The sequence below is a fragment of the Vigna unguiculata genome, chromosome 5 (genome assembly GCF_004118075.2).
Source record: "Vigna unguiculata cultivar IT97K-499-35 chromosome 5, ASM411807v1, whole genome shotgun sequence".
Taxonomy (NCBI): Eukaryota; Viridiplantae; Streptophyta; class Magnoliopsida; order Fabales; family Fabaceae; genus Vigna; species Vigna unguiculata.
The window spans coordinates 21,718,864-21,790,952 of NC_040283.1; the positions used below are offsets into that span (position 1 = coordinate 21,718,864).

Genomic DNA, 72,089 nt, shown 5'->3' on the forward strand with positions numbered 1-72,089 from the left:
AATAGGTTTGTAATATTGGAATGATGAAAGGGAGTTGTTACCATGTTTGTATGGAGTTTTGGCATGATGTGCGTGTTTTGGGTGCGTGAAACAGTGAGATAATCTGATAGACTCGCTCAAGCGAGCCAGGCTCGCCTAGGCGTGAGTTGTAGAGTCAGGATTGTGTTTTTGCACGAGCTACTCGCTTAGGCGAAATGCCAAGGTTTTGGACGACCTGTTGTTTCGCTCAGGCGAGACTTTCTCGCCTCAACGAGAAAACGAAGAGGTGAGACTGTGTTTGGGATGTCTCGCACAGGTGAGGGGATCAAGGTTTTGAGCGACAAAGTAGCTCGCCTAGGCGATAGGTTATCGCTTAAGCGAGACCTCTCGTGAAATTTTGCGTCTTGCTTAACTCGCCGCCTGGGCGAGAGTTTGAGGGTTGGGCGAAGTGTGAGCTCGCCCAGGCGAGGAGAGACTCGCTTAAGCGAGCCCTCGCAGGTAAACCAGTTTAGCTCGCTTAGGCGAGGAAGCTTAGCCTAAGCGAGACAAGCCTTGTCGCTTAAGTTAAGGCTCCTAGCCCAAGTGTGTTTAGTGCAGTTTGGGTGTGTTGTTTGTACTCACTACTGAAACGTGGATCAAGAGATGTTGTTACATGAGTGGGTAGGTTCATGGATGGTGTTTAACATGTGATGGTATGAGCGGAGAGGTTCATACTCAATTCCTCTCCTATGGGGATACGAGCGAGGTAGGTTCGTATGTTACGTGCTCATAGTTAAGAGATGTTGTGTGCGGGGAGGTACGTAGTCGGTGGATCATATGTGTTGGACTACGGGCGGGCAGGTCCGTAGAGTAGGACTACGAGCGAGGAGGTTCGTGGAGGCAGGACCACGAGCGGGCAGGTTCGTGTGAGCATCATGAATCCTGAGTCCATGGCTAACTTTGCTGAGTAAATTGGAGGTTTAAGAGTTGTGGGGCACTAAGGATTTGAATAGGGTTAAATGTTGAGTATATAATTGGGTGTTTATGTTTTATATTATGTATGTAATATATGTTTTATATTCTTTTGAGCTCACCCTTTCTGTTTGTGTATGGAGATGATTTTGTAATTCGTTACACGAGAGCATATGATGTTACAAGTGATGCCGAGGGTGCACATGCGACGGAGTGAGGGCTAGCTGGGATAGAGCTAGGATTTTATTAGTGCTTCCAAAGTGTTATTGGAACTTGTAAAGACTTGGGATTTTAATTACTTTTAAAATTTTTTCGCATTTAATCTTAAACTTATGTAGTTTCCGAGTATGTGTTTTAATAAGTTTGAGACGCTTGTTTTCCTTATATATTTATTTAATATAAATCAAGTAATATTCATTAGGGATGTTACATTTGGTGTCAGAGCAACGTTTTGATTTGTCTGGGGGAAAATGGGGAGTGAGTTGACCACTTCTTGTTTGTGAATTTGATTGTATGTATTGAATTATTTTAGCAATTTATTACTTGTAATTGAATTTTTCTAGCTATTTAATGTTAACAGCTGAACAATGTGGCGTGCACAAGCAATGGCAAACTGGAGACGTAGGAATACCGCAGGGACTGATGAGATAGCTAATGTGATCCATAGGATGGTGGACGCAATGCAACCAGTAGCAGCTCAGCCTAGGGCGATGGTTCCACTGGTTAGACTTGTGACTATGGAGAACTTCATGCGTCACAAGTTCGGCGAAATTCACTGGGAAAGCCACCCCAGATGAGGCGGACGCGTGGTTACGGGAGTGTGAGAAGATCTTCCGGGTGATAGAGTGTACGGAGGCACAAAAGCTCACCTTCGCCACCTTTATGTTGGTGATTGAGGCGGAGTATTGGTGGATAGGGATGCAACAACAGATGCTGAACAGGGAGGAGGAGGTGACTTGGACCAACTTTAAGATGAGATTCCTGGAGAAATACTTCCCAGATAGCGCCAAACATGAGCGCGAGGCCGAGTTCCTCACCTTACAGCAGGGGGACTTATCGGTGCAGGCCTATGTAGAGGGGTTTGAGTATCTCTCAAGGTTCTACTCACAGGCAGTGACTGAAGAATGGCACTGCAGGAAGTTTGAAGGTGGTCTCAAACATGAACTGAGGCGTTTTATTGTACCACTGAGGGTATGTGAGTTTCCGGTTTTGGTCGAGTAGGCCAAAAGTATGGAACAACTAAAGATGGGGCCCAATCGCGTCAGCCGCACACAAATGAGCAACACTGAGGGCAGACAACAGAAGAAGCCCTACAGTAGACCAGCAACATCCTCACAGAAACTAAGGTGTTATAAATGTGGAAGAGAGCACCTTAGGAGAGACTGCACTAGACCAGCTAGTAGTGGGGGCAGTAGCATGAGCACTCGCAAGTGCTATGCTTGTGACCATCCAAGACATTTTTCCAACAAATGTCCTAATAAGAAGACCACACCAGGAGCACAGTCTCAGCCACCTTCGTCTGATAGGCCGAGAGCAGTAGGTCGGGTTTCTGCCATGACCACCACTAAGGCCTCCCGGTCAGGTAATCTTATCTTGGACTACTGGTTGTTATTTGATAACAGTGTTTTGGTGCTTTTTGATTCATTTGCTTCGCACTCCTTTATATCTCATGATTGTGTGAAGAGACTGGGACTGTCTACTCGTGATCTGGGATGCGAGTTGATAGTTTTGACACCAACGTTTGGACAAGTTTCAACTAATTCAGCCTATGTTGGATGTTTGATGGAGGTAGAGGATAGACGCTTCAAGGTGAACCTCGTTTGCTTGCCCTTGAAGGGATTAGAAGTTATACTGGGAATGGACTGACTATCTAATAACCACGTGGTGATTGACTGTGGACGGCACATAATTGTATTTCCAGAAACTGAGGGGTTAGAATTGGTGACCTCACACGAGGCCGAAAAAGAGATGAAGCAAGGATCTACTTGTTTTGTGTTAGTGGCCCAAGAGAAGAAGATAAGCACTAAAAAGCAGATTAGTCGAATACTAGTGGTAGATGAATATGCCAACGTATTTCCAGACGAGATACCTGAGTTGCCACCCAGTAGGGATATAAACTTCTCAATTGATCTAATCCCTGGAGCGGGTCCAGTGTCAGCAGCTCCATACAGAATGACACCGGCAGAATTAGTAGAGTTGAAAAAGCAAATCGAGGATTTGCTAGAGAAGAAATTCATTCGACCAAGTGCATCACCATGGGGAGCTCCAGTAGTGAAGAAGAAGGATGAAAGTTCTCGGCTTTGTGTGGATTACCGACAGTTGAACAAACTAACAATAAAGAACAAGTATCTATTGCAGAGGATCGATGACTTGCTCGATCAGCTGAGAGGGGCAGGTGTGTTCTCTAAGATCGACATAAGGTCTGGATATCATCAGATTTTGGTCAAGCTACAAGATGTTCAGAAGATAGCTTTTCGGTTGAGGTATGGGCATTATGAATATGTTGTGATGCCCTTCGGAGTGACTAATGCCCTAGCTATCTTTATGGATTATATGAATCAAATTTTTCGCCCCTATCTGGATAAATTTGTGGTTGTGTTTATAGATGACATCCTCATCTACTCTCAGACCAAGGAGGAGCATGCAGGTCACTTGAGAATTGTACTAGAAGTGCTGAGAGGTCATCAACTCTATGACAAACTGTCCAAATGTGAATTCTGGTTAGAAGAGGTACAGTTTTTGGGGCACATTATCTCTTCACAGGGTATTGTAGTACACCTGAGCAAGATTGAGGCTGTGTTGAAGTGGGAGAGACCTCAGACCACAACAGAAGTCAGAAGCTTCTTGGGGCTGGCTGGGTATTACAGGAGATTTTTGGAGGGGTTTTCTAAGATGGTGAGTCCATTAACTCAGCTCACTAGAAAAGACCAACCCTTTTCTTGGACTGATAAATGCGAAGAGTGCTTCAAAGAGATGAAAAGGAGGTTGACCACAGCCCTAGTACTTGCCATACCAGATACCAATAAAAAGTTTGAAGTATACTGCGATGCATCTTATCGGGGTCTGGGTTGTGTATTGATGAAAGATAAGAGGTCAGTGGCCTATGCCTCTAGGCAATTAAAGGTGCATGAGAAGAACTATCTTACCCACAATTTGGAGTTGGCCGCTGTAGTGTTTGCTCTTAAGACATGGAGACACTACTTGTATGGCTCCTAGTTCCAGGTTTTTAGTGATCATAAAAGCGTGAAATACATGTAAGATCAGAAGGAGCTGAATATGAGGCAACGACGATGGATGGAGTACCTCAAGGACTACGATTTTGAGTTGCTTTATCACCCTGATAAAGCAAATGTGGTTGTGGACGCCTTGAGTCGGAAAAGGAGGCATATCTTGACAATGATGGTGAAAGAGCTAGAATTGATTGAGAAGCTCAGGGATATGAACCTGGGTATGCAGTTGAGTGAAGATTCCATCAGGTGCAGTGTTCTGACACTAACCAGTGATGTATTGGAGACTATACGCGAACAACAAAAGAATGATGTCGAGCTGCAACAGTTCGTGAGTTGGATAGGGACTGAGAAAGGGAAGGAATACAGGATGGGATCAAATGGTATCCTGAGATTTCGTGACAGAATTTATGTACCTGGAAAATGGAGGCTGAGGAAACAAATTATGGAAGAAGGACATAAAAGCCGTCTTAGCATACACCCAGGTATGACTAAGATGTATCAGGACTTGAAGCAATCCTTTTGGTGGAATGGGATGAAAATCGATGTGGTCGATTTCGTGGCATCATGTATGGTATGTCAGAAACCCAAGATTGAACACCAGCGACTGGGGGGTACACTAGAACCGTTAGATATTCCGCAGTGGAAGTGAGACAATATTGCCATGGATTTCGTGACTCATTTACCGAGATCTGCGAAAGGGTATGACTCAATCTGGGTAATAATAGACAGGTTGACGAAGTGTGCCCATTTCCTCGCCATTAATCAGAAGTGGTCCTTGGATAAGCTGACAGAGTTGTATGTTCGAGAAGTGGTCCGGTTGCATGGTGTGCCAGCTAACATGGTTTCAGACAGAGATCCGAGATTCACATCTCGCTTTTGGCAATCTTTGCAGGCAGCGTTGGGGACCCAATTGAGGATGAGTTCTACATACCATCCACAGACTGGTGGACAGTCAGAGCGGACGATCCAGTCGTTGGAGGATTTATTGAGAGCTTGTGTGCTGGATCATATGGGGGGCTGGAGTGAAGTGCTTTCGTTGGTAGAGTTCACACACAATAACAGCTACCACTCCAGTATAGGTATGGCACCATATGAGGCCTTGTATGGGCGACGATGCAGGACATCACTATGTTGGAACCAGGATGGTGAATCCCTGGTATTGGGTCCAGAATTTCTATAACAGACTTTTGAGAAAGTTAAGACAATTCAAGAGAGAATGAGGGCTACTCAGAGCAGACAAAAATCATACACAGATAAAAGGAGGCGACCACTAGGAGAGCTCTTTTGCATACCTTTCATGAATTGTTAGAGATTCTAGTGTAATCTGTAATTGGCGATGAATTATGTAACTTTACCACTATATTTTCGTGCTAATATGCTGTGAATTGTGATGTGTGATTGTTTGTGGTATGTGACTAAACCTTTGTGTCAATATATGAGAATATTGGAGTTTTTGGTACTGTATGATTTTTATGGGTAATTGCATTGTTTGGGAGCCAAATGTTGGGGTCTGAAATAGGTTTTGTAATATTGGAATGATGAAAGGGAGTGGTTACCATGTTTGTATGGAGTTTTGGCATGGTGTGCGTTTTTTGGGTGCGTGAAACAGTGAGGCAAACTGATAGTCTCGCTCAGGCGAGCCAGGCTCGCCTAGGCGAGAGTTACAGAGTCAGGATTGTGTTCTGCACGAGCTACTCGCTTAGGCGGAATGCCAGGGTTTTGGGCGACCTGTTATTTCGCTCAGGCGAGACTTTCTCGCCTAAGCGAGAAAACGAAGAGGTGAGACTATGTTTGGGATGTCTCGCACAGGCGAGGGGATCAAGGTTTTGGGCGATAAAGTATCTCGCCTAGGCGAGAGGTTATCGCTTAACTCGCCATGAGCGGGTAGGTTCATGGATGGTGTTTAACATGTGATGGTATGAGCGGGGAGGTTCATACTCAATTACTCTCTTGTGGGGATATGAACGAGGTAGGTTCGTATGTTCCGTGCTCATAGTTGAGAGATGTTGCGTGCGGGAGGTACGTAGCTGGTGGATCACATGTGTTGGACTACGGGCGGGCAGGTCGATGGAGTAGGACTACGAGTGGAGAGGTTCGTAGAGGTAGGACCACGAGCGGGCAGGTTCGTGTGAGCATCATGAATCATGAGTCAATGGCTAACTTTGTTGAGTAAATTGAAGGTTTAAGAGTTGTGGGGCACTAAGGATGTGAATAGGGTGAAATGCTGAGTATATAATTGGGTGTTTATGTTTTATATTATGTATGTAATATATGTTTTATATTCTTTTGAGCTCACCCTTTCTGTTTGTGTATGGCGATGATCGTGTAATTCGTTACACGGGAGCAGATGATGTTACAGGTGATGCCGAGGGTGCACATGCGACGGAATGAGGGCTAGTTGGGATAGAGCTAGGATTTTATTAGTACTTCCAAAGTGTTATTGGAACTTGTAAAGACTTGGGATTTTAATTACTTTTAAAAAATTTCGCATTTAATCTTAAACTTATGTAGTTTCCGAGTATGAGTTTTAATAAGTTTGAGACGCTTGTTTTCCTTATATATTTATTTAATATAAATCAAGTAATATTCATTAGGGATGTTACAGTTAGAAATGGTGAAAGATTGAAAATATTGGCCTCGGGCACAACTAAATTGAATAACCTCAACTTGCATAATGTTCTATATGTTTTCCAGAAATAACAAAAAAATTGTTTAGTGTATCTAAGCTAACTGCTGATAATAATTCCCTTGTTGAATTTGATGCAAACTACTGTTATGTGGGACAAATTGACAGGGAAAATACTACTAAGAGGGAAACTTAGAGATGGATTATACCAACTTCAAGTGTCAACTCTCAAGTCAATAAAGATCCATTTGTCTACATGTCGCTAAAGGAGAATTGGCATAGAAAGCTTAGACAACCCAACAATAAAGTGTTAGAAAAGGTGCTGAAGAATTACAAAGTCAAGACATCATCGCGTGATAAATTTTCATTTTGTGAAGCTTGTCAATCTGTAATACTTCACTTGTTACCATTTAAATCCTCTTCCACTCATGGTATGGAACCTTTAGAATTGATTCAGAGTGATGTATGTGGACCTGCCCCAATTTTATCTCCTCTAATTTTAAATATTATGTTCTTTTCATTGATGATTACAATAGGTTCACTTGGATTTTTTCTTAAAAACAAAAATCAGAAACAATATATGTGATGCCTCAACTACTATATTGAATAATTATTATTTGATGAAAACATGGAATTACTTTTTTTTTTACAATAAGATTTTCCTTGGGAGGATACAACCAATAACATATCTCCATATCCAACTATATATCAAATGCACATTCTCGCCCAATTCTCGCTTAGGCTGAAGAATCTCGCTCAAGCGAGAGGTTTCCCTCGCTCAGACGAGCTCCCTTCGCCTAGGCGAGAGCTCGAAAAGAGGGAACAATGGCCTTCGTGTCCTTTCGCTTAGGCGAGACCTCCTCGCCTGAGCAAGATGGACTTTCGTTCAGAATAGGGGCACGTCGCCTGAGCGATAGTTTGCACAGATTTTAAGGAGCAGCCTTTGGTACTCTCGCTTGGCGAGACTGGCTCGCCTAGGCGAGATTATTAGAGTTCTCCACTGTTCTCGCGTGCACAGATAGCCATCTCCACCAAATTAGCATTTTTAACCATTCTCAAGCAACGATAACAACAACCAATTTTCTCAAACTAAGAAACAGAATCAAAACACCTGAGAAGTCGAATAAAACACTGAACTCTAGCTTCCCTTACCTGGAAATAAGCTAGAAAGGACTTCGATACCAACATAAAGGAGTCCTACACTTTCATATAACAAATGTGTGTGTGTGTGTGTGTATATATATATATATCAACTAATCATGTTATGACTTGCACATAATACACTAAGACTCAAACACGACTCATCTGGATACATATAATTAGTTGGATTCAGCCGATGCTTGCACTTGTGATGGCTTATACTGCTCTACCGAGCTAATTGTTCTAATGTCTCAACTTTCACACACAAGGTTAACCCTTAATGAGTTCCAGGCCTCCTGTTACTCTCACCAGTCGAGTCAGTACGCTCTACGTGAGACTAACTGACTCTTTAGAGCGTCAGGATGCAATCCTTACCTTGAATCCTTACTAAATTATATAGATGGGGCACCACCATGAACTCCCACTAACATGGGTCATGTAATTACGTCTCAACCAACTGAGGCACTACCATGAGATCTCACCTAGAGGCTTATGGAATTACACCCTAACCAATGAGGCACCACTACGAAACTATCGTGGAATTACGTCCTAACCAAAACAAAACCATGATCCCAACCATCAATGTACATTATTGATCATACCAAATTTATGACCACACACACACACACACGCACAAACACACACACACACACACACATATATATATATATATATATATATATATATATATATATATATCTAACCATTCATGTATATCCCATATCAAGATCATGCCAAACTCACCATTTACCACCCATAAACCTTCTTTACTCATGCATATTCACCGATATCATACTATAACATACAAATTCAATCAAGCATGTGCCAAACACCCAAGTTCAGAGAAGAAACAGAACAAACACACATTCTCGCCTAGTTATCGCTTAGGATGAAGAGTCTCGCCCAAGCGAGAGGTTTCCTCGCTCAGGGGAGCTCCCTTCGCCTAGGCGAGAGCTCGAAAAGAGGGAACAGTGGCCTTCGTGTCCTCTCGCTTAGGCGAGACCTCCTCGCCTGAGTGAGATGGACTCTTGTTTAGAATAGGGGCACGTCGCCTGAGCGACAGTTTGCACAAATTTTAGGGAGCAGCCTTTGATACTCTCGCTTGGGCGAGACTGGCTCGCCTAGGCGAGATTATTAGAGTTATCCACTGTTCTCGCATGCACAGATAGCCATCTCCACCAAATTATCATTTTTAACCATTCTCAAGCAACGATAACAACAACCAATTATCTCAAACCAAGAAACAGAATGAAAACACCAGAGAAGTCAAATAAAATACTGAACCCTAGCTTCCCTTACCTAGAAATAAGCTAGCAAGGACTTTGACACCAACTGTTGAGCGCAACAGCTTGAGGAACAGGCTTAGAAACTGGAAGAATAGTGGAACAAATTTAAAAAAAATGAGCTTACTACGAAACCCTACTAAAAATACGAAAACATGCTTAGAGGGGAGAAGCATGAGCTGAAGAGTAACTTACGTGGAGCAAGAAAATGAGGTTGAGCTTGCTTGACCAAGGTGGTACCTAACCCTAGCAAAGAAACGACTACAACTCTAAGGAAAATGGGAGACTATTTTTTTGAAAGTGAGAAGAATGAGTGCGTTAGGGCATATTAGGGTCTTTGGTTCCCTATGGACCAGTCCTAGCCCAACTGATTTAGGGCAACCCCTTTAAAATAAGGCATATAATATAAGTGGGCCTTACACTAAGCATGTGCTTTTTTTTAAATCATCATTACTTACATTAATGAAGAGATAATGTTTATCTTTTCATCTTATCTTCTCCTTTTTTTTTCATTTTCTTTTCTTTTTTTTCTTCTTCTTATCTTCTCTCCTTATCTTCTTATCTCTTTAGAAATTTTTTTATTACAGGCACCTATTTAATAATATTTTAAATAATATATTTTTACCTAATATTTTTTTAATATATATACATATTTTATTAGTTTTGTTTCTTCTTATTGTTATTTTCAATAAGTAAAAACTACATCATGATGAAATATATTTTTAATGTTTAAACTACATTATAATAAAATACGAAAAATTAGTAAAAATAAAATATTTTCTAAGTTGTTTTTTTAAATAAATAATACAGTTTATTAAAATATGGATGTTACAATATATGCATTCAGTGAATCCAAAAGCCTGGTGGAAAACCAATTTAACAAGAAGATAAAAGCTTTTCAATGTGACGGTGGATGAGAGTTTAAACCTGTCCAGAAAATAGTCATTGAATCGGGAATTCAATTTTGAATGTCTTGCTCGTATACCTTTCAACAAAATGGTAGAGTTGAAAGAAAAGACAAACATGTGACTGAACTAGGGCTCACACTTTTGGCACATGCTAAAATACCTTTACACCACTGGTGGGAAGCTTTCTCTACTTTAGTTTATCTCATCAATAGATTTCCTTCGTCAGTTAACCCAAATGAAAGTCCATTTTCATTGTTATTTGGAAAGAAACCTGACTATGATCCTCTAAAGCCATTTGGTTGTGCCTGCTATCCTTGCCTTAAACCATACAATCAACACAAACTTCAATTCCACACTACACAATGTGTACTCTTGGGATACAACAAATCTCACAAGGGTTATAAGTGCCTCAACTCTCATGGCAAAATTTTCATCTCAAGACATGTGGTCTTTAATGAGAATCATTTTCCTTTTCATGATGGCTTTCTTGACACAAGAAATTCATTAAAAACACTAACTAGAATAATCCATATTGTTCTTCCTTCTTGTCCTGCAGGTACCACTGCAAGCCATACAGTTGAATCAACTCACAGGGAGGTGAATCATTAAGAAGGTGACTTAGTTTCCAATGAAGAATAACCAACTCTCGATGACTTAGCTGTCAATGATGATCAACCAACATTCAATGATATCTCTATTCATGCAGATGAGGCAACCTCACAGGTAAATGACACACTAAAAGAAAATAACCAACAGATTCAAGAGGACAACATGTACTGGATGCAAACCAGAAGCAAGACAAGGATCTACAATCCAAAACTGCCTTATATAGGGTTGTCACAAACAAACACAAAAGACAAAGAAATAAAAAATGTTAATAAAGCTCTACTCAGTCCAAAATGGAAAGCAACCATGGATGCATAATTTAAAGCTCTAGCAGCTAATCATACTTGGACTTTGGTACCATTTTAGGGGTAGAATAACATCATAGACTCCAAGTGGGTCTTTAAAACTAAATACAAGGCAGATGGCTCAATTGAGCAAAGGAAAACAAGATTGGTTGCCAAAGATTTTCAAAAAACTGCGGGGCTCGACTATATGGTCAAGTCCAACACGATAAGAATTGTCATTTCTATTACAATACATTTTGAATTGGGAGGTTTGGCAATTAGACATAAATAAGTCATTCTTGAATGGCAATCTTAAAGAAAATGTGTTCGTGCATCAACCTGAAGGATATACAGATTCAATCAAGCCTGGCCACATATGCAAATTAAACAAGGCAATTTACGGACTAAAGCAAGCCCTAAGGGCTTGGTATGATAAGTTGAAAGACACTTTATTGAGATGGAGCTTTTAAAACACCAAGAGTGATTCGTCATTGTTTGTTCTTAGAGAAAATGATCATATCATACTCCTCATATATGTTGATGACATAATAATTACAGGGAGCAACAATGAGCCTTTAAAGACTTTCATTACTCAATTAAACATTGCTTTCTCTCTCAAAGACCTTGGCCTTCTACACTACTTCTTGGGAATTGAAGTACACAGAGATGCTGATGGAATGTACCTTAAACAAACAAAGTACATTAGAGATCTAATCAATAAGTTTAATATGGAAAAAGCTTCATGTTGCCCTTCACCAATGGAAACAAGGAAACAATTCACTACTAAAGGAGAAGTTATTGCTAACCCTACACTATACATATAGACTATAGGTGCATTACAATATCTGACCAACACTTGACTAGACATAACATTTTCTGTCAACAAACTCAACTAATATATGATTTTCCCAACCGTAGATCACTAGCAAGGAATAAAAAGAATACTAAGATATCTCCATGGCACAACAAATTTTTATCTTCATATCAAACCCTCAATCGATCTTGATATAACTACATTCTCCGATGCAAATTGGGCCACTAGCATAGATGATAAGAAATCCATAGCAGGGCAGTGTGTTTTCCTTGGAGAGACATTGATCTTGTAGGCCTTAATAAAATAAAAAGTGGTGTCACGGTCAAGTACTAAGTCAGAATACAGAGCCTTAGCTGACCTAGCAGCAGAAGTAACTTGGATCAGATCACTTCTAGATGAGCTGAAATTTTCTATGCCTAGAAAGCCAATTTTGTGGTGGGATAACTTGAGTGCTAAGGCACTAGCATCCAATCTAGTGATGCATGCTCAGTCTAAACATATTGAGATAAATGTTCACTATATTTGGGATCAAGTGCTTCAGAATCAAGTCACATTAGCCTATGTGCCCACAACAGATCAAATTGTAGATTGTTTAACCAAACCTCTCTCATACACACAAGGTTCAACATTTTGAGACACAAACTTGGGATGACTGAGTCACCTCAGTTTGAGAGAGGGAGTTAGAGAAAGTTACGATTCTAATTATTAGAATCAATACCAGAGATATTATGTCAATAATATTATCCCAATATCCCTGATATTATGTCCTTGTATTATTTCTCATGTGTGCAACCATCATTATCAATTATTTCCTATATTATTTATTATATTCAATGATGGCTTTATTATAAAGATTATGATTGTACTATATTGTGTTTATATAAACATAGCAACTACAATATTTCTACATTCTATCTTTCTAGAGTAGTCTCGCTCGAGCGAGAGAAATATAGTTTAAGTGAGAACCTCCTAGCCCAATCGAGAGAAATCTACCTTAAGCGAGAATCTTCTAGCTCAAGCAAGAGAAATCTAGTTTAAGTGAGAATTGTTGCAGATTGTCAATTCCTTATTTTAACTTGTGATCAATTGAGTTAATGTGAAAAATATGATGTATGAAGCTATGCATGAATGATGTGACACTTTTTTTTACCTGTACTTGATGTGTTTAGCACGGGATGATAATTATTTTGATGATAAAAGAGTTTCAAGGGAAATTCTTGGTGATGATATGGTTAGTGTATGCCTTGATATAGGAGATGTCTAAATAAACAAGGTATTCTGAACTCTAATAATCACTCGCACTCATGTAGTAATACTGATTCCTTATGTAAATTTTGAGTAATCTTTTAAAATTCCTTATGTAAATTTTGAATGACTGTAATACTGATTCTCTTATACTGTAACGTCCCCATTAAATATATAAATCCAATTTAATAAAATGTCGCATACATAAAATATTCAAAGAGTACGAAATGTGGGGTATGAAAGTTTGCAGTCATCCAATCATACCCACACTGAAAATAGAGGCACCACATTGCCTAAAACCAAATACAACAGTTCAATAGTTCCAAGACCTGCCCATGGCAAGGGATTTACAGAAAACTAAATAAAACTTCTTCAGATGTGGGCTCAATAGTGAGCCCAATACCCATCCATGATCATCAAGCTACAGCATTCCCATTGTCACTGCGATCATTGGGGGTTCCCACATATGCTCACATCAAAGAATTGATGATCATCACAAAAGGAGAAGACCACACACAAACATACAAGCAAAACAAAAAAGTAAGCTAGAGTAAAAATATTATTTTATTAAGCAACTCAACATGCAATTTAAAGTCAAGGATACATATCGAACATCCAAATGTGTGATAGCAAACAAACATTTAGACTTCAAAACTCAATTATCCGGATACATATAATGAGACACCACCACTAACCCTTGTGGAATTATGTCCTAGTTGTGAGGCACCACCATGAAACCTTCATGGAATTACGTCCTGGCCATGAGGCACCACCATGAAACCTACGTGGAATTACGTCTTGGCCGTGAGGCACCACCACGAAACCCTCGTGGAATTACGTCCTTACCTGAGGCACCACCATGAACTCTCACGACGAGGTTCATGGGATTACGTCCATTAGATGAGGCACCACCATGAGCTCCCCCTAGAAGGGTCCATGGGATTACGTCCTACTCATACCTTGTTCATGTTTCACCAACCAGTCATAGAGTTCCCATGCATACTAATCCCATGTCAAAACATATATAAATAACCAACTATCCAAATATATCCCATACGAAAGATCATGCCAAACGCATCAATTTCATTCCAATTGTGTCATATCTAATACATACAAGGCATAGTACAAGACTTTGTAAAGTAGCACACTGAGGTCTCGCTCAAGCTAGCCCATCTCGCTTAGGCGAGACTACTTTCGTTCAGGCGAGTGGGCTTCACTTATGTGAGCCCTCAAAACAGAGAAGGGGTGAGCTTCTGCTGTTCTCGCTCAGGCGAGAGCTGCTCGCTTAGGCGAGAACTTTAATTTTGAGCGACCAACCCGCTCGCCTGGGCGAGTTCAGCAGAACTCCCAACTTCCCCTACGTGCCAAACCAGTTTCCAACCATTCTAGCAGTACAAGCACCATAATAAATCACGTCCAAAAGCATATATCAAGCATTTACACTTAATGGGACCAAACAAGCATAAATAATTCAAAAACAGTGAACCCTAGCTCCCTATACTTGGAAAAGCTAGCCAAAAGACTCCGACACCTAAGCCCACGAACACAACAGCTCCTGGAGCAGATTCAAGAGTTGAGAATAGTGGCACAGAAAGGAGACGAGGTTACCACAATGAGCCTTTGTCAGAAAAGACAGGTTACGAGTTGAGAAGTAACTTACATAAAAGCAAAAAGGGTTTGAGCGGACTTGACGAAGGTGGAGATCAAACCCTAGCAGAGCTTGCGGTTGTAATTTCTAAGAAGAATGAGGGAAACTAATATCTGAAATGTGCAGAATGGAAAACAAATGGTCAGCAAGGGTCTTGGTATAGGCCAACCCTTAGGCCCAACAGATTAGGACAATACCTTTAAATTTGGGACAAAAAAATAAATAAACCTTACATATATTCTTTATCTTTTGTTGCTCAAATATATCAAACTGTGTGATATTTTATTTCAATAGTTTTTGTCCATTAAAATGGGATATTACAATCCTCATGCATATATGTTTTCCCTTATTCTTTATAAATTGGATTGAGTTGAAATTTCAAACGGATTCGATTAAAATTAAATTGAGTTCACAAAATTTACATTATAAATTAAACGATCCAAAACACAAAAAGTTTATTTATGGGAATGCGATAAAAATTATGAAGGTAAAAAAGGAAAGTACCTAAATTTGACTGATCAGTTCCTTAGTTTTAAACTTAACGAATCTAACTTACTCAGCTAACATAATAAATATATAATAAAAGTAAAAATTATCCAATAGCTTAATTATAAATAAATATTTTACGTTTTATCATATAAAATTATATAAGTATTATCACGATATTATCAAAATTAAGAAGATTTTAAAATATTTTTTAACTTTTATCTTTAACGGACAGGTAATAACATTTATAATGACTGAAGGTGCTATTTAATCATATTGAGATAAGCTCCCAAATAAATAAAAAAGAAAAACAAATTTAATCCAAGGAAAAAAAATTAAATTAAATTAGATTGAGTTGAAATTTAAATTAAATTAAATTAATTGTATTGAGTTGAAAGTTAAATTAAATTAGATTCAGTCTAATATCGATCACTTATGCTCTACCTAAAATAAATAAATTTTAATCGGTCGTTCTTTTTTATTAATTCATCCGCAACCTTAACTAATTCAATTAAAATTTTAATGAAGGTCCCTTATGGTAAAAATATTTTCATCCTAATCCCTTTACAATATATTTGTAAGAAACTCTTGTTTACTAAATCCAACGTCCCAAGTTTTTTTCTACGAACAAAATTAATTACTTTAACCGAACTAAAATTTTGCAAATGAGTTTGGTAAAAAGATTTTTCCCTTTCTTGCCACAAACAAATCATTGGCTCAGACCCATTTAATGTAAGCCATTAAAAGAATTCTTTATAAACTAGATCATTGATTCACAATCCTCAAAGTGCAAATTAATTTGTTTAACCTCAACTTCTTAAAATCTGAAACTAGTAGGGAAAAGCTATTGATGTTAGTCTTTGTTTTTCAAAATCTGAAACCATCCTTCCCCTGAACAATCTGTGACACTTGGCAGTGGCGAATAAGTGTTGGAAAATTAGAAATGTATTCGGTGCTAAACTGATAAAGTAAAATACTGTTGACCTGTGAAACCCCTCACACATCTAAACCATGAACATCAAAATGTCACCAAACTCCACTAAGGTAACAATTTCTAACAACATGCTGGACTTGCTTCACACCAACCTCTTTTCCTTCGCATGCCACGCTTCATTTATAACCACATAACTTGTGAATTCTCTCTGTGTGGTGTGAGTCTTCATTGTCTCTACAGTAGTAAGTAACAGTATTTGCTTAAACCTCAGAACAAAATGCCACAAGGTGATTCCACTGCTAGCTCCACGCACCATGCTGCACCCACTACAAATACTAGGCGTGTGCCTACTCCAGGAAAGGCCACAATACTTGCCATAGGCAAGGCCTTCCCTAGCCAAATCATCCCTCAGGAGTGTTTGGTGGAGGGCTATATCCGTGACACTAAGTGTGCAGATGCTTATATTAAGGAGAAATTGGAGCGTCTTTGTAAGTGCAATATTACTTATTTGCTTTCCTTTTGTCACTGTTTTAAACTAGTGATGTCAGAAGTCCCATATCCATAAATCACTATATATATATATATATATATAAATCTCACATAAGTTGTCGAATTTGTAAAATTGAATTAAATTTAAAGTTATAATTTTTTTTTTTAAAAAGAGGGTTGTTTTGAACCCAAAATTATAAAATAGGATGAGACGAATTTATTTTGAAAATTAGGATGAAATCGTTGACTCATGACGACATTCGTCATAAGTGTGATTGGTTTCTTTTTCTTCTTTTGGAAAAGAAAACTCGTGAGAACTTCTACCGATTCTTGTATTTAAAAAACGAATACAGAACCGAAGTTATTACGAGTCCTTTTGAAAAAAACCAAAGGAAACTGACCATGTCGTTATGAGTCTTAACATTTTCACTTTATTCTAAAAAAATTATTCAACTGACCTTATTTTTGACCTTATTTTACAATTACGGGTTCAATAGAGTCTTTTTTTAAAAAAAAAGCCTAAAGTTACAGTGATGAGAAATATGGATCTGTAAATGTGCATAACCTGAAGCATTGAAAACATTAGTAAGCTAAGCTACAATCTTTTGTTCCTTGATTTGCCATTCTGCAGGTAAAAACACCACTGTGAAGACAAGGTACACAGTGATGTCAAAGGAGATTCTTGACAAGTATCCAGAGTTGGCCACGGAGGGTTCCCCAACCATAAAGCAGAAGCTTGAAATAGCGAACCCAGCAGTGGTAGAGATGGCTACGAGGGCGAGCCTTTGCTGCATCAAGGAATGGGGAAGGGCAGCTGAAGACATCACCCACATGGTGTATGTTTCCTCAAGTGAGATAAGGCTACCAGGTGGTGACCTTTACCTGGCAAACGAGCTTGGTCTGAGGAGTGACATTGGGCGTGTGATGCTCTACTTTCTAGGCTGCTACGGTGGTGTCACAGGGCTGAGAGTGGCCAAGGACATTGCAGAGAACAACCCTGGTAGCAGGGTTCTGGTGACAACCTCTGAGACCACCATTCTTGGGTTCAGACCCCCCAACAAGGCCAGGCCTTATGATCTTGTGGGGGCTGCACTGTTTGGTGACGGAGCTGCAGCGGTGATAGTTGGAGCCAACCCTGTGGTGGGTCAAGAGTCTCCCTTCATGGAACTGAGCTATGCAGTGCAGAAGTTTGTGCCCGAGACACACAGTGTGATTGATGGGAGACTCTCTGAAGAGGGCATAAACTTCAAACTTGGAAGAGACCTTCCTCAGAAAATTGAAGACAACATAGAAGAGTTCTGCAGGAAGCTGATGGCGAAAAGCAGTGTGAAGGAGTTCAATGATTTGTTCTGGGCTGTTCACCCCGGAGGGCCTGCGATTCTGAACAAGCTTGAGAGTACTCTGAAGTTGAGCAGTGAGAAGTTAGAGTGCAGTAGGAAGGCACTTATGGACTATGGGAATGTTAGCAGCAACACTATATTCTATGTGATGGAGTACATGAGGGAGTTTCTGAAAGATGGTGCTCAAGAATGGGGCTTGGGACTCGCATTTGGTCCCGGAATTACTTTTGAAGGCCTTCTCCTGCGCAGCCTCTGATCTTAATCATGCTGCTCTTTCTTCGCTGCTTTAGAATTGAAATTGAAATTTCAAATAAAGTTTCGTCTACCCAAATACTCTCTCAATATCAATACACACAAATATATTATGAAAAATATTCTAGCTGTCTTTTCTTTTTCTATCAATTTCTACAAGATATATGAAGAATTGGATTTCAGGCTAAAATTGCATTAAGATACAACCATATTACTCTCTCTACTATAAAAAGAAGTCTTATTTCCCAAACAAAGCATATTTGTAGTGAACCGTATGGTATCCAAAATGCCTCTATTAGTATTAGTATGACCGAATGTATATTATCGAAGCACAATATAAGACGATGATTCTATTTTTTACTTTCTGCCGTAAATTAACATAATAGTTATTAATTAATGTATTACTAACTTTATTTTTTAAAGAATTAATCACTTATACTAAATCATTTGAGAGTAAAATAAATAGAATGAAAGTATAATTTTTCATGATTAAATATTTATTTATTATTTTTTTGTTTTATCTCTTCCAAGTAACTATTAAAACTGTTATTTTCTCATTCTTTATTGTATTTTAGCTTTTATAATTTCCAAGCTGTTTATTCTTCAACACTCTTCTTAATTATTTTAAATTTTTCATCGGTCTATATCTCTTAATAGGGTTAACACCTCTTAATAATATATCAAAATTAAACAGAATAATACAATAAATAAATATATATTAAAAATGTATTAACTTTTCTAATTAATATATACAATTATAAAAATTAAATTTTAACCCAATACAATAAATTTATAATATAATTTATGCAGGAATATGTTTTTGCAAGAGATGTTAAAACTGTGTTGAGCACGGTATATTTTCAAAACAGAGTAGCCGTTTAATTTTTTTCTTTACTTCAAAAGCTTCTCAAACAACCTACTCGACGCACATCGACGCCATGAATCTTAGCTACGAACAGAAGCTTCAAGTTGTTACAAAAATCATACTAGATGACGAGGCACGCGCCTGCGACGCGCCACCGTGCGAGGAAGAGCTCGGACTCAAGGCAACCCTTAAGCCGCACCAGGTGGAAGGGGTTTCCTGGCTAATACGGAGGTACAAACTCGGCGTCAACGTTGTCCTCGGTGAGACTGTAACCCATTCAATTTGTTTCGTTGCTCTTAATTTGTCGGGATGTGAAAGAAACTGTGGCGTGGCGTTGTCCATTTTTTTATTTTGTTCCATTTGCAAACATTCTTTGGGGGAAAAGTATGAATTCGGAGATTGTAAGGTCTAATCTCCGGTTCAATTGGTTTGTCTGCATTGAAATTCTGAGAGTTTGAAAGGAAGTTTGAGTTAATTTTGGTCCGTTCCGGACTGTGCATACATAATATTCTTACACATGTGAGCAGATTTTCAATTTGATCCTATAGTTAAACACTTATTAAATTGGTATTTGTAATGTAAGTTTTACTGGTTTGGTCCCTTCCTTCATACATGGATTATTAACTTTCTTACATATTCTTCATTTGGTCTCCTATACATGTGCGTTACATTCTTAGCAACATACTTTAAAATATATATTTGGATGAATTTTGTGCCGTCAAGTCATTCTCTTCGTGGGAAATACATGGAATTCAACTAGAGATTATTGAAAGAATTGTGTTGCCAATATCTAGTAGGTAGTAACACATGTTCTGATTGTTGGGAATAGTCCAAGTGTGAGTCAAAAAGTCTCACATTGGATAGAAAAGACAAAGTTAAACATTATATAAGAATAAAGACCCATAATAACATTGCCTTAGGGTTTTGGTGTAAAACTGGTGTGAAATGCCTTATGTGTGTAAGACTAATATTATATAACCATATAGAACCACAATCTCTCAATGAATATAACCATGACTATGCCCATAACCTCATATATGTGAAAAATATAAAATATAAACCCAATAGTGGTATCAGAGCCGATGGTTAGGAGTGACTGACCGCATAACCATAACCATAACAAAAAGGGATCACCGAAGTGAATGACCGCATGACCACAACCAAAGGGGTCACTCATACACCTGAAGGGAAATATATCATGAAGAAAAAAAAAACACAAGGGACTCACCCTTGAGGGGAGATGTTGGGAATAGTCCAAGTGTGAGTCAAAAAGTTCTACATTGGATAGAAAAGACAAAGTTAAACACTATATAAGAATAGAGACCCATAACAACATTGCCTTAAGGTTTTGGTGTAAAACTGGTGTCAAATGCCTTATATGTATAAGACTAATGTTATATAACCATATAGAACCACAATCTCTCAATGACTATAACTATAACCATGACTATAAACCATATATATGAAATATATATATAACCCTAACAGTCATGTTATTCTCACCTTTTTAAATACTTAAAATTAGTCCTTTAATGTCTATTTATTGTAATATCTAATTGAAACTGATGGCATTATCTTTGAAGTGCCAAGTTTAATATTTATTATGATACAGGATTAGAGACAATGTAATAGAGACCATGTAATGTGGGGTATGGAATATTCTTTGGAGGGATAAAACATATATTTACTCTGAAATTGTAGTTATGCACTTTTTGTTTATTAAATTAATATTAGAGTTTGGGTGATATCCATATGGTATTCTCTGTGTTTGGCAAGGAGGAACTTTTCTCCATTCAGTATCAATCCAATCTATTGATGTTTGTGTACAATAAGGCATGTTGTTTAGTTGTTTCACTTTTTTTTTGTAGCAATAGGGTGTCCTAGGGCATGAGGTTCTGGCTTGGTGAGGTTTAGGGAGGGTGGATATGCACAGTCTTAGCCTTGTATGCCAGAGGCTGATTCCAAGATTTGAAACCTATGACCAAGCTGCACAAGTCAGCAATTGCGCAACATTCATTTTGTAATTCTTTACAAAAATGAAGAAAAAATGTCCAAAATTGAGAGATGATGTTTTTTAGTTTTGTTATTCTGTTTTGAAGATTTAAGACCTGGTAGGTTCGATAGTATTTATGAAGCAACATTTTTTATTAGGTTATGACTAGAACTTTTCTATTATTTGCAGGGGATGAGGTACACTCTTCAATTCTGTGTCAGAGCTTGTGTAAACTGACAGGAAATTTTTGTTTAATCTAATTGGTATTATAGTCATGAAATTCATCTTTTAAAGTAGTTATTACTCTGTTGGTTTATTTTGGCAAGTGCACCAATTTAGTTGAAGTTGCCAGTTAGGGTTAGAGTTATTGAACCACATGTATATGACAAATATCTATCATTATTGAATGCTGATTCCTCAAACATATAACAAAACATTTGAGTATTATGATCCGATGTTAGATACACTTGATATATTGAAATTTATTCCTGTATATCTCATTGATTTCAGAGTTAATACTCGCTTGCTAGCCAGAACTTAGATTTTAAATATTAAAACTAGGAGTAAGATAAATATAAGCATTGTGAATATTTGAGGGAGGGAGAGAGACACACACATACACACACACACACATATATATATATACACACACACACACACACACACACACACACACACACACATATATATATATATATATATATATATAGGGAGGGAGGGAGAGAGAGACCTATATATATATATGTGTATATGTATATATGTGTGTGTGTATATATATATATATATATACACACACACACATATATACATATACACACACATATATATATATATATATGTATATGTATATATATACACACATATATATATATATATATATATATATATATATATATATATATATATATATGTCTCTCTCTATATATATTTATATATCACTAGAATATTTTAGAGATGAATATGACATCCAATCCCTATGGGGAGGTCTAGCTGCTCATGGCAGTAATTACAAATTAGAAAACCTCTAAAGAGAACCTAAGAAGGGAACAGTCCCTTTCACAGATCCAAGCTTTCCTTTCTGCATTGTTGTCATTTTGTTATGTAAAATCAGTATATTTTACCTGGTAAAAGGCTGGCTGTTACATGTTTATCAGATATCATATGCTTCTTGAAATTGCAGTTTACTTGTTTAAGAGTTTCAGTATTTTTAATGAACTAATGGAGGTGAGCTTAGTCATGGCATGCAAACATCTATTGTTTTTGTTGCTTCTGAGCTGCATGATTATTTATCTCCATTGTTTCATATCTTGTTTGTTCACATACAAAGAGCTGTATTATCTTAAAAATGGTTAACTTCTAAGAGTTGTGCATGCTTTTTAATTTAGCTTGGGCCTTGTTTTTCCCTAATTGACCAAATGTAAGGCTGATACGAGGTTCACAATATTCTCATTCAAATACAAAATCAAGATGCGATCCTAGTTTTTTTTTTTTTTTTTTTTTTTTATGTTTATTTTGGATATGGACAGATGGGACTGGGCAAGACTTTGCAGGCTATCTCCTTTTTAAGCTATTTAAAAGTGTGCCGGTTGTCTGATGGGCCATTTTGTGAGTGAAGGAATCTTTGTTTAATTTAAGAATTTATATTTTTATCTTGTAATCTGTGTTTTGATAAATATTTAGCTCTCTTATGCTTTTATATTATTTTCAGTGGTAATATGTCCTCTAAGTGTGACTGAGGGTTGGGTGCTAGAGATAGTCAAATTTACCCCTAAACTAACAGTCCTCAAATATGTTGGTGATAAAGAAAATAGGTGCAATCTACGCATGAAAATACGTGAACATGTAGCAAGACAGTCATCAACAATGAATGTGAGTAAACTATACTATCGTGTATGCTCTTTGAATATGGAGTTCTGGATTACATTTATTAAAAAGCAATGTTCGGATAACCAAATATTGTTGTGGAAGTTGTAACATAGGAATACCGTGGAAAACACAATTTTTTTTTCTAACCTGATGACCTACCAACGGTAGAAGTATTATGAGCTTTAGCAATCAACAAGCACAAATAATACTATTCGAGTGTCGCTCTCATTTTGAGGAAAAATAGGAGGAAAAGAAAATAGTGAAGTTATTGGAATCGTGGCTAAATGGCAATCACCTGAAAAGTCCTTTTCAAAATCAAGTAGTATGGTTGTTAGTAGTATAGGTGTTAGGATGTCTACTAATTATTTGGTTGAACTTTTATCAGGTCTTATTGCCTTTTGATGAACGCAATGGCATGCAAAGTCTTTTTCAAAACCTAGTATTAAGGGTGTTTGAATGTCTACTAATTTTCATTTTCTGCAACTTTTATCAGGTCTTGTTGCCTTTTGATGTGCTATTAACTTCATATGACATTGCACTGGTGGATCAGGATTTTCTTTCTCAAATACCATGGCAGTATGCAATCATTGATGAAGCTCAGAGACTTAAAAATCCATCTAGTGTATGTTGAAAAAACTCTTAAATGCCATATGTTTGGCAGTGTTCAGTAAAAAGTATGCTTCCGTATATAAAGCTTGTTTAATTACATTTCAGTGAAGTGTTAGTTATTACATATGGTATGTATTGGAGATATGTTGGACCACAGGATACCAATAGGACATTAACAGTGTATTTCAGGAAGAGAGGTAAAAATAGGAAATAAACCTTTGTTATCCTTTGACTATTAGTTAGGTTTTCTATAATAGTTAGTTAGTTGTATAGTTGTTTACATCTGCCTTTCATAAATTAGACCCCTGTAGGGAAGGAAGGGAGATTTTTTGGTTAGATAAAAACCGGACAGATTCTAGTGTGAACAGAATAGACTCCTTTGTGTACTCATTTTGTTCTAAAACTCAATAAACCCGGGAACAAATAAAGCCCTTTTCTTTTTATCATTATAGAAAACCTAACAACTGGTCCGACCTACCACTTTCTCCTTTTTTGTGATGGAAAAACACATCCTGATAGCAATAAATATGATAGCAGAGTTGTAGAAAGATGTCACACTAAAGAAAACATGCTTGACTTGAACAAAATTCGTAGCCTCATCTTGGAACATCCTACAAAAGCAAACTCCAGAATGATAATGGGAACTCCAACACCACCAAAATAGGTTCTAGTGAAGACGAGGGAGAAGATGAGAATGGAGAAATTCTTCAAAGTGCACCATGTTAAGCCATTAGAGCAGTTGCGTGTCACTTTCATCAATATGGAAGGTGATGCATGTCATTGGTTCCAATATTACATAACAAAGTCAGACACCTATCTCGGAAAATTTTTCTACAACTTTACTGGAGAGATATGGTGAAAATGGACGTGGTAATATATACGAAAGATTGGCATCCCTGAGGCAAATTGACAGTTGAACATCATGTCCAAGAATTCGATTTATTAATTGCCCAAACCTAGTTCTGAGGAACAAGTCTTGGGTGTTTCTTGGTGGAATTACATTCTGACATTAGGTGTCAGGTTTGCCCTCATGATCCAAAAGAGTTAATTCATGCGTGACATAGAAGTCATGAAGGAGGTAGAGCCCATTGTCTTCCTTAGCAAAGCCAATCACCTTCCCTATTCCCTGATCCTTAAATTGACAAGTTGTAAATCCATTGTATGTTTGTAAATAGAAGTCAAATTGCCAGATAATGTAGGCACATGCAGAAATTCAGAATTAGATTCTAGTTTATCATAATATAGCCTTTTTCAGCAACTGTACTGGAAGTTCCATGTGCAAATGTAATTTTTTTGTTTCTTGGACCGGGTCAATAAGATATGAAGCATTAGATGATCGAGTCATGTGGTTTGTGTAACATTCCGTCGGGATATTACGGATTTATAAATAAAATAAGAGAAACAAATAAATAACAACGCATTTAATAATATCTCATTTTTCCAAAACGCGGGAAAATTTAAAATTTATTAAATGAGCAAATATAGTTCATAACCATCTGTTACAAAAAATAAAAGAACAACGTTATAAAATCACCCATCAGGGTTTACAACTTGTTCCAAAAGCAAATAAAGAAAACATAAGAATTCCCCGAGTCGAACCCCTCTCTATGACTATGAGCCACTTGCATCAACAACATCTGCTCCCGTGTACCGCGTACACGATCATCGCCAAACACACGCAGATAGGGTGAGCTTAACATATAAATCATATAATGTTACAACATATATATTTACATACACACATATCACTGTACATAACTTAACATCCCACATTGTTCTATACTTTTGTTCTATACTTTAATTCCTACCATCTGACTCCCAATCAGATTATTCGTGTTCTACATCGTCTAATGATTACTTCAAGGTAACTTGCTGCCATACCTATCGGCCACAACCGATAGAGCACGTGCGGGAAACAATGCTACGGATCATACACCGTAACGCCAGGTAGAGTTCCCATATACGAACATAGTCCGTATCGTCCAAAGACTACCAAACTCGCCAGCCAACAACTGAGGAGGGCAATCTATCTGGACCCATCCGTACTGGCCACAACCAGCACACTCACACCGGCAACACTCGCCAACCCGAGCCACAACTCAAGGGTTCCTCGTGTTCATCCGTCATCCCGAGCCACAACTCAAGAGATGCTATTCCGAGCCACAACTCAAGGAATACCACGTGCTTAACCCCTATCACGAGCCATAACTCAAGGGATACGTTCCGAGCCACAACTCAAGGAACACCAGCAATCCCATCTTTAAAGCACCGCTAGACGCCTTGTAGATCACAATTACACAACCAAAATTCCATGCTGCAGCAGTACAAATCTCCTGGCGGGTGACAGCTCCTAGACCGCCTGGCGGGTGTCGCGTACCGCTAGGCGCACAGTGCCTTAAAATCCCTCTCGCTGCAGAGACCGCCTGGCGGAACTGCCCCCGCTGCCAGGGGCACCAAGCCTTGAGACCCCACTGTGATCCCGCTACCGCCTTGCGGTTCGCGTCCCACGGCCAGGCGCCGTGATAGTACTGTGCGTACTGGTTTTTCTGCTCAAGTCTAGCACAGTTTCTTACCTCATTTCCATCTGATCAATCCCCGGTATCATCTAACTTAAATGGTTACTAACAATGGTGAGGTTCAATCCTCACTCCCTAGCTTGATAACAGGACACATTCAATTATAACATTTAAGCTCCTTCCTTCTTAACCTATTAGTACTCTTAGATTCTTTACCATTAAGTTGTTGCCAAGCCTATTACACTGTTTGAACTCTCATTCACAATAAATGGTCAATTCTCTAAACACCCTTGCACCCAACTTATCCAGTATTCAGAATCTCTACTACGCCATAATATAGGAAGACGTCTAATATCTGATATCACTACCTTCTAAGGTAATTCCATCTACGGACCCTAACCCAACGGGAACAGAATCCAACCTCAGCGCACGACACTTCAACCTGCAGCAGCCCTGCCACTGCGCTGGCACCTGGCGGCCAGCCCCCGTGCCGCCAGGCGGTGCTTACCATCTGGACATTTTTTCCAGATTTTCCCCGCACCCAAAACCCCACCATTTCTCCATCTTTGTGAATTCCCACTACAATGCAATCCTATTCCAAGCACAATCATAACAATTCAATATTTAATTACATTGATCAACTATTCCTATGTCCAATTCACACTAACCCAGTTCAAATCGTAATTAAAGATATCACTCATTCAACCCTAAACTTATATACATTGTTCCATTCATTTAAGCCCTTAATTACGTGATTATACCCACCGTTGGTCAGCAGTATTACTCTATAAGAATTACCACTGACTTTTGCCCCGATCAGATTCAACCCAGAATTCCAGAAAACTCAAAACGAGTCAGATTGCCCCGCGCCGCCTGGCGGTTCAACCAGTCCTGCCAGGCGCATCATCAGCAAACCCAGAAATTGGTTAAGACGCCTTGCGTCGCCTGGCGGCCAAGAGTGTGCCGCCAGGCGGTTCCTCTTCCAGGAACCCAGAACACATGAAATTGCATGAGTCGCCTGGCGGTGGTTTGTCACCCGCCAGGCGGTTTCTGGAAATTTCCAGAAACGCAGAATTACACAGAATCAACAGTGCATAGACATCCAATATACCATACGTCACACACATTATTATTAATAAGCATAAAATTACGGAGTCCAGCTCCCCTAACCTGGAATTCCTTCGCTTAAATTGAAATGTTTGAGATACTCCAATGATCACCACGTCTCCCCGTTCTTGGTGTGCTCACTCAAACCTCACGAGAACCTCACTCAAACCTCACCAATCTCTCTGATTTTCGTGCTCTAATTCAGGTTGCTATTCCAGCTTGCCAAAACCTTCACTATGACCACTTTTTACCCTTTTAAACTTGGCTTTTAGTAGAGTTTAATTACCCAAAACGAAAATTTACCTAATGGTATTGTTAATTACCATTTAATTGACCTTTATGATCTGTTTTTCAGCTACCCAAGGCTGCCTCTCAACAGGGTTTTTTCCCAACCTTTCATATTCAATTCCAAGCCAAAATGCCAAAAATAAAGTTTTTAGTTTGGTTCTCTAAGGTTTGAACCCATAACCATTCAATCACAAAGCAATTGCACAACCAATTCAACCAAGTGATGTTTCATGCTTAACAAATCCAATTCAGACATCATATCATACCAGAACATGATTACATAGATTTAAATAATAAAACAATAACACAAAAGTTAGCATACATAGGACTCGAACCCAAGTCCTCTCACACAATCGAAGTACTCTCAACCACTTGGGCTTGTACTTTTCCACGTCATACCAACCATAATTTATTGATATAAATTATTTTCCCACCCGCATTTATTAATTAATTAATTATTTAATTAATTAAATTCTACGGGTCTTATAGTTTGTGGGTCCAAAATCATTTACACAAACACCTTCTTTAGGGAAATTTAATGGATTGAGTGCACAAGAGTAAGGAATATTACCTTGAATGCTAAGTAGCAATTTACTCGAGTCTGTAAGTTTTGTTAATGTGTCCAACGAGTTCCTTAATTTTAGAATCTTGTGTGTTGAACTTTACTATGGGTTGAGTTTTTTCGTATGAAAACAAATTTAATAGCCCTTGGGTCTAGTTTTTCCCTTTGTTGTTTGTGAATATGTACAAATGAGACACACCCAAATATTCTAGGTGGAAGGTTAATGAGTTATATGTGGATAGAACAAGTGGATAATTAATGACAAAAACAGTAGAAGGTAACTTGTTAGCTAAATAAGTGGCAATAAGTATGGCTTTTTCCAAAATTGTTTTGGAACCTTATTTTGATAAAGCATGCTCTAGTTTGTTATAGTAAGTGCTCATTATTTCCTTTCAACAATTCCATTTTGTTAGGGTGTGTAAATACATGAGGATTCATGGATTCTTCTTTTTGTAAAATGGAATTTAAGGTTTGATTGAAATAATATTTAGCGTTATCTGACTCAAAATGCATAACAATAGAGCTAACCTTAGATTTGCGTTTAAGGAGAAATAATCATGATTCCCTTGTACAATCATCGATAAATGTGATAAACCATTTAGTCCCTGAAATATTAGGACCATTAGAGGGACCCCACAAATTTATTTTTGGCCAACTCACACAACTCATAATGAAGACTCTGCAAATTTCAATTTTTGAACAAGGACGGATGCAATAGCTATATAAAATGAAATGAAGGATGTCCTAATGGATGACGAAGCAAGTGAATTTTTTGTGTTGGTAATGGAGGATTCAGATATGAAAGATTGACTTTTAAAGGGCAAATTCAAATATTTCATGTAGTGAAGGTCATTCCATTCTCTAGCCTGTCCAGTTGTTTTTCCTGATTTTTTGTTCTGCAAAATGCAAGAGTTGCTATATAAAATGCATTACATGAGAGATCCTTGGTAAGTTTTGTATGCATATCAAATTTGTGGACAATTTATGAACATGCAGAACATTTTTTAGAATTATGGTTGGGTTTATTTGGACATCTCCTTGACCAACTGCAATTATCTTATTTCCATTAGCTCTAGAAATTTTCTTGTTGCTAGGACATGAGGAATATGTGGCAAAGTATTTAGGGAAGGGTGTCGCATGGTCGATAGCTCTAGAGTCTAAAATCTAATAGTGATTAAAGGGTGTATTTGAGACATTAAATCCAATAGAAAATTGTAACTTACTAGAATACATCAATGAACACATTTGCGTGACAGAACTGACGCAAAATATAGAAAAATGATTAGTATTTATTTCTGCATAAATGTATACTTTCCATTTCATGTTATTAGCTCTTTAGGATCAAAATATGTAAATCATGAAAAGTTGAACAATGTAGTATTCTTCATCCTTTGAGGTTATTGGTACATGGTAAAATTCTCAGAACATTGACAGGTTTTATTTAACATTCTCAAAGATCGCTACATAATGCCAAGACGATTGTTGATGACCGGCACACCTATTCAAAATAATCTGTCTGAACTATGGGCTTTGATGTATTTTTGCATGCCTTCTGTCTTTGGTACACTGGATCAGTTCCTTTCTACGTTTAAGGACATCAGTGATCTTTCATCAGGTAATTCTTTATTTAATTTAGCATTGTGTTGTGTTATTTTGGTTCTTCTAGAAGTTTGCTTCACAATTATAGAATCTTAGTGCTCACTAATTTAACTTGATCCATGTTAGAGTATAACTTCTATGAGTTAGGAATAGAATGTAATTAGTAATTAACTATTACAAATTTTTTAATCATTAGCTGTTAAATATTTTAGGAAATTAAGGTCATTGATCCTTGATTATTAGGCAAGAATTTAATGTATTTGATTTATAAATTACTTTAAATACATATTATGTGGTCTGCATGAGACACATATGATAATTCATCTTTTATATAGTATAAGTTTGTTTTAGTTTTTTTTATCCCTCTTCCATTCCTCTCCGGTGAACAATACCCATGGCCATTGCGTGCCTTTTCCTTTTTCGTCCCTAGGCACTCTTTTTCTCCGGTGACCGTGCTATTAGAAACCCCCTCCCCTGGCAACCACCAAGCTTCGTTTCACTGCCTCACACCCACAAGAACAACTTCTTCCTGTCGTGTACATTTCATGCATCCGTAATAGATTGTCATTTTTCTCTTTCTTTTAGCACGACTCACTTTACGACACACATTCTACCACCTTTCTCACATCTAGGCACTCTGTTTTGGCTTGTTTCCCGTGGGTTTTGCCAACTCCCACTCAAAAACCACTTTTGTAGTGACTTTTAGTTTTATTCTGTTGATTCCATGTGAGAGAACAAGCAATTACATTTCTTGTGTTGTTGCTGTCCAATTATGGTTTCAAGGTCAAGGCCGTGAAAACCACTTGGCAAAAAAAGAAAAGATATTTCTAGTGGTGATCATGCCCGATGGAAGCAAATTGATGTCTCTGCATGTAGCGTTGTTTGGTTTTCCATTGATGGCAAATTGCAACCCCAATATCAAGTTGTTACTACTTGTTATGATGTTTAGAATAAAGCCTAGAGACTTTATTCCAATAGTAATTATTACATATGAAATGTTATCTCCAACCTTATTTTCGTAAAGCTTGAAGACCATAGTACAAACGTATCTCAGTAAGCTTGACCGCATGATTGTTGATTTTGATGTCCTCATGCCTTTCACTAACGATGCATGAACGTGGAAAGTTTTTTTGTGGTACTTGCATTATTTGGGCTTCCTCCTAAGTTTGACTCTGTTTGTAATCAAATAATTTCCGGTACTATTGTTCTATCTTATGATATCGCTAGTGAATTTGTCTCCCTATTCCTCACATTCTTGGAAAGTCTCTTGAACTTTCAACAAATGTATCTGCCTTTTACTCCTACTCTACTAATTGGGGTGGACGGTGTGGAAATCATGGTCAATGTCTTCATTGCAACTATTGTCAACCGTATGGCCATATTGTGTTAGACTGTTGTACAGAGGCATGATGAAACTCAAGACTGCTAATAGAGTCCAAATTCTCTGTTGAGTTTTTGGTGTTGTTCCTCTATTGAGCTTTAAAATATATGGATGTTGGTATATTAAAAGGGTAATATATTTTAAAACATCAAAATCAGTGTCCATTAGTGTGGTTTGAAGGCTAAGTAGAGGGACAACACCAAAACTTGGCAGAGATTCCAAATTCACTGCTAATATATTGCTAAGTCATTTCTACAGGAGCATCTGATGAGGTTTCAGCCTATTACCAACGTTGGTCAATCTGGTAATGCTAGGGCGCTTAAGTAAAAGTTCATGGTGTTGGTCAAACACGACCCTCTCCTAATCTTACCTTAGATTTTGTACTTCATATTTTTGGGTGTTTTTTTTTTATTTTAATTTCAATTAGCAAACTCACTAGTAACAAAATCTATTATGTATCTTTTGTTAATAATTATGTTCTTGTTCAAGATTGGTGTATTAGACAAATGATTGGAGCAGGGCATAAGTCTAGAAGAGTATACTATTTGCCAAAACTAGTTGCATATACCTCCTCTGCGTCTCAATCCCCTGAGCATCAACGCTTTGGTCATCCTTGCACTAACAAAATGTGTCTTATGGTTCTAAGGTTTTCTTATCGTTCATCTTTTCAATGTTAGTCAGGATAACATACTTGTCATGCATATGGTCTGAGTTAATAAAAGTGCTTTGTATCCTTTTGACTTGGTTCATTCAAATATTTGGGGTCTAGTCATGTCATTGATGATTTTTGCTTGTGTACTTGGTTATTCTTAATGAAAAATCATTTTGATGTTTTTTCTATATTCCAAAGTTTCTTATGTGAAATTCCAAATCAATTTGGGACCTTTATTACAATTTTATGACCAAACAATGCTTGTGAATATGTTTCTCCCAATTCCAGTCTTTTTTGAAATCACATGGTATTCTTCACCAAACAACTTTCTCACACCACCATAGAACTATGTCATGAATAAAAGAATTGACACTTGGTTAACACTGCCTCTACCCTTCTTCTTCACCATAATGTTTCTCGTTGCTTTTTGGGAGATGCAATTCTCAAAGCATGAATGATATTTGATAAATTGCATGCCTTCCTCTGTACTTAATAATCAACTTCCTTACTCTTTCTTATATCCCACAAAAGACCTTTACTCCATTCTCCTCTTATCCTCGGTTGTACATGCGTTGTTCATGACCTTACCCTAGGTAAATGACATGATATCGATAACATTGGTGTATAAGTGCTTTTATGAACTAGTTAATATGTTATAACTATCATTATTTGCTAAATTTTGTTAGAGTATTTTTTTACAACTGCCGCTCTTAGGTTGTTTTAAGTGATCCATTCTGGTAGTTTAACTTTTGTAGTTTATATACAGGTGTTGTAAATACAGGCTCATCATATGTACAAAAGTAAGAGTGATCAATACATAGTTTCTTTTCTCATAAATTTGTTTCCTATAATCCATAACTAGTAATGTAAACTTTTTAAAGGATGTAGGTACTTCTAAATTTTCCTTGCTAGATTCTTCCATTCTTGCTAAAATATGTTAGAAGATTTCTTGTTGAGTACCCTATGATGATGCAAAAGTGTAAACATTATACGATAATAAAATTAACTTCTTTAATCCCTTTCTAATTATTTCAGTTTTGTTTCTAAACAGTTCATGATGCTCCAAAGGTAAAGGAGAGGCTTAATATTTTAAGAAGTATATTGGGAGCTTTTATGCTTCGACGTACCAAGTCAAAGCTTATCGAGTGTGGAAATTTAGTGCTACCACCTCTCACCGAAACAACCGTGTAAGTTGTATCTTGTTCTACTTGGAGACTACTTTTGAACACCTTAATTGCAATTTGAGCTATAATTAAGAAGTTGTTTTGAATATTAAAATTGTGTCCAACAGGTTAGTTCCCCTTGTCATCCTGCAGAAAAAGGTCTATATTTCAATATTGAGGAAAGAACTCCATAAGCTACTTGCACTATCATCTGGAACTTCAAATCACCAGTCACTACAGAATATTGTTAGTCAAGCCTGTTTTGAACTCTATTTTAGCTAATTTTTTGTTCGTGGGTGCAATTCCAATTACATGTTAAAAAAAATGTGTTTCAATTTTTAAAGCAGTTTATAAAATCAAGTTTTAATTATTGTCTCCCAACTTTATCGTTGTCCTATTATTTTCGTGAAATGGAAGGAGAGAGCATTCATTAGGCTATGCTTTTGCGTATTTTAATGAAGGGTAATTTGGTCCATTTTAAATCAAGGCTATATAATAGTTTACTTAGGGCATATTTTGTTCAACTTATTTTGGAAGCAAAGTTCCTTTCTTTTTTGCCAGCTTCTTGAGAATTTTGAAAATAAAGCAATTTTTCTGCTGGAATAATTAAATCCAAACTTGCCCTTGATGTTTTTGCGATTATCTAATAGATTATTTGGCCCAATCTTCTAGTAAGTAAAAATAATGAGTACCATCCATAAAGTATGGTATACTTTAGTATTATCTTGTGCTTGTTCTTTTTACATTAACGCAAATGTGATCACATTTATAGGTGATACAGCTAAGAAAGGCATGCAGCCATCCTTATCTCTTTCCAGGTATTGAGCCTGAACCTTATGAAGAAGGTGAACATCTAGTTCAGGTAACTACCACTCTTATATTATACTGCATAACTTGAGACCTATCCTGAGTCTTTAAGCCATATTGGTTGGTGTCAGATTACTATTATTTTTGTTTATTCTTGAACTCTAAATTTATTGTTAATGCTGCATTTCCTACCATGGTAGTAAGTATTATCGTGCAATACATGATACGATACGCTTCTTCTCCCTCATGATACAAATTGCTGAAACACTCGTTTTTACTCCTGTATCGTGATTGCATCAAGTGATTTAGTCTAAGAATTGCATGAATTGCAATTCTGGTATGAATTGAGCCTTGAATCGCACAAAATGTGTGTTTCCATTTTTTAGTGAACTAGGTTGGGTAGCACAATCCGGTTTGGAAAAAAAAAAAACTAATTTTTGTTTCTTTTTAATCATGAACACAATATAAATGTGCAACTTTCTCTGCTTCTCCTCTCCACTTATCCCCCAATAATTTTTTAGTAGAAACTTAGTGAAACTATAGAACAACAAGAATAAGAAACTACGGGAGGAGTGGGACAGCGGGAGTAGCAGCAAAACAACTGCAAGAGCGAAGTGTGTTTGGATAAAACTGTGATAGGAGAGGAACAACTACAAGTGTGAAACAATGGCAAGAGTGGACTGTGGGAGAAGTGAGTTTTTTGCTATTGGTATTGTACAACTGCTACATGTGCTACTGCCATTGCTTCTGAGTGAGTTTTATACTGGACTCTTGCTTTTCAAAAGTGGGTAAATAAAAAAGAAAGTTTGATGTTACTTGTAACTATAGTGAAAGTCTTCCTACAAATAGACTACAAGTAAAATGGAAATTTTGTCCTCATGCTTGTTGGTGTGGCATGGCGAGGATGAAACATCATCTTGCTAGAACAAGGAAAGATGTTATTCCTTGTTGTAGGTGAAGGAAATATTTGTGAAGCTTAAGTAGCTGAAAAGTAAAGGAAGAAAAAGGATAACAACTTTGATTGTGCATGTTGAAAGTCTCACATCGACTAGAGAAAAGACCAATTTATAGTAAGTGGGTGTAGACCAATATCTTAAAAGTTGGTTTTGTAAGGTTGAGTTAAACTTAAAGTTCACTTCTTAACATGATGTTAGAGCCATGGGTTAGAGCCTATGCTAATGAATTTTGTTGTATATTGGTTCTATTGTTCCCATGGTAGTCAAAATCGAGATCCTACTCAAGATCGGAAAGGAAAATATAAATCGTAAATCGGAAGATCGTAACACAAATCATAAGATCCTACAAATTTTATTGTCACTCAAAATTCATAAGTAAATTTCATAATGTATGAAATAAAAGAGTACATCACTAGGTGCAAATCAATATCCTACGTATATAGGAGTAACAAAATAATGATTCTTTTAAATCAAATAGTCTTCTAAGTTAAACTCACAATCTTCAGCTCCATCATTCCTATCTCCTTCGTCACTCAAATCAGCCATATCTAAGTCTTGACTATGTAAAGTTTCATCTTCCTCAACTTCAACTGGAATCAAGTTCTCATCCAAATCCAATGCTTCATTTTGCTCATGCTCATCTTCCATAATCCACTCTTCATCGGATGAACAATCACCAATGTTAATTCGAGCTGGTTTTCTTCTTTGTTTCTTCTTGACTAATTTTGAATTGGTCATAACAAAAAGAACATCATTCATTGTGCTTTGCTCTAGCTTATTTCTTCTCTTTGTATGGACCTAAACAAATGCAAAGACAAATATGATAAGCGAGCACTACTAGTAATTTATTATAAAGATATATTCTAACATTAACTTCCATCTCAAAGGAACTCCAATTATGCTCACATCCGGAGGAGCTACATGTCAAGCTTAATACAAGAATCGCATATTTTTGGAGTTCAGGATATTCATCACCATAAGACTCCCACCAATCTGCTGGAGTCTTTAAATTAATTGACTTAGTAGCCAAGGGACAACCAAAACATTTTGCTCGTTTTCGAAAATCATCAATTTGAACATCAATGAGAGTTTGTTCATCCTCATCCTCAACCATCCTAGTTATACATTCCATCAAACCTCGTTTCACTTCCAAATCTGCTTCAAATTCGGGACGATAATGCATTTGAGGGTTAAGAAAATAGCCTGCAGCATGCAAAGGCCTATGGAGTTGCTTGTCCCACCTTTCATCAATGATGTTCCACAAAGGCAAATAACTAACCAAAATACATTACATTGAGTTAGTTTTTTGTTTTCCATTAATAAATATAAATAGTTAGATGACTAATACCTTTTTTTGACAGCATTCAAAGCCTTTTGAATCTTCTCCTTTGCTTGATCCATTGCTTCATAAATGAATCCCATGGTTGGCTTTTGATCCGATTCAACTAATCAAAGGACTTCAATTAAAGGCAATGCACCCTTCAAACAAGTTATTATATTCTTCCAAAACTCCTTATCTAAAAAACATCTTCAACTATTTTACCATCATTGGTTTTAGAAAACTTGCTAGACTTCCACTCATTGCTAGTAAACATTCTAATCAAAGCTCCCTTATTCTCATGTAGGCATCCTAACGTCAGGTTCGATGTAGTGAAACAGGTAACACCCGGCCTCACCAAATTCCTTCCTTTTGTGAAATGTTGTAATAGACAAATTAGAGAAGATCTTGAATAAATAAAGGTAGTAATATTTTTACCTTTTGGAATTGTCTCCTGAAGAATGGGGATCTTCTTTTCATGATCTTCCAACATTAAGTCGACACAATGTGCAACACACGGTATCCAAAATAGCCTTTTTCTCTTTGTCATCAACAAGTGGCCAACAACTTTATTGTTTGCAGCATTATCGGTAGACCTGTCAAATTGGCCCAGTTTTCATGATTTGGCCTTGGCCCATATGGGCTGGGGTTAGAAAAGCCCACATGGCCAAAAAGCCTCTTATGGGAAAAGCCCACAGGGCCAAAAAGCCCACAAAAACCCTGTGGTATAGGGCCAACCCATGGGCCTTTTTTTTAGAAAAAAATATTCATTATGAATACAAAAAAAATGGAAATAACTGAAAAAAAAAACACAACAAAACAACATATGCATCTTCCCTGTTTTGCATCCATATGTATCAGAATGAAGTAGGATTGTGACTTCAAATTCAATCAAGAATTTAAAACTGATAAGCAACTAGTAGTCATCACAAGTGATACATGTTAAGATGAAGGCACTAGACAGTTGAAATAGTACAATATATTGAAGAATTTTCCCATAATTTTTCCTTAGCTAGCACTAACCAGAAGCCCCCAAAATACAACCATCAGCGTCAACCTTTACCACCTTTGAGGTATCAACGTCTTTGCTCCCAGTGCTGGAGGGGGAAATAAGTATATCATTGCTTATTGGTAAATTAATACAAAACAGATAAAACTTCAATAATTCTTACCAATCAAGAATATCGAGAATTTTTGGTTTCCCATCTGAGGCCACCTGTAATCCAGCTGCAGCCGGGTCTACACTAGAATCTGCAAACAAACAGCTGCAACCAATCAAGAATATATGAAAGCATAAAATAGTTTATCCACTGCTTCCAATTTAGCTTCACTGTTTTTTATACTTGTCCAGAAATTCAATTGTGATAATTTGAAAAACAGCAATTTTATGTCAACATTAGACACATTTCACATAGTATAAATAAGTTTATCTCAAAGAATTAAACACCAAGGATTTAAAAAGTAAAAGCTAATTGATATTCAAAGAATTTTTCTTTTTAAGAAAATTAAATTCTGAGAGTGATTTCTCAACTTCAATCTTAATATGTTTAGGAAGATCCTCAACAGTTCCTTTACATTAATCTATTTTACAAATGAAATGTTTTACTTGAAGAATTAAACACCAAATATATTGAGATACTTGAGACTGAGACTTTAAAATATATGAGTAGTGGACAACAGTACCACTCTCCTCCTCTTCTATTTATAATGAAGCAAGTACATATGAAAAGACTACTCTAAGATACTAGGCATGATTACATGCAACAGTAGATACGGCAGTAGGTAGTTTCCCACACTCAACACCCTACACATAGGGTTAATGATACAATAGGTAATAATTCTAACACTCCCCCTCAAGCTGGAGCATACAAATTGTATGAACCAAGCTTGGAACAAATGAACTCAATCCGAGGTCCCCTTAATGACTTGGTCAACACATCTGCAAGTTGGTCATTTGACCCAACGAACTCAGTACAAATTTCCTTGGTCATCAATTTTTCTCGAACAAAGTGGCAGTCAATTTCTATATGTTTAGTTCTCTCATGAAACACTGGATTTGATGCAATGTGGAGAGCAGCCTGGTTGTCACAGTACATCTTCATGGTCTGAATTTCACAGAAGTTAAGCTCTCGAAGAAATTGCTTTACCCATATGAGTTCACACATGAGAGACGTCATTGCCCGATATTCAGCTTCAGCGGTGGATCGAGCCACTACATTTTGCTTCTTACTTTTCCAAGAGATAACATTTCCTCCAAGGAGGACACAATATCCCGTAGTAGAGCGTCTGTCAATAGGAGAGCCTGCCCAATCAGCATCACAGTACCCAGAGATTTGAACATTTCCTTTATCTTCATATAGCAAACCTTGTCCTGGAGCCTTCTTGAGGTACCTTAAAATACGGATGATGGCATTCCAATGTCCAAGACATGGAGTCTGCATAAACTGGCTAACAATTCCAACTGCGAAAGATAGATCAGGCCTCGTAATAGTGAGATAAATTAACTTTCCAACGAGCCTCCTATATCTCTCTGGATTGGAGAATAATTCGCCTTCTTCTGTTGTTAACTTCTGATTTGGGTCCATAGGACTCTCTACTGGTCTGCAGTCAATCATACCTGTTTCTTGTAATATATCAAGAGCATATTTCCTTTGAGAGATTACAACTCCATCTTTTGACTGAGCCACTTCAATGCCCAAGAAGTATTTGAGGCTTCCGAGATCCTTGGTTTGAAAATGTTTACACAAGTGCTCCTTCAGTTGAGATATTCCAGTAGTATCATTTCCTGTAATAACAATATCATCAACATATACTATTAGGTAGACACATTTCCCAGGAGAGGTATGTTTGTAAAAGACTGAGTGATTTGCCTCACTGCGTCTTAACCCAAATTTCTGAACAATGGAGCTGAATTTTCCAAACCAAGCTCGTGGTGATTGTTTGAGGCCATATAAAGATCGATGCAATTTGCATACCATACCAGACTCCCCCTGAGCAACAAACCCAGGAGGTTGCTCCATGTAAACTTCCTCCTCAAGATCACCATGAAGGAAGGCATTTTTGATATCCAACTGATGAAGCGGCCAGTGACGAATTGCTGCCATTGCAAAGAAGAGGCGAATAGTAGTCATCTTGGCCACGGGAGAGGTGTCACAATAGTCAAGGCCATAAACCTGAGTGTACCCTTTTGCAACCAATCGGGCTTTGAGTCGATCAACCTGACCATCGGGGCCAACTTTAATTGCATACACCCAGCGACAACCAACAGCCTTCTTACCCGAAGGGAGGGGCACGAGCTCCCAAGTATGATTGCTTTCAAGAGCCTGCATCTCTGCAATCATGGCTTGTCGCCATCCAGGATGATCAAGTGCTTCATTCACATTTTTGGGAATAACAACAGAAGACACTGAGGATAAAAGTGAACAATAGGAAGGCGATAATCGGTGATAGCTAAGAAAATTATAAATGGGATGTGGATTTCGAGAGGAACGAGTACCTTTTATGAGAGCAATGGGCCAACCTAAATCACCTTCACCAGGAGTCGTGGGATCAAGAGACGAGGAAGAAGAATCTGAAGTAGGGGATTCACCATGTTCTGGAACAACTGGACTATTCGTCGGTGTCCTGTGTTGGAGAGAATCAATAGGTGGAGATGATGACTCAGGAGGACTTTGGTCGAGACTTGGAGGGACATGGACATTGGAAATATTGTACTCAACCACGGGAATAGGAAGGACCTGCTGTATGACATGGACATCTTGAACAGATGGAGAGAAGTAAGGGGTCTGTTAAAAAAAAGTAACATTGGCAGACATGTAATATTTCTTGGTTTCAGGAGAGTAACATCGATACCCTTTTTGAAGTCGTGAATAGCCCAAGAAAACACATTTGAGAGAGCGAGCAGAAAGCTTGTCTAACCCGGGAGACATGTCATGAACAAAACATACACAACCAAAAACTCTAGGAGAAGTGTGAAAGAGAGGATTGTCTGGAAACAGAATGGAGAAAGGGACCTTATGATTGAGAAAGGAAGATGGCATCCGATTAATAAGAAAACCTGCAGTTAAGATGGCATCTCCCCAGTGATGGACAGGAACGTTGGCACTAAGCAAAAGGGTACGAGCAGTTTCAACTAAGTGTCTATTTTTTCTTTCTGCTATACCATTTTGTTGTGGCGTATGAGGACAAGTAGACTGATGCAGGATACCATGGGAACTCAAAACATTAGAAAGAGCAGACGAAAAATACTCTTTGGCATTGTCACTTCTTAAGATTTTAATTACTTGACCAAATTGATTCTTGATTTCATTCAAAAAAGATGTGAAGAGGGATAATAATTCAGAACGATCTTTCATAAGATAAATCCAAGTACATCTCGAATATTCATCAATGAAAGTAACAAAATACCTAAAGCCAAAAGATGAGACACGACTAGGTCCCTAGATATCGGAATGGATGACAGAAAAACTAGAAGTACACTTTGATTGAGATCTTTTAGGAAAGGTAGATCTAACATGTTTTCCTAGTTGACATGACTCACATTCTAAAGTCTGGAGACGACTAAGTTCAGGAAACATTTTCTTTTACTTGGACAGGTGAGGGTGACCAAGCCGATCATGTAACATTTTAGGATTGGGGGCTGCAACACATGACACACGTGGATGAGATCCAAAATGGTATAATCCGCCCGCTTCATATCCTTCTCCAATCTGTCTCCCCGAGCCACGCTCCTGTATAACAAAAGATTTGTTATCGAAGGTTACAGAGCAATTCAATTTTTTGGTTAACTGACTTAAGGAAATTAAATTGAAAGGACAATTAGGGACAAAAAGGACAGATTTTAGATTTAAGGACGGAGATAAGATGGCTTGACCGACTCCCTTTGAGGATGTTTTAGAACCATTTGCGAGGGTTATAAAATGAGATTTTTCTTGGAATGAAATGGTTGAGAACAAGGAGGTATTACCAGAAATGTGATCAGAAGCACCAGAGTCAATTACCCATGAATTGTGACCTTCCATGGATTGAGAGATGCAAACAGTTGATGTACTTGGAGCTTGAGATGACTGTGCCAAGCTGTTGGATTTGAGGCGTAGGTACTCTTGATACTCGTCCTCAGTGAACTTGGAGTCAGTAGTCTCTGCTTGGGAGACATTGGCTGCTTTGGCAGGAAATCCATGTAAAGTGTAGCAGTTTTCTTGGGTATGACCCATCCTTTTACAATACGTACACTGAGGACGTCCACGACCTCCACGTCCACCTCCTCTAGTTCCACGACCTCCTCTTCCTCGGGTGGCAACCATGACAGATGGTTCCATTACAACAAGAGTTTCTGGAGTTTGAAGAGTTGGAACACGTATCATGCGGGAGATCAAAGTTTCCATGGAAGGAACCTCATGAGAGGTCAAAAGCTGATCTCGGATATGATTAAAGTCTGGGTGTATAGAGCGGATGATCATTACCATATAGTACTTGTCAAGCTTTTTCTTCATTTCAGCTAGAGAGTCGACTTCCAAGAACATTCGAAGTTCTTCCACAGCAGCTTGAGCGTCATTCATGAATGACATCATATCATGGTTAGTCATTTTCATAGATGCCAACTTGTTCGCCGAATCATAGAGGCGTTGAATATCATTTGCATAGATATTCTGAGTTCGCTTCCAAAACGAGTGGCAAGTTTTGAAGGCCCGTAGGGACATCAAAAGTCGTGGTTCCACCGACTGCCACAATAGAGCACATAGTTGGAAATCCGCTTGTTTCCACTGTTCAGCTTTTTCAGAAGGTACGTGGCTGCCATCTTTCTCAAGGTGTTCGTGGTGTCCTTGACCAAGAAACCACATCTCGACGGCAGCGGACCAAGATAAGTAATTTTGGCCATTTAGTTTCTCGGACGTAATGCAGGGGCTTCCGGAGAATGAAATAGCACTCCCAGTTCCTCCAGTGGCCATGATATGATCAAGAGAATAAATGAAAACAGAGAGGACACCGGAAAACAGTGAAACAGTGACGATTTTCGAATTCGAAAGTGACGATTTCCACAAGAGGTGCCACTGGACTTCACCAGAACAGAGATTTGAGGGTCAAAACGGGTAGAGGAGGCTCCGGCGACGGCGACGGAGGTGGCGCGACGACGAACTGGCGACGGGAAGGCGGCGCGTGGAGGCGCGTGGCGACGGCGCTGCCTGCGACACCGGCGGGGTTGGCTGTCGTGCGGAGAGGCGGTTCAGATCCGGTGGTTTCCGGACGGAACTGCGTCGGTGGACAGCGGCGGACAGCGGCGGACGGCGGCAGACGGTGGCGGACAGCGGCAGAGGATGCAGACAGTGGCGGACAGAGTCGAAATGTTGTTTGACAGTGTTGGGTAGTTCAGAAACGAGGTTAACCGAACTTGGACAGCCGCGGACAGCGGCGGTGACTAACGGCGATCAACCGCGGACAGCGGTGACGGACCAGATGAGACAGAAACCAGAGCGGGATCGACCCGCTCTGATACCAACTTGAGACTGAGACTTTAAAATATATGAGTAGTGGACAACAGTACCACTCTCCTCCTCTTCTATTTATAATGAAGCAAGTACATATGAAAAGACTACTCTAAGATACTAGGCATGATTACATGCAACAGTAGATACGGCAGTAGGTAGTTTCCCACACTCAACACCCTACACATAGGGTTAATGATACAATAGGTAATAATTCTAACAGAGATAATGGACTAAGCATATAAGAGAACCTGAAGAAGTGTCATTGTTGGTCACTTTCAACATCTTCAAGAAGTTTAGACTCATCAATGATTCCATCATGGCCAAAAATATCACCAACAACTTCATCTATCACATAACCAATTGATACAATCAAATCACTAGTCTAGAGTTAATTATTTAATGTAAAGTGACTTTAAAACTAACAACATATAGACTTACCACTAGGATTTTCAGAAAATCCATGTAACCAATTTTGAGTACAAATCAACATTTGCACATGATCAGGAAGAATGGAGCTTCTATATTTAGAGAGTACACGCCCACCTTTACTAAAAGCTGACTTTGATGCAACTGTAGTAATGGGAATACTAAGCACGTCTCGAGCCATTATAGACAATATGGGAAATTTTTTTTCACTAGTCTTCCAATATTTGAGCACATCAAAATCTTCATTGTCTTCATCATCATCTATTGTTGGTTCACCTAAATAAGCATCTATCTCGTTCTTGCCAACGATAGATTTTGATTCATTCTGATACATTTTAAAATCCTACAATGCATTACATATTAATTATCAAAATGAAACAAGAAAAAATGAAAACAATGAACACCAGGTATAAAATGCTTACAGAAATAATCCTCGATCTCTTCAACTTTCTCCCTTCAGTATTGGATTGAGACATTGAGATGGATTCAGTAGGTGATTGGGAGAGAGAAACACCAGGAATAGACAAGTTTTTTACATATTCTTTAAACAACCTCTTGAACTTCTCTAACACTTTCTTTGTTTTCTCTCCACAGGTCAAAGGATCCAATTTTTTATAACAATACGTTATAAAACCAACCTTTAGTCGTGGGTCAAGAATAGCTCCAAAAGCTAACCCAATACTATACTCCTTCCAATACTTTTGAAACTTGTCTTTCATATTCAAAGTCATTTCCCTTAAGGTGACATCTTCATTCAACAAATTCTCTTCAATGATAAGCTGAATTTTCCAATTTTGCATAAAATACAAGTTTGAAGTGGGATAAGATGAACCAGACATCATGTTTGTGATCTCATAAAATGGTTCTAAGAATTGACACATTTTCTCTCCCCTATTCCATTCCTCAGAAGATGGATAATTTTTATAATTCCTATCAACCACTTTGAGAATTTCAAAAGCTTTCTTGTATTTGATTGCACTTTCAAGCATCAAATAAGTCGAATTCCATCTTGTAGTTACATCTAATCTCAAACCAATGCTTATATTTATGCTAGCATCACTAACACATTCTTTGAATTTGAGAATTCTTCCATCTGATGATTTAACATACTTAACACTCTCTCTAATACTATGAAGTGCTTTGTCAACCACCTTTAAACCATCTTGAACTATCAAATTAAGGGTGTGAGCACAACATCGTACATCGAAAAACTCACCGTTACATAATAAATTTCTATGAACACAAAGATGGCTTTTCAAAATGTCTTGCAAGATATTATTTGCAGAAGCATTGTCCAAGGTAATTGAGAAAATTTTCTTTTCAATACCCCATTACTTTAGGCAATCAAACACAACACTTTCTAGTTCAACACCAGCGTGTGGTGGTTTCATTCGACAAAAATTAAGAATCTTACTTGTCAATTTCCAGTTTTCATCAACAAAGTGTGCAGTTAGGCAAATATAGCCCTCAGAAGTAGCTGCAGTCCAAACATCAGAAGTTAAACAAATTCTATTAGGAATCCTAGACATGCTTTGCTTAACTTTATCCATCTCTTCCATGTATTCCTTTTCCACATCTAAAACAGTAGTGTTCCTACATTTCATGTCAACATTAGGATTAATGTATTTTATCCACTCTCTAATTCCTTCATATTCAACAAAATTATAAGGAAGACTATGTTTGATTATGGCTCTCGCAAGTAACTTACGATGAATCTTTTGATTGATTCTTCGTGTCCCAAACTTTCCTTCTTGATAAAGATTCATATCCATATCTATGTTTGGAATACTTCTACACACGTTGACATGCCGACTTAGATGCGAAGTCCCATAATTATTTTTAGTAATAGGATTTTTTCCAACTTTATAGTTATTGCCACAATACTTACAAGCAATCTTTTTAATGTCATCCTTGTCTTTTCCTACTTTTGTGAAAAAATTCCAAACATTTGAGACTTCCTTTTTATTTGTGGTTGCACTTTCAGATGGATCAGGAGTTTCAGATGCAAGATCATCAACCAAAACTAAAGGGTTACTCTTAGGGTGGTTCATATTTAAAACTCTTCAACCCACTATCTAAAACTCAAATAAAAATGTAAAAGGTAGGCAAGCATCTGAAAGAATAAAGAAATTATCATTATGTGATAATATATACATTATATGTGACTTTGATTCAAACAGTTATAAATAGCATAGAAACATTACATGAGAAAAAACATTCAGCAGAGTTCACAGGTACTAACCTTCGTTTCTAGATGTGGTCAAGACAGTAGCTTCAAAATTTATTGATTTAGTTGATCATCCAGACCGAATGACATGTTGGACCAGTCAAATTCTAAGTGGTGCATATCTAGAGAAGACTATGTTGCAAATCAAATACACATTTTGCAAATCAAGATAAGATATCAACATAAGAAAAGAAAATATTCCAACTTTAAACATTAAAAAAAATGAAATTATAGATCAAATAAATTAAAATTGATCTAGTTTCAATCATCAATTGAAATTTCAGAGACTATATTCTATTTATATTTCTAAAAGAATGGTTTATAATGTATGTCTTTCAAACTACCAGCAAATAATATTCATCTTTTTTTAATATTATATTATATATATATATATATATATATATATATATATATATTTTGTAACTTCTAAATTTACCCATACTAAGCATAAATGTCATACTAGTTAATAAACTTATAGAAACAAATTTCTCATCAAAAACACATTAATGCAATTCAGTGATAGGAATGTCAAAATTTGATTTATAAGTATAAATTTAAAGATATTAAATTAAAAATAATATTTTTAATTATATGTAAACTTATAAAATAATACAAAATTTGGGAAAGCTAAGACCTCATAAGTGAAAACTCACACCACTTATTTGGAGGATTTCATTCCCAAATTAGTAAAACCCACATGAATTTCACTAACAAGTGAGTGTGTTCAAAGTAGAAAATTAGAGAATATATTCCTAACACTTTTCATATTTAGAACAATTTATTGTAACCTAATTCAACTTTCTTCATTTCCTCTAAACAGGAATGAACAAAAGTTGCAGCAACATATATATATGTTTGTGTTTAACCAAGTTTAAGTGTCAGCAACATATGCTTATGTGTTTAACTAAGTGATTGAAGGTTCTAATCATAGTGAAACCACATTAAATATAAAATAAATCATGTTCACATTATACCTAGAGTTGAACAGTGAGCTCAGCTGACACACCTACCAAAACCAGGGCAAGAGGCAACTTGAAATTTTATATAAGAGAATTACAGAGTCAAGAGATTTAAACAGAAAAAGGAAAAAAGAAGCTCAGAATCTCCTAAACTATAGTTTAACAACAAATTATAACAAAAATATGTGAATTGTGTTATATTACAGCTAGTTCTAGTAAGAATTGCAAGATAGCTTCCTTTGTAAGAAGTGCAGGAATTGCACCTCTCTCAGTCACAATGAGTGCACCAAATATATTGGCAAAGTATAAAGCCTTTCTAAGATGTTTCTCATCCTGAAAACCAAACCAAAATGTATAAATTTCTATGCAAGAACAATGATGAAGTTCACAGTTTCAGACATCATATAGCTAATTCTAAAGACATACATTTATGATTTTTGAATGAATTAGGTCAGAATACAGTTGAGATTCAATTTAAATTAAAAACAATATAAGCTGGTGCATAGTAATTTTCTGAAGCATTGACCCGTGTTCATTATCACATCTCTAGTGAAGCAAGTGCCGAATGGCAGCAACTACATCACCTTTGTGCTCTTGCAAAGTTCTTTCCGCAACCATTTTGTCCAACTGATTGAAACAATAATAAAAGTATGTCAATCCATTGGAATAAAAGTTTCTAGATAGATTGATGAACAATCTGATGAAGTTACCTCTAGCTCATGAGCAATTATATCAACATCCGCTGCATTTATCTTAACAACAGCTAATTCTTTCTCCCTATGATTGGATCAAATATATACTACAGTTAAGAGATTGATGCTATACAGATTATCAATGCAGGATTAGGCAAGAGGGAATGGAGAATTAAACATACAACTTTTTAGTTTTTTTTATCATTATTGAGCCTGAGTCTTTCAGGTATAAGAAAGTATACATATTCTTCCCATTAATCTGTTGCCCGATTCCTCCCATCTTTCCACAACAATCCCATTAATTGATTTTTCCGATCAAAGTATATATAAGTTCTCCAATCATTTTCAGAAGTTCTAAAAATTATTGAAACAAGATGGGATAGAATTTGACGAACCCGTATAGGCAAATAGGGGCAATAGGTTAAGGAGAACTTGAACTCTCTGGAAGCAACTCGAAGATGATGGAGAAAAGAAGAAAGAGGAATCTGCAACTCGAAGATGATGGAGGATAGTGAACCCCTTCGCACCACCGTCGTGAAAGAGAGAGGACGACCAAACTTCGCACCGTCGTGAGTGAAGTGAGTTCTGTGGGAGAGAAACAGAAGAGAAAATGTGAGTGAAGTGAGTTTTGTGGGAGAGAAACAAAAGAGAAAACGAATTAATTTAGTTTTAGGGCCGGCCCCACCGTAACCCTGTCCCAACCCACTTTATGTGGGATTCAAGGGGCTGGGGCTTTAAAAAAGCCCCCTGTTAACTGGGCTAAAAATATAAGGTTTATTTTTAAAGGGGGTTAGGGTCAGCCCGTGGGTGGAAGGCTTAAATGACACCTCTAATTATCGGTGACAACTTGAATGACATTTTCTTCTCCCACCTCTTCAACAATGCTATCCATCATCTCAAAAACTTTCTCAGTTGTTTTAGATATTGCAGAGGCATCTATTGACTTCAAAATCACAGTTCCCTTTGGGCTGTTCACCAAGAAGTTTATTATTGTCCTTCTTTTCTTTCTAGTCCAGCCATCGGTCATAATAGTACACCCCGTTTTTTTCCATTCATCCCTATGTGCTTGCAAAGCAAGGGATGTATTTTGAACATCCTCCTTCAAATATTTAACTCTGATCTCATGATAAGATGGAGGCTTAAATCCAAGACCATGTCTTGAAACCAACTCAAGCATAGCAATGAATTCTTCACTTTTTGCCACATTGAAAGGTATAGCATTGTTATAGAAGAATCTAGCCATTGCTTGACAAGTTTCCTCTATCATACCTTTCTTAAACATGTTGATGGTAGTTTGTGTACCAACTACTCTCTTCTTAAAAATATTTGTAGGACTTGAAGCTTCACTATTTTTTCTTTTCTCACTAGCTTCTTTTCTTAAAAATATTTCTTACTATTTTTCATACGATCTTACATTTTGGGTTGCGATTTTAACAACCATGATTGTTCCACTCGCTATTGAACCACCCACTCCATGCTCGAGATGTATACGTGTCGGGTGTGATGGGGTGTGTTGGAAGTCGTACATCGACTAGAAGTAAGGCTAATTTACAATATATAAGTGAATGTAAACCTCACCTTACCAACCGGTTTTGTAAGGTTGAGTTAGGCTTAAAGTTAACTTCTTAATAGTGTAGAAGTTACAAGAGAACTAGTGAAAGGAATGAATGATCTCTAACAAATGACATTCAATGCATCTTATAAGAATAGAGAAGATGTAATTCAAGAAGTTTGCAATTGCATTTATGGTAATGCATTGCCATTTATTCTTGTAAGGAGTCCTCTTTTTATTCAAATGTTAAAAAGGCTGTTGGAAAGTATGGCAAATGTTTAAAGCCTCCTTATCATAAGGTAAGGGTTTCATATTTGAAAAAAGATGTGGATAATGTACAAAAATGTTTAGAGAAATATAGGACTAATTGGGAAAAATGGGGATGCACTATGTGATGGTTGGATAGATGGGAAAGGAAGATCTCTCATTAATTTTATTGTTAAACAGTCCAAGTGAGACTATTTTTTTTGAAATCTATTGATAACAATGATGTGATACAAGGTGGGAAAAAATGTTTAAGTTGTTGGACAACATAGTGGATGAAATTGGAGTGGAGCATGTTGTCCAAGTAGTTACACATGGAGTTTCTAACTTTGTGGTAGCTAGTAGAATGTTAATGGAAAGAGAACCAAATTGTTTTGGTCCCCTTGTGCAACTCACTGTCATGATCTAGTTCTTGAGGATATTGGAGAGCTTTCCGTATTTGACAATATCATTGGCAATGCAAAGAATATCATCACTTACATATATAGGCAGACATGGGTTCTTAATTTGTACAGAAAGCACTCGAATGGAGGGGAATTAGCAAGACCAACTGTCACATGTTTTGTTACTTCTTATCTTACATTAAATTGTAATAAAGAAGAAAATAATGCTCTTAGATCAATGTTTGCTTCGGAAGAATGGGCTACTCTAGTCCACATGCTACTAAAATTGAGGCTATGCAAGTGATGAAATCTAGTGTTGAGTGATGGCAGATTTTGGAGATCAATCACATATTACCTAAAATGTGTGATACCACTTGTAAAAGTGTTGAGGCTTGTAGATGGTGATGCAAAACCACTCATGCCATATATTTATGAAGCAATGGATAGCTAAGGAGAAATATAATTTAAATAATATAATTTCTATTACATTAATTTATTTGACTATATTTTATTTTTATATTTAATTGAATTTTTATGTTTAGTTTATTTTTATTTGACTAATTTTAGTGAATTAAGATTAAATTTTTATATTTAATGTATTATAAATATTTGTATTAATATTTTTAGATTATAAAATATAATTAGTGTATATAAATATATATATTCTGTGTCCTAGGCATGTATTTTTCGATTTTGTCGTATCTTCGTGTCGTGTCTGGGCTTTATAAATCAAGATATTTGAAAGTCAAAAGTAGAATTTAATCAATTTAAAATATTCTTATAGAACATTTTAACATATTTAATTGTACTTTTTGTTCATTGAAATATACTTAATTATCAATTATTTAGGTCAAACACTTTATCAAGATTTAGAATAAGGCATTGAAATACCCACTTAAAGAGTTTCAGATGAATGGTCTTCAAACACTATCTTTGCTTTGACAATTACATATTGGATTTATCAAATCGCTTTGACAATCTTTCCAAGATGAACAAAGAAGAAATAACCTGTCAAATTCTGCTGTCCTATCTATTTACTAGGTTAAAAGGCAAGAACTAAATGATTGACTTTTTTTTTTTTCTGAGTAATAGCTAGTTCATTCTGAAAGAGACAGTAATGGTTCTGACAACCCGGGCTTTTTTGTTGAAACAATGCTTCTCATTATGTATTTTAGGAAGCTTTTTACTCTATCCTTGCTATGATTTTATTCTTTATTATAAGTGTATCTTGCTATTAATACTAGGGTCATATATTTAAAACAATGCCATAACTACATGGATTTGTTTCTTCAGAATTAGCTCTCCATATTTCCAAAATTAACCAGCAGGCTTGTGTATCTGTGGGTCCAAAGGCCTAATTATTGAAATATAGAAGAAATATATTATTCTTTCTAGATGTGAGAGTTTTATTCTCTATATACTCTCAGCTGGTGCACCATAATTCATGTTTTCCACATTGTTTTTTGCTCAATCAGGCCAGTGGTAAACTACTTATTCTGGACCAACTTCTTCAGAAGTTACATTATTCTGGACACCGTGTTCTTCTTTTTGCTCAGATGACCCATACACTTGACATTTTGCAAGTAAGATTTTTCTACCTGGATTAAGTGCCCAGTAATAGTTACGGGACTATATTGATGAAATATCTTTTTATTCTTAACATAGGATTTTCTGGAGTTGCGAAAGTATTCTTATGAACGTCTTGATGGATCAATTAGGGCTGAGGAACGTTTTGCTGCTATAAGAAGTTTCAGTAGCTCATCAGCTACTTCAGGCTTGACTTCTGAAGCTGAACAAAATGGAGCGTTTGTGTTTATGATCTCAACACGAGCAGGGGGAGTTGGTTTGAATCTTGTGGCTGCTGATACTGTGAGTTCTGACAAGCTTTCAACGTACACTGAATTGGAACCTGATTACTGATTTATTTTCTTGCTTTTTCTAAAAGAAATATTTTAAGTATATTTATATAAGTTTTTTTCTTCCATTTATTTTGGTTGTTAACATGATGAACCGTTTTTTAAAAGCTTGCAAATAAGCTCTTCCAACCAGACTTACTGTTTTGTTATTTTCTTAAACATGAATTTCATGTTGGTCATCTTAGAGGTAAAAATATGGTTGTGACACGCACTAGCATGTTTTGGATACCATCCCAGAATTATGAGAGAATGAAAAATAACCTTTTTAAGTGAACCATAAAATCCATCAAAATAGGACTACCGTTTCTTTAACTGGATGGTTTAAGCATTGTAAGTTTAACTTATCACCTGCAAGTTTAATACATACTTGACAATTTACTCTTGCATGTCATTCTCTAGGTTATATTCTATGAGCAAGATTGGAATCCTCAGGTGGACAAGCAAGCTTTGCAGAGAGCACATAGAATTGGCCAGATGAACCATGTGTTGTGCATAAACCTTGTTACAGAGAAGACGGTGGAGGAAGTATGTTTGTGTTTCTTATAAATTTTTATTCTGTGATAATGGAGGTATTACATATACTCTAGGAATTCATGTTACACTGTAGGTAATTATGCGGAGGGCAGAAAGAAAATTGCTTCTGAGCATCAATGTTACTGGTGATAACATTATCAAAAACAACGATGAAGAAACATCTGAAGTTGGAACTGGTGATTTGAAATCCATCATATTTGGGTTACATATGTTAAATCCCACTGAGATTACTGACGGAAATCATAGGGATATGAACTTACCAGAAATTAGTGTTATGGCTGACAAGGTGCTTGCCTTGCGTGATAAACAAATACGCAATACGGATGATAGGAAATTTGAGGTCAATCCAAGAAACATTTTACAAGGTGATGATGTTAAGGAAGGAGGTACTACTTTTTCTCACGATCTTGGTCTTGACGAGGCTTCATATCTTTCTTGGGTTACAAAATTTGAGGAAGTGTCTAAGTCAAGTTGCAACTCAATGATGGACTGGAGGAGCAAAAGAAACTCAGAAGAGGAAAAGAGTCTAAAACTTGAGTCTGCAAGGAAGAAGGCAGAGGAAAAGAAGCTATCCAGGTGGAAAGCTCTTGGATATCAATCATTGAGTGTAAAAGAACCTCTCACCCAAACAGACAATGACATTACATCAGCAACTGGGTCTGTTCATTTTCTGTATGGAGATTGTACAACTCCATCAAATGTTTGTTCATCTGAACCTGCTATGATTTTCAGGTCAACTTTCTTTTTTTGCCTCGCTGCAGCTTTTTGTTGCGATGTCCCATCTTTTTGTGTGAGCCTTTGGTTTTGTTAGCATTCTCTGTTGCATGATAAACATTTTATAGTAGAACTGTAGATTCTTTTTTGATTGTTCCTGTTGAAAGTCCCACATCGATTAGAGATAAGGCAATTTCATACTATATAAGTGGGGTGCAAACCTAACCTTACAAGTCGTTTTGTGGGGTTGAGTTAGGTTTAAACTCCACTTCTAACATGGTGTTAGAGCCAGGTTAGAGCCTATCCTAGCGAACTTTCTTGGATATTCTGTACTTTCTTGGATATTCTGTTCCACCCGCTATCGGGCCGCTAACGGACCACCCATTTCTAGACCTACGCACGAGATGTCTATATCTCGGCATGAAGGGGTGTGTTGGAAGTCTCACATCGACTAGAGATAAGACAATTTTATACTATATAAGTGAGGTGCAAACCTCACCTTACAAGCCGATTTTGTGGATTTGAGTTAGACTTAAACTCCACTTCTAACTATTCCCAATCTCTCAAGGAGATTTTGGAAGCATTTTGCATATTTCTCTATTATTAAGCAGTATTGTATATAGTACTTTAGGATAGGATAGGCCCTTTTTTTCTGTATAGATTTCTTTTTCTTTATTTCCTTATATTAGCACAATCTACTTCCTGTAATATAGCTTTATTTTGGGATGTAGTTTACTGGCATAAGTCTATAATATTGAGAAAGAAGAGAACAGGACATGGGAGAGTCTCAAATTTAGAAAGAATAATATATTTCTTAAATATTTCAATAATGAGGCCATTGGACCTATAAATACATGAGCCAGCTGGTTATTTTAGGAAATATAGAGCGCTAATTATAAGGAAACAAGTCCATGTAATACAATTGTTTTTAAACACATAATCCTAGTATTAATAGCAAGATACACCTGTAATAAGGAACTAAATTATAGCAAAGATAAAATAAAAAACTTTCTAAAATACATAATGAGCAACATAGTTTTGATAGAGATGATAGGTGCAAGAGAACTATTCAGTGTTGTAGGTTAAAATGTCTAATCGTAGGTGTGTAAAATGATGTGTAAATCCTATAATGACTAATATCATAGATATGGGCAAGGTAAATATTGCATATCTCAAATCGACTAAATATATAGCCAACTTATGGGTTGTGGGTGTAAACATCACTTTGCGATTCGGTTTTGTGAAAATGATTTTCAATTAATGTAGCTAGATTAGAACAATCCTAGGTTCTTTCTATAGTGTTAAGATATCTTTAATATCTTATTTTTTGTTTCTATTGTTATTATTTTTTATATGTATTTTGGGCTTAACCCATATGTTCTTTATTATAAATACAGTCCCTATGTGTATTTTCTATCCAAGGGAAATTAATCTCAAATCATATTTTCTCTATATTCAACACATAGTATCATTAGTCATTAACATTTTAACGAACACATTTAGGTTTAAGAATTGCAACATAAACGTAGGGGATTTTTACTTAGAGTTAAAACAAAAGTTGAAATTTGAAATAAGAAACAAAATTAAGAACCCAAATTAAGAAAATTAAAACACATAATTCTTCATTTAGAATGACGATCAATTAATTGTGAAACCTTAGTGAAGAACTGATCCTAAGCTTTCTAGCTTCGATAGCAGAATGCATGATCCTTGATGATAATGAACAACACATGCAAAATAGAAGAGGAATATAATAATATAGAAAGGCTAGGAGAGAAAAGAGAGAAAACAAGAGAAAAAGAGCTATCAAATCTGAAAATTGAAAACTGAATTTAAAGTTCCTAATAAGAGCTTGATTAGTCTATTTATAGGCTTTGATTTGTGATAGAATGGGTCTTTATTGTAGTTCCCAATTAGAAATGTTTTGGCATTGAAATATTTCAGCAAATCTGCCTTAACTTCAAAAGATCCAAAAAAATACTAGGAAATTCTAAATCTAGCTAATTGTGTTGATTTTGAAGCATTGGAAGTGAAGAATACAATGCAAACGTAGTTAGCCAAAAATAATACCTATAGCTCAAGTTAAGGCTCAAGTTAAGGCAAAACAGTACACAAAGTTCAGATTGATAAAAATATGAAAGTAAAATATTTATACACAAGCCCAATTTATTACAAAGGACAGAAAATGGTAAAAATACTAAAAATAAAACCTATTAAAAGTCAATTGAAGATACAATAAAACTATAAATGTTAGAACAACATGTGTCATTGAATTAGGCTTAAAACACTTTCTATGACATTATCAAAGTCTATCCTAGTAATGTTTGTTGAACTTATTATGTAACCTACTATTAGCCGTCATTGGACCTCCCATCTAATCCTATGTTCGAGATGTCTAGTACTTGGTGTAAGAGAGTGTGGGCGAGATCATACATTAACTACATATATGACTAAATTATAATATATAAGTAGGTACGAACCTTTTTTTCATTTTGTAGAGTTTTGTTAGAGTTAAATCCACTTTGTTAGAGTAAACAAAAGTCAGGTACACAATAAAGGTCTGCAACAGAGAAAAGAACTTTGCACTGATGGATATTACTTTCTGATGCAGATTGTACAGGGTGATTACATCAATCTTGCAGTCATAATATACAGTGATTAAACCTAGTATTAACAGGCTATATAATATTGCAGTTAATTCCAATTGTTGACTGCTGTATGTATTTTGTAATTTTATTTTAAATTTTAATTAAGTATTCTAGAAGGATCAGATAGTTAATAAGATCAAGATTAGCTTATTCAGATCTGATCTAATTCCCCCTTTTTTCCCTATCTTATACAAATACTTATTTTGTTTTTATTTTCAGGATGGTTTGGATCTCTTATAGCTTGTGGTGCCCATAACACATTCTAATGTAATGATCAATCGAAATAAGAAATATAATTCTCTTCAGAAATTACAAAAAAATAACTAAATTTACAGGAAATAAATTTGTGCCACTATAGAAAGACAATATGGTAATAAAGGAATTAAGATTAGAAGTTTCACATGCTCCAATAACTATGATTCACAAACTGTTCTGTGTTGACGAAGTCGTTTATTTCAAAATTAACTGTAAATATTTAGTCTGGTTTTACAGCTGTGTTGACACCTCTGGACATTGGGGCCACGGTGGAATGTTTGATGCACTGTCCAAACTTTCTACAAGCATTGGTGATGCATATGAACGGGCTTCTGAGCATGGGGATCTGCATCTTGGTGATCTGCATCTTATAAGGCTTGATGGTGAGCTCTATAGTGATTCAAAATAATTATGTTAAGTCTATATGGATTGCATAGCTTGCTTCACGCCAGTGAATGTATGTCAATGCTACCCTGACCTACAAGTGGGCAACCTTAACTCCTTGCATTTTCTTAGCAGAACAGAAATTTTCTCAATTATTATATAACAGTCTGTTTCAGTGTCATCTCCATACTACCAATCACTGCAGCTATTTGTCTGAATGTTCCTATTACCTTTTTTCACATTGTGCAAGAATACATTTTGTCTTATTCTATGTTACCATAATTTGTTTGGTAGTTTCAGTGAAGTAGTTCAAGCTTTGTTAGTGAAATAATGATTTGTATCCTCTGAAAGGTGGGGTGGCACGGGGCTCATTTCTGTTACTACAAACTACGTGATGAATTATGTGATTGTGTTCTTTTTGTTAAAAAAATGCAACATTAGCCAGTCAAGTTTAGGGTCTTTGGAGTAACGGCAGGTTTGACTGTGATTATTGAGGGCAGATTGCTTCTTTTTTTAGGTTCTGACCGATGCATTATGAACTGTTTTGTACAAAAATAGACTAGCTTAGATTAACTTATTTTCTGTTCAAAACAGCTGATGGTAAATAATTTCTGAAGAGTTTTTCTCGCATGTGTTTAATCTGTGACGTGGTGAATATGTGTATGGTTGTGTCTACTATATCGGTGCCTTGTTACTTGTAGATGGTTGTGAAGAACAAGATATGAATGGAAATACTCCCAAGATGGTTGCTTTAGCTGTGGTTCAGTCATATAATCTAAGGCGCAAAATTCCACGCAGTGAAATCTCACTTCCCCATTTGGAAAGCTGCTTATCAAAGGCAGCATTCTCAGCAGCTCAGAATTCTGGTAACATGCTTCCACATTTACTTTTTACTTTTTTACTTTTATTTAATTAATATTTAATCTTCCATTTACTTTTTAATTTTATAATATTTAATCTTCCATTAGAATTACATGCATGTGATCATTAACGATTTTGTTCGACGCATAATGGTCCAAGTTAATTTTGATGGTTCATTTGCATTTAATCACTGAATTGTTTTGCCACTACTGCTGCAGTACCTTGATCTTGCATATTTACCATGTATCATATCAATCATAGAAGAGAATACAAAACCTGAAAAGGAAATTATATCTAATAATGTATCGAAGTGCGGCATAATCTCATTATTGTTAGGAAAATTGTTTGGGAAACCCAATATGTATAGGTTATGTTGTATCTTGTAGTTCTTTCTCAGTGGAGATTGTGTACATATACTAACCCTTTTTTTCTGTTTGTGGCTTGGAAATCATTCTTCGGACATTCAGCTATAAGTTCTTTTTGACAATTACTTCAAAACAATATCTGTTAGTACATGATTATAATTTTAGTTGACAATTGAGACATGCTGATACAAAATTCTTTTGATGATTCTGTAAAGCATCAATACACATGCCACGAATTGGTTATCAAGATGGATCTGATCGTTCTGAGTGGTACACCATAGAACGACTCCTCAGAAAATATGCTTCCATTTACAACATTAATATTTATGTGTAATGCTCTCTCACTCTCCATTCATGCTCACTCATCATAATTGGATTTATGTGAACATATATCTATTTGGATACTCTATCGTATAACATATCTTCAATTTCTTACAGATATTATTATCGAAGATCAAGTTAAGGCTCTTACTTCCTAAACTCAATATAGTTTCTCATGAGAAGACCATTGAAGACGTGTTGTTGTAGTAAGGTGTTTTGTATGCACACATGTATGTGTATAATAAAGACAATTTAGGCAATTGAAACGAGTTTAGTTTCTTCCAAATCAAATATGCAAGCAATTTAGAATATCACTACTTCTAGACTCAAATGTAAGCAAAAAATATATGTACTGTGTGTGGATTTAAATATAGATAGATTTCAATTTCCTAAATCCTAGTCAATGTTGCTAATTATTCTTATTTTACAACGTAATCATCATTCTCAATAAATATAACTGAGGGTAATATAGGAAATATACCTCAATTATATGAAAACAAAATTAGCAAATAAATTAAGTTACTAATTTTAGTCCATGTAAAAGTAGTTAACTTGTCTTATAATTGAGTATAGAGTAGTATATCAAATGGGCACTCTTTGTTTACTATTTGTAGCAAACACAAGCTAAAAATAGGTACAAATTCGCTATAATTTTGCTTTTATGTATATGTGTCCGTCCAACAGCCAAATAGAGCTTCCTCTGAATGTTTACTCTCCTCAAGCTTTTCTTCTTTACAACAGTGTTAGTTAGAATTATATGATAAAATGTACCCATTAGACAAAATCTTTAAGTGAATTTGATGATCACAGACTATTAAGTGATGCAAGTAAATTTTATTATTTGTCTAACAGGTTTTAAGTCTTGGAGATAAAAACACTTCAAAACGACAAGTTTTAGTTATCAAGTGTAATCAAAGAAGTAGACGACTACATGAGCTTGTTTACTGTTTGCTACATATTATTTGTTGTTTAAATGTTAAATACATTTTGTTAAAACTAAATTAAATATCTAATATGAGAATAAGATAAAATCAAGTATCTTTGTATTAATTCTTTCAATGCCTTAAAATAATTTAGGAAAAAAACAATTTTGTATGATTATGTTTAATTTATTGTTAATGTCACATTTGCATGATCTGTTTGAAAAAATTTCTTTAGCAAATATATTTCTAAACGTTGGAGAAGAGGAATATCAAATGTTTCTTCATCAAGTGTTCTCTAATGTGAAGATGGAAGATCATGTTTAAAAGCTTTATGAGAGATCAATTTATGCGTAGAATCAATGGTCATATTCTCAAAGGGTATAAATAGAAAAACAAGTTGAGCTTGAAGACAAAAGCAACTAGAACAACAATTTGTTACACTGTTTCATATTTTGTATATTTTTAGTGTCTTTTGGAATTTAGGGTAACTTTGTAATACTTCATTTGGCAAAGTTTTTCTCGTGTGAGCTAAAATTGTACTTGCTATGAGAGTATTCTTTTCTCAATTTTCTTCAGAGTTTTTAATTGCAGGGAGATATTAAGAAGTGTTTACCTAGAGAGCTCTTAAGTTGAAGGTTTAAGAGAGAACTCGACGTCATTTGTGAGTGTGAATCTTTGTATGCTTGTTACTAGACATCTAGGTCTATGTAACAAACACATTAGAAAATGTGAAGGGCAAGGAAAAGTTTATTGAGTCTACAGACCACGTGTCAGAGGGAGGTGTATGTAGGAGTACACGTGCAAGAAAGGAAAATGCTAAATAACGTGATTTCATAGTGGAAGGATAACGAATTTGGTATGGAAAATTCTCTCTCTCTGATTATTCTCTCTGGAGCCTTCCTTCCCTCTTTGTACCTTTCTCAATGCCACAATTAACTTTTCCTAATCTCATGGCTACCCTGTAATTGCAAGAATGGATGCTGGAGCAATCCATATATGCTCAACCCCTGCAATTTGAACATTGTTATTTCACTTTGAATATTGTTTCCTTTTTCCAGAATGTATTGGCATTGAACTTTTTACCAATAAATCAGAGCCATTACATATCGTTGATTTTTATCATTGTTTTATTGGTGAACTCTGTTTCTGGTTTTTTAGCACTGTTACATTAGTGCTTTCATTGACTTCCATGGCGAAGAACACCGAATGAAAGAGATGTAGACCAAGATTCGCAATCACGCTAAAGACATTCGTCGTTTGAACATGATGCTTGACAATCTCTAAAAAACAATGGACGTTAGAGATCAGGCGCAAGAAAAATCTATGGAAGAGATTAAAGTGGTTCTACAACAATTATTGTTGAATTCTTCGAACACACATGGAAGTTCTTCGCACTCAAGTTCACCAGTCCAAGCGTCTCCATTAATGATGGTTGCTGCAAGCAAAGATATTTCTCTAGGTTTTCCCCATTACGATGGTTCTTCATCCGTTTTGGATTGGATTTTCAAAGCTGATAAATTCTTTAATTATCAACATACACCTGATGGGGAGCGCATTTAAATAGCCTCTATGCATTTCAAAAAAGAGGTAGTGTCGTGGTTCCAAATGCTGCAGAAGATGAATGCCATGCAAACGTGGCCAGCTCTCACTTGTGCCTTAGAATCCCAATTTGGTCCTTCTCCCTTTGATTGCCCTATGGCTGAACTGTTTAAGCTGCAACAGAATGGGTCAGTTTCTGATTACCACTTAAAATTTATGTCATTAGCAAATCGTTCTGCAAGCCTCTCCGATGAAGCTATATTGAACTGTTTTCTTAGTGGTTTAAATGTTGATATTAAGAGAGATGTCATGGCTTTATCTCCTCCCAATTTACTCAGAGAAGTGGCTTTAGCCAGGTTGTATAAAGAAAAATATTTGCCACCTTCAAAAGCTCCTATTTCGTATTCAAGCAAATATCCTCCATTTTCTCTTAGTAGTTCCTCAAATACTGCAGCAGTCAAAATAATTCCGAAAGTCATAGTACCTATGGCAAAACCCACCTTACCTCCATTATTGCCCAACCCCCCAGGACCATCGTACAAAAGTGCCAATGTGAGACACATAAGTCCAATTGAAATGCAATTTCGTGGAGAAAAAGGTTTATGTTATTTCTGTGATGAGAAGTTCTCTTTCAGCCACAAATGCCCCAACTGACAATTATATATATTGCAATTGAGTGAAGAGGATTTTGATTCGGTGGGAAATATTGATGCCCAGGGTACAAACACTGAATTAGTAAAGAGCGAGGATCATCATTTGTCTCTTAATGCTTTGAAAGGAGGCTTAGGAGTGGGTACTATTAAATTTATAGCACATGTGGGCACACTACCAATTACAGTGTTGATTGATGGCGGTAGTTTTGACAATTTCTTACAACCTCGAGTTGCCAAATGTTTGAAACTTCGAATTGAGCCAACACCCATGTTCAAGGTGATGGTCGGAAATGGTCATTATATGGAATCAGAAGGGTTAATACAAAATTTCACCCTCTAGACACAAGGGCATGTTTTTATGTTACCAGTCTTTTTACTTCCCATTTCAGGTGTTGATCTCTTCCTTGGTGCAAATTGGCTTAAAACAATGGGCCCTCATCTTGCAGATTATGAGTCACTCTAAATTAAATTCTTACATGAAGGGAAATATATCACGTTACAAGGTGATAGAGATATGGTGGCAAATTTGACTCAACTGCATCACATCCGACACATGGTACATACTAATGCTATTGCTGAAATTTATAGCATGCAAGTGATACATGAGGATATGGAATTAGTGTCTCTGTTACCACTGATAGAGGATATGAAGCCCGAATTGGCTCTTTTATTACACACATATAGGTCGATTTTTTCTCTTCCTAGTGGATTACCACCACCTCGTTCCCATGTTCATTCCATTCCTCTACTAGAAGGTTCTAATCCTGTGAAAGTGAAGCCTTATAGATACCCTCATAGTCAAAAAGAGGAAATTGAAAAATTGGTGCACGACATGCTTTTGGAGGGTCTAATTCAACCAAGTTCTAGTCTATTTTCTTCTCCAATTATTTTGGTTAAAAAGAAAGATGGCACCTGGCGTGTATGTAATGATTATAGGGCTCTCACTGCCATCACTATCAAGGATAACTTTCCTATTCCTACAGTCGATGAACTCATTGATGAACTGTATGGAGCTTGCTATTTTTCGAAATTGGATCTACGCTCGAGCTATTACCAAATTTTGCTAAATCCGGATGATTGTTACAAAACGACTTTTCGAACTCATCAAGGGCTATACGAATGGTTGGTCATGCCCTTTAGTTTATCCAATGCGCCTATAACTTTCCAAGGCTTAATGAATCAAATTTTCAATGGCATATTAAGGAGGTTTGTCCTAGTGTTTTTTGATGATATATTAGGGTATAACACTAATTGGAAGGATCACCTTTACCATCTTGAGGTCGTGCTCAAGATTCTTCAACAAAACCAGCTCTTTGCCAAATTTTCCAAATGTACATTTGGCATACAATAGATTGGTTATTTGGGTCACACTTTATCAAGAGATGGAGTGGCAATGGACATGGACAAGCTGACACGATCATTAATTTGCTGAAGCCAAAAACCTTGAAACAACTACGTGGCTTTTTGGGCCTTACAAGATATTACCAAAATTTTGTAAAGGGTTATGCTCAGATAGCTTCCCCTCTTATAGATCTCCTAAAGAAAGACTCTTTTAAATGGTCTTCAACAGCAGATCAAGCATTTGAGGCATTGAAAATAGCTCTTACCACAACACCAGTGTTAGCAATTCCAAATTTTGCTACACCTTTTGTTATTGAAACCGATGCTTCAAGGTCTGGTATTGGTGCTGTCTTAAGTCAAAATAAGCACCCCATTGCTTATTTTTCTAAGAAGCTATCTCCAAGAATGCAGAAGCAATCTGTCTATACTAGAGAATTTTATGCAATTATGGAGGCCTTGTCCAAATTCAGGCTTTACTTGTTAGGCCATCAGTTTGTGATTAAAACGAACCAAAAAAGGTTGAAAGAACTTTGAGAACAAACACTTCAAACCCCTGAGCAACAACAATGGTTACCTAAATTCTTAGGGTATGACTTCAAAATTCAATATTCTCTTGGAAAGGAAAACATCCCTATTGATGCCTTGTCCCAGAGTTTAGCAATGGCTTGGTCTGCACCTTCACATACTTGGTTTCAATCAGTAGCGACTGCTACAACAACTGATGCAACATTGAGCAAAATTTATCAAGATTGTATTGAGAATGTAGGGAAAAGTGGGGAGTATGCTGTCCAACAAGATATGATTACTTGGAAAGGGAGAATTATGTTACCAAGGGATGAGAAATTACTCCAAATGATCCTGATAGAATTTCATACTTCAAAAGTGGCAGGCCATGCTTGAATTACAAGAACCTTGAAGAGAATTAGTGCTCAATTGCATTGGCTCAAAATGAAAGAGGATATCTGAAAATTTATTCAAGAATGTGTCATTTGCCAACAAGCTAAAGTATCACAATATTTACCTGCTAGTCTTCTGCAGCCACTGCCAATTTTGAACCTTATTTGGGAGGATATTGCAATGGACTTCATCACTTGCTTACCTCTCTCTCTCATGGATATTCTAATATCATGATGGTGATAGACATGTTATCTAAATTTGCCCACTTTATCCCCTTAAAATATGGATTTAACAGTCAAATTATGGTAGCAGCTTTTATACAAAATATTGTTAAGTTGTATGGCTTTCCCAAAACCATAATCTCTGATAGAGATAGAGTCTTTATCAACAACTTTTGGAAACAATTGTTTAAGTCGCAGGGCACTACTTTGGCTATGACTTCGGCTTATCATCCCCAATCTGACAGTCGAACCGAAAATTTAAACAAAACTCTGGAAATTTACTTGAGGTGTTTTATTTTTGACCATCCTAAAGATTGGTCTGATATGTTACCATGGGCCCAATATTGGTATCATTCAGCTTTTCATCACATCATTTCAATGTCTCCTTACCAAGCAGTCTATGGTAAGTTACCTCTTCTCTAATCAGGTACGAGTATAATGAGAAGGATCCTCTAGACTTACAGCAGTCCCTCAGGGGCCGTGATGCTTTGTTAACAAAGCTAAAAATAAAATTAAATCAAGATCAGAACTATATGAAGCTACAACCAGATAAGAAACGTAGGGATATACATTTGGAGGTGGGTGATTTAGCCTTGGTTAAGTTACAACCTTACAGGCAAAGTTTTGTTGCTTTGAGGAAAAACCAAAAATTGAGTCTCAGATATTTTGGCCCTTTTGTGGTGTTGGAAAAGATTGGGAAAGTTGCTTACAGATTGTTATTGCCAGAATCTGCAGAGATATATCCAATATTTCACATCTCCCTGTTGAAGAAGTTTTAAGGGGCTATTAATCAACCATACCTCCCCTTGCCATTCACGACAAATGAATATGGTCCTGTGATGCTGCCATATCGGATTTTGGATAATCGTGTCATTAAAAGAAACAACAAAACCAGTTTGGAAGTGCTGGTTCAATGGGATTCATTGCGTGATGATGATAACACTTGGGAAGAGATTGAAGAGTTCAAGAAGGTCTATCCTCAGTTCAACCTTGAGGACAAGGTTACTGTCAAAGGGGGGAGTAATGTAACAAACGCATTAGAAAATGTCAAAGGCAAGAAAAAGTTTGTTGAGTCTACAAACCACATGTCAGAGGGAGGTGTACGTATGAGCACACGTGCGAGAAAGGAAAATGCTAAATGGCGTGATTTCATAGTGGAAGGATAACGAATTTGGTATGGAAAATTCTCTCTCCCTGATCATTCTCTCTGCAGCTCTCCTTCCCTATTTGTACCTTTCTCAATGCCACAATTAACTTTCCCTAATCTCATGGCTGTCCTGTAATTACAAGAATGGATGTTGGAGCAATCCCTATATGCTCAACCCTTGGAATTTGAACATTGTTATTTCACTTTGAATACTGTTTCCTTTTTCTAGAATGTATTGGCATTGAACTTTTTACCAATAAATTAGAGCCATTACAGATCGTTGATTTTTATCATTGTTTTATTGGTGAACTCTGTTTCTGGTTTTTTTAGCACTGTTACAGTCTATAAGTGGTATTAAAGCCAAGTTTTGGGAGAACTCCTAAAAAAATCAGAAAATCAAGTTTTATACACCAGATGTAAAAGTGGACGTAACTCGTGAGTTTGGGTGAAACAATATCAATCTTTGTATGCTTGTTCTTTTTATTAAACATCTATTCTAACGTTGCGCAAAAAATGTTTATAAACTCTATTCAACCCCTTTGTGGAGTCCAGTTGTTCTATCAAAGAGTAGCTTCAACAATTCCCCATTCAACCCCTAAAATATTACCTTAAAAGAAACACGAGTTTGAAGAAATAAATGAAGTATTAATCAATTTATTTTTCACTTAAGAGTAAGAATAAAAAATCAATAAGAACTAATTTGAAACTAGATAACTTTCAAATGAAAGAATATATATAAAAAACTTAAAGTATTAAAAGGAAATATAACAAATATTAAGGCAAGTTTTAGAAGAAGACACTCAAAAGGAACCTAGTAAATAGGTCTAGATTATGAGTCCTAAATCAAAATTAAGATAAAAATTGTTTCAAATAAAATGATATTACCCCACTACAACTTCGATAAGGAATTAAAAGAATTTTACACTCAAAGATGCTCATTATACAATTCAAGTCATAGTTTCAACTAATATAGAAACCAAAAGCATAAAAGAATGTTACTATGGTGTGAATTGCTCTAGTTTGTTCTCTTTTATGAATACATGTTTCGATCAATGCTTTTTTCTTTTGTTTTTTAGATTTCACTTTCTTTTTTCAAATGAGTAAGTCATGACCTATGTGATTCTTAAGTCCATTTGAAGAGCAATTCAACAATTAGATTCGAATTTAACTCTAACATTCACTAGTAACAAGTATAACATGTTCCAATCAAATATTGAATTGAAAACTAAAAGGAAATGGCCTAAGTATAATTTGACCTACAATATACAAGGAAAGTTATTTTTGATAGTTGCTAGTGATTTATAGTAAACGAATAACTCAACCTATAAGAAATTTTAGGCTTTGTACGTATAGGCCTGAGATCGTCCCTACAACTTAAGGGTAGAGGACATCTCAACATATATGAAAGGATAGACACATGTGCCACTACTGCAGTGTAGATCCATCTAGTCAAAAGGACATGTTGCTGAGTGATTAAGGATAAGTAGACATGTTAAGCAAAACACTAAAATGAACTAATCCTGCATAATCCAAGCCCAATAATCTAGGCCCATCCAGGTAGTATAAATAACACTATTCACAAGATAAGAATTTGGTCACATTTTTATTACAATCACTCATATTTACTATAATAGCTAACTTGAGTGTTAGAATGTCTTTGCAGGCGCACCCCGTTGTCGAGAACTCTACACTCTCATCAGAAGAAGACATCTCGACAAGAAGAACTGAAAAGGTCTGGTGACTTGAAGGAAAGATTGAAGAGTGGATCCAAGTGTGGACCTAGGACATCTCGGCCTTAGTAAAAGATTTATCCTTTAGGGTACATTTTATCCTTGTACGAACATTGGTGTCTCTACATTAACAATGTTTTTATGTAAAACTTAGACCCCAATGCTAAGTTTTTACCCTTTCGTAGGCACTATTTCTATGTAACATGGTCTCCACGTAAAACTAAGGCCCTAAGGCCAAGTTTTTACCCTCTTATAGATATCATCTTTACGTAAGCATGGCCTCCACCTAAAATTAAGGCCTCAAGTCCAAGTCTTTACTCTCTCATAAACATGTCTCTGCAAAAACATTGTCTCCACGTAAAACTAAGGGCCTAAGGCCAAATTTTTACTCTCTCATATCTTTGGGGTGGTGATAATCCCTTCTAGTTGTCCCTACTTATTTTTGATGGAGATAGACATAAGTTTCTCTTTTTCTGGACTCGCCATCCTCTTCATTATGACGATTGCCTGAGGACAATGATGATTGCAGAGGATTGCAAAATTCTTAGTCTTCTAGACGCTCTTCCTTGACACCTCCGCATTGTAAAATCTGGACAAATCCAAAGGCTTTATGAGAACACATCTTGATTCTCAAGGAAACATCACATCACTTTGGGCCAGGCCCAACCAAACTGCAAGCCTTTTCACCATTTTTCAGCCTTATCATCCTTTTCATGTCTTCAAGGCTTGGGGGCTACTGTGTAGACATGATCTAGAAACCTATATCCAAGACAAAGGAATTTTTCTTGCTTAAAAACACCTAAACTATATTAAGACTCTCGACTAAGATTGTCTTGACTCCCGGAGGCTATTGTACATATAGGGCTGAGATCGTCCTTACAACTTAAGGGTAAATTACATCTTGACATAAATGAAAGGGTAAACACATGTGCCACTAATATAAGACTTGGGAAAAATAATTATTATTACAAGAATGGTAATTAGCATGAGGTGTATTATTTAAATTAATAAATAAATAATTCAATAGAAGTGATGTGTAACACAGTTGATTAGAGCTTTATCATGGGTTGATGGTCAAGGGTTTGATTCTTGACATGTGCATTTGGTGTGTTTATTTTTAAATATTGTTTTATATATTTGTTTTGGAGGTGTTCAGTGTGCCTTGGTGTAATTTGTGCTTTTATAAATTATTCATAATATAATTGACATGCTTATAATTTTATTTTCTCGAATGCATTAAATGGGTGGATGTTATTGTATGTTGTTATGCGTATGGTTGATAAGAAAAGTGGAACAATTGGTATGGTTCAGAGTGTTGGGTTGGAACTTAGAGGTGGTGAGTTCGAAGCCAAATCCACAGGTTATAGAAAAATCTATTAGTCACTTGTGGAACTTGCTGGTTTGTATTCTATATATTTTGGAGTCAAATCCACAAGTTGTGGAAGTATCCACAAGTCACTTGTGGAACTTGCTAGTTCACATTTTGTTTTCTAGAGCTAAAACCATAGGTTGTGGAAAAATGCACTGGTCATTTGGCGTATCTCGTCGACACTCTTGAGGTGAATAATGGGAAGTTGTATACTTCATCGGGGCTCACTATGAGAATAATGGGAAGTGACATCTTTGCTTAGTTGTGTACGAGAATAGGTTGAGTAGTTGGTTATTGTGAGAATGCCATACCTTTGATATTACTCATTGTAGTATTTGAGGATTGCATGCTTGGATGTGAGAACATATGGGTTGTTAACCTAATCAAGTTTATGCATGTGTTATGATAATGCAAGGTGAGTTATAAGTGGGTATCATATTGTTGTAAGATGTTTTGATTGATTAGCTCACCCTTGCTTTTGTGTGTTGTTTGTATTTGTGCGATGATCATATAGCATATGTGTTATACGCGAGAAAATGTGGATGTAGATGCTAGTGGAGAAGCATAACTGTGAGGAGCTTGTGGAAAAGCTTTCTGTGAGTTTTTATGAAATGCATTTGGAAAGGTTTACTTTTGAATAAGGCAATTGTAGTAGTTTGATTAGAATTTGAACTTGAAATGACTTGTAATGAGTTTTGGTTTTGACGACTTAAACCAATTTGGTTTATTTTATTAATGACTTATTTTGAATAATAAAGTTTTGTTCAGATGCCATCTTTGGCAAGTGGTTTTTGATAAATGTTGTGAAGTTTCCTAGTTAATAAGTGATATCAGAGTTTTACATTTTGAATTTTTGGCAATTATAAAATTATACGTGCAATCTCAAAAAGGGTGTTACAACTGTTGTAGTATGGATCCACCTAGGCAAAAGGACATGTTGTCGAGTGATTAAGGGTAAGTAGACATGTTAAGCAAAATATTAAAATGACCTAATCCTGAATAATACAAGCCCAATAATCTAGGCACATCCATGTAGTATAAATAACATTGTTCACAAGGTAAGAATCTGGTCTTATTTTTATTACAACCACTCATATTTACTACAATAACTAACTTGAGCATTGAAGTGTCTTTGCAGATACACCCTACCATCGAAGACTCTACACTCTCATCAGAAGAGGACGTCTTGAAAAGAAGAAGTGAAGAGGTTTGGTGACTCGAAGAAAAGATTGAAGAGTGGATCCAAATGTGGACTTACAACATCTCAATCTCAGTAAAAGATTTGTCCCTAAGGGTACATTTTGTCACTGTATGAACAAGCTTAGATTTCGGTTTTCATAATTTTGGCTTAGAAAAAATGTACTAAAATTTTAGGATTATTTCTAATGAAATGATGAACATATGGATGGACTAAACAAAACTCTAAACAAACTTAGAAGATTCCAAAAAATAAATCTAAGTAGAACAAGTAGAGAACCAAAGCATATAAAGGCAAAAGAACTACAAAAACATGTTATAAAGTTTCCCAAAAGACATGTAATTCACTCAAGAAAATTGGAATTAGAAAATGAATCCATTAAGAACAATCAATTACCTTTCCGATTGTGTGATCTGAAAGATATTTTTTCATTTACATTTCGGTTTGGATGTTTTGAAAGTATTTCCAAGTTTAAAAATATTTTCTAAAATATTCAATCCGAAATATTTATTTAGATGGGGAAATGCCTTCTAAAACATCATATTTGAAATATATTTATAAATTTTAGATTATATAATTCGAAAATGAATTGGATCTGAAAATACATTATAAAATACCTTTCAAAATGTATAAAAAATACATTTCAGATTATATGTTCTGAAAAGTATTTTCAAGTTCAAAAGTACCTTTTGAATTACATAATCCGAAATTCATTACAAAAAGGAGTTGTACGTGTAATTTTTACCTTTTTATTGTAAATTTAACGACGAGCAATTTGGGGTTTAAGAGTTTTATGGGATGCTGGAAGAAAAAGGAAAGATGCAGGAAGAAACAACTGACAATGATTTATGGGTCTAATGAGAGACTCTCTCAAAAAGGGAATCTTAGAGGTTGTTACTTCTTACAACCCATATATTTCTTTTTGCACCTCCTTAGATTGTAAAATCCTAAATTTACCCCTCAAAGAGTAAAAATCCTAACTCTACTTTCCCCTTCCCATCATTCTCCTCTCATCCGTGGTGTCTACAACTCCAATCCCTCCCCCGTCTTATTTATTTCTTGGTTAGACTTCTCATTCTTCTCTATCTTACTATCATTACCATTGTGGTGTGTTTGCATTTTAAGCATCATTTGTTATAAGAGAATTGGACTCATTACCATGATACAATGGCTCATGGATAAATTATCCTACAAGACTGAAGACTAACTTGCAAACTGTTCAACAACATATATTTCAAGAATAATTAACGTTAACCATAATCAAGGGGATAGATCCCAATTCCTACCAAAAGTGAAAGAAAACTCAATATCTTAATTTCAAAGACAGAATGCCTCCTCCCCTACAAGGGAAAATATGTATTCAAAGAAGTCTTAAACACCTTGAACTAACGTCTTCGTAGTGCGCATGGCAGCTCTGCTTTCTTCAACACTCGAGAAAACTTCTTATTTTTCAAGTTTTAAACCCTTTGGATTCATCATTTCGGAAACTATTTTTAACATTCCAGAATGGTCGGTCTAAAATATAAAAAAATAATTTGGATCAAGCGTTTCGGAAGGCACTTTTTGGATCTAGAAATACTTTCTGAAACACTTATTTTGGAAATTATTTTTACATTATGAATCCAGAAATACCTTTTAGACAATGGTTCCGAAATATAAAAAAAATTCTGGAAGACGTGTTTCGAAAGGCATTTTTGAGTTTAAAAATGCTTTCCGAAATACTTTTATCAAGAATATCTTTTTATACCTCTCCGATCGAGTTTTTCGAAATATATTTTCCGATCTGAAATATCTTTTAAAATAGAGAACTTCTTCCTATGTTTCCATATTTTCTTCGTGCACCTTTAATTAGAGTTTTTATTATTCAATTTTAAATTTGTCGCTAAAATATTAGAGTTTGTTACATAAGGTATGAATGTTAAAGTAGGAATTAGAAGAATATTGTTTGGTGTCTTTGTTTTGAATTGATCATGAAACCCAATCCAATGAAGCCTTTATCATATATTATTGTGTATCATATGTTTGATAAAAATACAAAAAAAGTTTTATTTTTATTTTTTGTGAAATTTGTTGTCTAATTGAGTTATGAATTACAAGAGTGTTTCAGAAATCTCTTGGAAAACGATACTTGAACTTTCCACTTTAAATATTTTTAGCATATGGGGTTTTCTTATGAAATATTTTTCTCTCATACCGTGTTTGATCATGATGATGATTACATTGTTTAAATCTATAAAAGGAATTCAACAATCGAGAATTAACGAGTCAGTTGCACGATTTATGTGTTCTTGTTATTGGGTTTTTCTTAAAAATGAGAATGGAGAAAATTAAAAAGTGAGCTTGAGCTCATGTTTCAATATCTTCAATAGCTAGGTGAGATGACAAATTAATTTATCTTTTTGGGTATTGTTTGAATCCATCCTTATTTTAACGGAAAATCGGATATTAACTAGATATCAGTATGAAAATAGGTAGTAGGGATGGCAACGAGGCGGGGCGGGCACGAGTTTCGCTATTCCATACACATCTCCGTAAAAAAAATTCATTCTCATTCCTATACCTAAATTCAACGAGTATCAAACTTTTGTCTCATCCCCATCCCCACAGGTAACAGGTATAATCTCATACCCATACCCATTTTCTTACTACTTCAATATTAATTTTAATTAATTTTTATATAATAATAAAAAAAGTTTGATAAGGGAAACATAATATTATCAAATATTCAATATTAAAAGGATGGTTGTTTCTTCGATATCAAATACTTTAAAATAAATTATAATTGTTTACATTTTAGATTATAATACCAAATAAAATTTCATGAAAACCAAAACAATTATTAAATTTGCAAATATTAATGAAACATAGTTGATAAAATTTAAAAATATTTTTTAAAAATAAAAAAGAAAAACAAATATTCAAATTAAAATATATTTTAAATGTTTGTTTACTTAAATCTTTTAAATTTTAATAAATCTCTTTTTTATACACTAATAAAAGTTATAATACATCATTTGATCAAAATGATACAAAGAATAAATAATAATTGTAATAAAAGTTTAAAATAAATTATAATTGTTTACATTTTAGATTATAATACCAAATAAAATTTCATTAAAATTTTGTAAGGCCCATGAAAATCCACCTTATTTTTTTTCTGCCCTAAGATTAGTGGGCCTAAGGCCGGCCCAACGCATAAAGTTCTCAGGTCTGCCCTAATTCCACACTCACCCTCACTCTTGCAGAAATCAGCAGCCGTCACCCCTTTCGCACTAGAGCTCTGCTAGGGTTTGCCCTTGTCTTGAACCAGTTCGTCCCAAGAGCTCAGCTAACGATTCCTACCCCATGTAAGTAACTCTAAACTTACTGTACTTATCTCCTAAAACTTTACTTTCGTTTTCCACCGATTAAAGTCCGAAAATAATCGTGTCCTCCGCTGTTCCGCCAGTTCTTAGGTCCATCATTCGAACTGCCGTGCTCCAAGGTCCTGCGTCGAAGTTCTGTTAAGCCGCTTTCCAGGTACGGGGAGTTAGGGTTTCAGCTAGGTTGTTTGTTTTCTGTCGTTCCTTGAGTTTGTGAGCTATTTGCATGGATTAAATCGTTGTTCTGGATGTGTGGGCTGTTTTGTATGTTTGGTTGGACGAAATGATGGATCTGTTGCAGGTGAACCAGGGCGAGAACTGTTAATCTCGCCCAGGCGAGTCGGGCTCGCCTAAGCGAGTCTGACGATCGCGATAAGTCGCCCAGGCGACTTGCTCAGCTTTTGAGCGAGCGAACCACTCGCCCAGGCGAGAGGGATCTCGCCTAAGCGAGATCCCGCAGTGGTTCCTGTTTCCTGGTTTTGAGCCCTCGCTTGAGCGGAGGGGGACTCGCCTGAGCGAGACTGCCTCGCCTGAGCGAGACCCCTCAGCCTGAGCGAGGTGCTGGGCGAGACAGCGCAGTGGCTGGCTGTTTGTTTGTCCCTAAATGATTTGTCTTGGTTGAGTATGATGGTATGATGAGTGATATATGTATATATAATGGAACATGAAGTATGTTTGGCATGATTCATGAAATGATTATGACGGGTTGGGTATGATATTGGCATGTGAAATGAATGAGTGGTGTGGAACCAAAGGAACACGTGATTAATATGAGATGAGGCCCTAGATTCATGGGGTGGTGATGATCAGAGGTAGGGATTCGAAA

General features: G+C 36.3%; 3 protein-coding genes across 5 annotated transcripts; all 3 read left to right on the forward strand.

Moving 5' to 3' along the window:
• The first annotated feature begins 2,175 nt into the window (after positions 1 to 2,175).
• LOC114184481 lies at positions 2,176 to 2,796 on the forward strand. The gene has a single exon (XM_028071788.1). The coding sequence runs from the start codon at positions 2,176 to 2,178 to the stop codon at positions 2,794 to 2,796; it is 621 nt and encodes a 206-aa protein (XP_027927589.1).
• A 14,409-nt stretch (positions 2,797 to 17,205) lies between these two features.
• On the forward strand, positions 17,206 to 18,337 carry LOC114186347 (type III polyketide synthase A-like). The gene has a single exon (XM_028074416.1). The coding sequence runs from the start codon at positions 17,290 to 17,292 to the stop codon at positions 18,217 to 18,219; it is 930 nt and encodes a 309-aa protein (XP_027930217.1). The 5' UTR covers positions 17,206 to 17,289; the 3' UTR covers positions 18,220 to 18,337.
• Positions 18,338 to 19,071: 734 nt separating this feature from the next.
• LOC114185506 (probable helicase CHR10) lies at positions 19,072 to 57,277 on the forward strand. Of its 3 annotated transcripts, XM_028073258.1 has the most exons (17): positions 19,073 to 19,340; positions 21,263 to 21,270; positions 22,600 to 22,678; positions 22,782 to 22,942; positions 23,433 to 23,561; positions 29,456 to 29,636; positions 32,705 to 32,840; positions 32,945 to 33,062; positions 33,589 to 33,678; positions 50,361 to 50,468; positions 50,551 to 50,754; positions 51,201 to 51,326; positions 51,409 to 52,067; positions 55,190 to 55,335; positions 56,038 to 56,202; positions 56,778 to 56,892; positions 57,001 to 57,277. In XM_028073258.1, exons 1-17 carry the CDS (start codon positions 19,154 to 19,156, stop codon positions 57,023 to 57,025), a joined length of 2,637 nt encoding a protein of 878 aa, XP_027929059.1. In that variant the 5' UTR covers positions 19,073 to 19,153; the 3' UTR covers positions 57,026 to 57,277. The 3 variants fall into 3 exon arrangements, with proteins under 3 accessions (XP_027929062.1, XP_027929059.1, XP_027929061.1); XM_028073260.1 differs by lacking the exon at positions 21,263 to 21,270 and having other exon boundaries at positions 19,250 to 19,340; XM_028073261.1 differs by lacking the exons at positions 56,038 to 56,202; positions 56,778 to 56,892; positions 57,001 to 57,277 and having other exon boundaries at positions 19,072 to 19,340; positions 55,177 to 55,322.
• Positions 57,278 to 72,089: the final 14,812 nt, after the last annotated feature.

What these genes read in the sequence shown, in the direction of transcription:
- LOC114184481 (XM_028071788.1), top strand. Translation starts at nt 2,176, where the DNA reads ATGGGGCCCAATCGCGTCAGCCGCACACAAATGAGCAACACTGAGGGC.
- LOC114185506 (XM_028073258.1), top strand. Translation starts at nt 19,154, where the DNA reads ATGAATCTTAGCTACGAACAGAAGCTTCAAGTTGTTACAAAAATCATA. An exon ending in GTTGTCTGATGGGCCATTTT is followed by an intron (nt 22,679 to 22,781) that starts GTGAGTGAAGGA and finishes TATTATTTTCAG; the next exon opens with TGGTAATATGTCCTCTAAGT. An exon ending in CTCAGCAGCTCAGAATTCTG is followed by an intron (nt 56,203 to 56,777) that starts GTAACATGCTTC and finishes GATTCTGTAAAG; the next exon opens with CATCAATACACATGCCACGA.
- LOC114186347 (XM_028074416.1), top strand. Translation starts at nt 17,290, where the DNA reads ATGTCAAAGGAGATTCTTGACAAGTATCCAGAGTTGGCCACGGAGGGT.